The following is a 72089-nucleotide window of genomic DNA, read 5'->3' as shown; positions in this document are numbered from 1 at the left end:
GAAGTTTTGAGAACATATAGGATATTGTTGGCGTTTTCAAGCAAGTCCTGTTAAGTTCTGCACGAAAGTTTTTTGTTCGTATGAAAGGAACCGCAGAAAGGACTTTGAAGCCAACGCTTCATGTGAAGACCCGCGTCAAAATCTGAGTAATTCAGTAAGTCCACAGATCTTCAACTAATCCTTCCACTTTCATTCGCCGGTTTTCGTTAATTATTATCCCGAAAATATTCAACAGTTTAGGATTTTCTAATTGCTGAAGGCCTTCTAGATCGTGAATTGCATTCAACGGATTCCAACCATCTTCGAATCTTCGATGTTACAATTTTATCTAGGTTTCACTAATTGAATCAACCGCTAATATCCTTTTAATGTTTCCAGTAATTTCCACAGAAGAACTTGCAACTTGAAATTTAACTTGATGCAGATTTGCTGACCTATTCGTTCGATCATTTTCAGAGCGAAGGTTAAAGAATACACAAGCACACTCAACGATCTTAATAGCCCCATTTTAGGATAACTGTTCACGCATGCATAATAATATTCCCTGTAAATGGCTGCCAGATTAAATAAGGGAGTGCGAATCGGTTGTCGTTGTATTCAAAAAGACTGAATATTTTCCGGATAGATCTTGTAAACAAAATCTCTCTAATAAATTAGCTGAAATTGCTATACAAAAAGAAACTAACAGACAAAGACACATATTGCATTCCGAAAGTATTTTTTCAACAAAAAGCATGCAGGAAGAAAGAGTTCAAATAAAATTCTGCATAATCGATTTTGCAGCATCACGTCATTTTGTCTTTACATTTCATAATTAAAAAAAGTATTCTACTTCAACTATCATAAAGAAGATCCGAATTTTAGGTAACCATATTATAAAAAATGACTTTCTTTTAGTTAAAATGTTTATAAAAATGTCGTTGATTATTTCGTTTATTTTGTTGTGTTTTTTTCAGTTTTATTGATGTGTATTTTCGTCACTTTATATTATATTTCCCACATGCATGAAATTTCGTTTTTGCTCTATTGTTCATTAATATTACCTTTGGCTCTATGAATATATTTTCCAAGTAACCCCATTTATTTTTCAGGTAGACAATTTTAAATAAAATTTTATACAAATTTCTTCACGTCATTAACTATTATTTACAAGTCATCAAGATTTGTAATTTAACAATTGGATCATTCGAATATAGTAATGATTTATGCTTATATTTATTATTTAAAATTAAATTTCTAAATTATAGACATCAGCTCAAAGAATTTGAGTGACCACAAGGGTCCTGAATACAATAAACATGTACAATATAATGTGATGTGATATATTAAAGAAAAAAGAAAGTTAATTGGTGAAGGCAAATATAAGTTGATTAATTGAAATAGAGAAGATGATGTAATATTTGAAGAGAATCCTTGATAATATTTATAAGAATAGACATTACATAATCAAAAGGAATGTGAAGTTCCTTAAGATAATTCCATGTGAATTTTGTAATAGAACCTCTACTGCCAAACAGCAAACTTAATGACAGACCATTGTTTAAGAGCGACGTTGTACTTTTGAGAAAGATACGGCAGACAAGATTCATATATAGACTTCTTCTCAATATCAACTTCGGTGGCCTGATTTAGGTTTCTTTCGAAACGGATAGTAGGGTCAAGAACAAGAGCCCGTTTTAAGCGTCCGTTAATAGCAATAATGTCTGCCCGTCTGAAAGAACCATCTGATGATACACAATGCACTTCCTCATGAATCTCACAATTTAAAGTTTTTAATTATGTCGCCAAAGCATGTCGTACACGATGGCTTCTAGCATTGATCAGCAGCTAACCTTTAGGGCATTGTCCAAGCACGTGTCCAAGTGTTTCAAGCTCGCTACAGTCTGGATGACGGCAGCGGGTTGTGCTTAGAGTTCTGCCCGGTATTGCGCGAACCGCCGAAATATTGCTTGACATTTTTAAAGCATTGGTCCATTCTGAGGAAGATAGGCCCTTTCGATTGCTTACCCATGAGTTAGCCTTGGGGAGATCACTATAAGCAATAACCCCTTTACCATGCAAGGTATGGTTTGTCCAAATTTGGAATGCGTCATTTCTTAAGTGTTTACGAATTTTACGACCTGACCAGTTGATAGCATCAATAGCTGTGATATTCAATTTTGACAGAGCAGAAACTTTTTCACTTACAAGGTCCCTAACATTGTGGAGATGGCAGTCATCAACACGAAGAAGTGTATTACAGATATTTAGCCTATATGTTGTATATAAGCTTCCCAAGATGCTTTCATTAACGAAAGACCACGATATTTTTTAGGGGAGTAGAGAATTCCGTCAGGGCAGTCATGAGGAAGACCAATAAGCTCTTTGCATGCTCCTCTGGTAACTTTATCTAAATCATTAAGAAATTTGGTTTTGATTTGGTAGAGTGGAGCACACTGTAAGGGATAAGTAAGAGTGGGCCAGAGATATTGATTCATAATCGTTACCTTCTGATCAGGTTTTAATAAAGGGGAGAGACAGAGTTTAGAAATATTTTTACTGAATGTGGTAAAAACTGCACATTTATCAAAAATGATTTCATCATTAAAATTAATACCAAGGTATTTAATACGGTCATTAGGATTTGAAATGGATTGAATGAGCAAACCATTAGCGGACATGACATTAAACTGGGATAGGACACCACTTTTAATCGCTATTAAATTGCACTTGCTAGGGTAGAAAGGTTACTTTCTGCTAGACTAATCAGAGATGTAATTCCATTTTTACTACTTGAAATCAAAGCAGTGTCATCAGGAAAAGCAACGGCAGAGAGATTGTCTAGAGTAGGATCTAATTAAAAACCATAGGAGTGCGATACTTCATTATCAGTAAGGTCCTTAATTATAACGTCGATTGCTAAGTTGAATAGAGTAGGAGAAAGTGGACTGCCCTGAGGAACACCTTTTTATTTTATTCGATAAAATTGTATATGAAAAGAAATTACATATACTCAACAAATCATTTGTCATTATTGGGAGATATCACAATCAACAATATACTTGAAATACAGTGTAATCTTCTTGAGCTTTGGGTAAATTCTCCTTACGTAACACAACTTCCAAACTTTAAACTGGCTACGGCTTAATGAACGTAGAGATTTTCATTCCCTAATTCTCCTTTTCAAAGTCCTTCACACTTCTACACCTACTTTCCTTGCCTCCCATTTCAATTCCTATCATCGTATCACAATATCTTCATACGCACGCAAAATAGCCGCATACTAGCCATACCAACACATAAGACATCATCGTATTCATCATTATACACAATCTCGCTATCGCGATTATGGAATACCCTACCCAGTGACATCAGAGACTATCGGAATTTAACAGTGTTCAAAGACAAACTCATTAAGCATTTTCTACTTCACAGAGTGCAATGCAGTAAACTGAGTATTCTAACTTATTGCAAATGTTTCGAAATTGTTACTGTTTTGTTCCGCTTTATATTTGCACAGTCGGCTGCTTACCTCTAGATATTTAATCATTTTTCTTAATTACTAATATACTAGGCAAACAATATACTGTATTAGTACCTTTTGAGCCCATTATGATCTTATCTTCCTATTAGTATATACCTTCCAGATGGTTATAATCAGGGAACGGATTTATATGGACTAAAAATATATGAAATATGTAAATATATATGTAGTTATTTTTACCAAAATATGGAATTAAATATGGATTTTTACCAAAATATGGAATTAAATATGGACTTAAAATTATAAAAAAATGACTATGTACGTTAAATATTGGTACATTTTAATCAAACTAAACAAAAAATATAATGGACGTACCTTATCTTCCAATGTAGTTTCAACAAAACACAATTTTTATTGTCTGTTACCATAACAATAGGTTACAAACATTTCTTTCAAGTGCTGAAAAGTGAATCTTCTTCTATTGTCTCTGAGGATAGATTTATACTGACTAAAAGAGCGTTCGACGTCACAAGAAGTAACTGGTACATAATTCAATTTCACAATGTCTGCTGGGGATAAGTCCAAGTTAATCTTCACTGTTGATTCACCACTCATCACAGCAACAACCTTTTGTAGTTCTTCATATCCAGGGTTTTTTGAAAGTACAGTGTCCACCTTAGCTCTTACTGCATCTGCAACTTTACCTCTACCACGATTCAGTTGTTCCACAGTACTATTTATAATTTCAAAACTTTCAGATAGTGAAAGGTGCCTATTTTGGAGACTTTTGAGCGTTTTTATGATGCATGAAAATGTATGCTGAATGTGAGCTAAGTCATTCTTCACACTTATGTCACAGGTAACTGTTTTCGCAGTATCAATTGAGACTGCATCTTCAGAGTCCAATGCAAGGAGAACATTGTTAATAGAGTCTATATGTTCGGCATAATATTCAACTGCTTCTAGCCATGTACCCCATCTAGTTAAAATTGGCTTTGGTGGCAATGGAATTTCAGGGTACATTTCTTTCAACACGTTAACTCTACTGGGAGCTTTGAGAAATACTTTTTTCACTGATGAAATCAACAAATCTACTTTAGGGAAATTGTCTCTGACCACTTCTGCCACACGATGAAATGCATGCGCCACACAAGTAAAATGAGTCAATTTAGGATATACAACAGATAATGCTTGTCCAGCTTTGACCATATAAGGGGCAGCATCGCTAATAAAGAATAACACATTATCGTACATAATACCCTTTGGCCACAGGATACCCATAGCTTCGTTGAACAGTTTAACTATAGTTTTGTTATTGCACTTTTCTAGAACATCACAATGTAAAAGAATTCGTTCAGAATATTGTTCACTTAACAAACCGATAACTACATTACCAACAAGTCTACCTTCTTTGTCGGGAGTCTCATCAATGGAAACCCAAATTGAACTATCTTTAATTTCATCTCTTATCTTCTGTATTGTCTCATCGTAGATGGATGGAGCATACGTCTTCCTAAGTGTTGACTCATCCGGGATTGTATGTTGAGTATATTTTTCAAGGAATTCCCTGAAGACCTTATTCTTTAGTTTGTAGAGAGGAATATCAGCAGAGATGAGAGAACGGCACAGGTCGATGTTAAACTCAGATCTTACATTCGATGTTGTTGGTTGTGTTAAAAACAATTGTCTCTGCTTGGAATTTAGTTGTTTGTTGGCCTGATGTTTACTAGTTGTAATGTGTTGTTGCACCAGGAACTTTTGTGTAGATGATACTGCACACTGACACAAATTACAAAATAATATTTTATTGTCAGTTGATAAACCATCTTCTTTAAATTCTGAAATGTAACTTGTTAGTTTTGATTTTAAATTGACTGAATGACGTACTTTTGGCATATTTACCGTCTTTATAGTATGATTTACAAAACTGAACCTATGTGTACTCTGACTGGCATTTAACTGTTGAGCTGCACAACTGAAGTCTGTTAAAAATTTTAAATTAAATTAATACAGTTTTGTAACTTACTTTCCCATTGTTGATAGGACTGCTAATTTTCAAATAACTCTGATGTTAAAGGGATTACTGAACATGTGTTTAAATCTCTATTGTTGAAATGTATTTTTAAAAGTTAATGGAATTTTGTTTTGTTTTATTGTTAAACCTAATATAATATGGACTGTTTTATATGAAATATGGAAAATATATGGAAATTAACGAAAATATGTACTAAACTCTAAAATATGGAAAAATATGGAAAATAAAAGTAGGATTTTTCAACCCTACACATTGTGAAACATAAAGATAATGCAAAATATAAATTATATTAGCTTTATAAGTAAATATGTATTTACATATAAATCCTTTCCCTGGTTATAATTAAACTGACGGTGTTCAGCGTGGCACAGAACGGACTGTAATGATCGTAGGAGTGTGAAACCTCGTAGATATGCTAATTAAGAAATGCGTTCGCGAAATATGCTAAAAAAATAATTAGTTCCAAATCTTGCCACCAGGTGAAAATATGGCGCTGTGAGCAGTCAGAACGTGGTATGGGCGTAGGAAAAAAGCAGGAAAGATCAAAGAATGATGGCTCGTATTTCATCCATATAAAGCTACATTTGTGAATTAGCCTTAACCTAGCATGAATACGTCATTATATCATAGGAAATAATCTAACATAATATTTTATCTGAAACCGCATATGTGAGATTCTAAATGTATTTATATCTTGTTAATCTGACGTGATAGGAAATTTCTAGGGCGATTTTTAAAATCAGCGCAACTTTTTCGTTAAGAATAACATATTTTTATCGCGGAGGTATGACAATTTCTTTTTGTTGGGTAGTATTATACAGTGATGGTTTTGGACTCATAATGAAAACAGCCTAAATGTAATTTTCTGTATTTTTTGGTGACGAAATCCCCTCAGTATAAAAAAGATGACATAGTGTAGGCCTATACGATGACGAAATATCTTCGGTGACAAAATCTCCTCAGTGACAAAAACATCATGACGAAATGTATTTGAATGACCAAAAACGACTGACGAAAAATACTTGACAAACTATAACGGTGGCAAAATTTCCGGTTACGAAATGCCCTAGACCCTCAGCCGAGAGAGATGGACTTCAATAGGCGATACATTCGTTACTATGGCTTCCTCCAGGAAGGATGGAAAGCTATGTGTTCTACGTAATAGATTTACGGTTCGTGAAATACGTAGTTCCTGATCGAGTTCTCCAGGAAAAATCTGTCAGTCATTCATATAGCAGGTTTGATTCTGACGCTGAATAATTCTGCGTTTGGAAGAGTCGTTAAAAATACCACCTCTACCACTACTACACAAGAAATCGTTTAGTTTTTTCACCAAACATAGCCAAATGAGCACACCTATTTAAGTTTTAATATGATTATAAAATAATTTTTTCAAGTTTTATTTATTGTTCTACAAATATACTATAATATTCATATTGAGTTTTACAGTACAACAGTAGGCCTATTATGTAAATCAGTTTTGTTTGAAATGACCTCCAGGTGTTCACAACTGTAATAACAATTAATTAAATTCCATTTAATTTATGATTTCAATTAGTTACTCATTAATTAATTCATTCACATGTTCATGCTTACTTAGTATTATTATACTTATTCATATACAAAAGGAAAAACTTAGATATTTTCAGTTACTGTAGGAACATACACAGAGAACTGCAATTGAATTAAATACTGGTTATCAAACCTGTTCCCCAAATCTAGTGGAGTCATCCCTGCAAGCAATATCATTAATTGAAACAAATGCATTTAAATTGTCGGACAAAAATTGCACGTTGGATTAAGATTGACTGTTGGTTTATAGTATGGGTCTGGGCGAGATGAAAAGGTGGTGATTATGTACAGGTTAGTTATGCAAATACGTGTTTGCCTCCGGGGTATTCTTCAGACGTAAATAAACCATATATGTACATAAATATCTTTCAAGGTCCTTTTGATTAATACTTCACCTTTATTTCTTTAGCTTAGTATTCATTACTGCTATGTGTAATATGTTTTCCTGTTCAGTTTACGGTTTCTGACTTCTTCTGTGCAGTAATATCTTCTTGTTTTCCTTTCTACGTGATTTGAATGTTCTATTTAGTCGAGAACATTAAGGTCTACTCCATTCATAAACACCTCCTTTTATTATTTCTACAAAGAACAGTTTGCTGTAGTCATTGTCGTTCGTTGTCCATTACAAAAGCTTCTAGTGTAAGACGATAGGTGGTAGTAGTTCATGCTGCCCTACTTCGCCAACTTTTGAATAAACATAACCTATAATTGAATGGTGAATTTGGAAAACGACTTAAGTCCCTATAAGTAGTTTTGAGAAAATTAAAGAAAACTGTTTTTGGCCTCGCTGAACCATATATTGTTACAATATATTTTTTTTAATATATAAGAGATATGTAAGAGAAATAGGTTTAGTATAAAAATTCATACTTTTGTACCCTTCTTCAGGTCGTAAAAATTTAATTATCTTCAGGACTTAAGTTGTTCTGCAAAGTAACTTCAATCCTGCGTCATAATTATTATGTTACTGACACATAAACATATTTAACTAAATGTATTTATACCAAAATCATAAAATAACCTTATTTAAATTGTTGAACAACATTATTTTGAACAATTTGTTAATCACAAGAGCACAGATCTCTGATGGAGAAAAGTATGATGTTGAAGAAATGTTCTGAGCACATATTGCCATTAAAAATTTGATTAGTGTGTTGTTCTTATTTTGTCCCGGACAACTGTCGCAAAACAACCACAGTTCTTAGTATACTGGATGGAACATAGTTATTGAAGTAGTGTGCAGGAGAAAATTATATACCTCATTAAGATTTTTCTTGGCCAGTCTCTCATGGTAGAACAAAAGGACATTTCACTGGTTTTAATGTTGTGCACAGAGAAAGCTGGGACGGTAAGCTGGCGATAGTAGTACATATCCTGAACTGGTGTTTAGACAAGGATACATTTTTCATGTAGTCAAATGTGACAGCAAGAAAATCCTCTCTCTCGATGCTTAACTTGGATCCATTTTGCAATACTTTTTACTTCAGCTACAAGTTTAGCACGATTACTGTGCATATTGATTTTCATTTTCACGCTTTGTTCTTCAAACGTAATAAATTTTCACAACTAAAGAATTATCAATGACAACAGACAAAAAATATTTTGTCACCTGATTGTATGATTAAAATTATATATTATGTAAGTTTCTTCAGTACTTGACAGGCAAAACAACTTAAGTCCAGGACTAAAGTCGTTTTACCTCTTAAACAAATATTCTGCTGCTAAGAAAAATTATACGAAAGTCGTGGATTAAAGTCATTCTGCTACTAAACGATGCCCCTTGCACACAGCAACATAATCATGCTCTCAACTCAGAACCCCCAAAATGTGGACTTAAGTCGTTTTGCAAATTCATCATTCAATTATACCTTCTTCTTTTTTTATTTACTCATGATATCTCTGAGCAAATCACATATATATGAGATTGGTCATTCCCATGTTACGAAATGGCAACATAAAAAGATAACTACCAGAGCCTCCACTGTCGAAAAGGCATTTTTTGGTAACGACCGCTAAATGAAAGTACAGTTGCAAGCTCTTACTCCATGCAATTCTATAAGAGTTATAAGGTAACTTCTTTTGCAGTCGCTAGATGGCAGCATAGTGAATTTGATAATAGTGATTATCTTGAAAGTCAATTAGGCTGTTCAATCTGTTATATATGATCAGTGATTAGCTATATCAAGTAAAAAAAACGCTGATGCTGCAAAATATTGATTTTGAGATTTTTACAGAAATTTTTATTTTTAGCATCCCTGATAATGAAAAAGTAATTTAAGGGACGTAGTGTCTATGTCTACACAGGCCCGTAGCTAGGAACTTCTTTTAAGGGGGCAGCTGCGACATTATGGGGAGGGGGCAAAGACTTACGTCACAGTTTTTCAACTAATCATGTAACTATTTATCAAACAATATATTTCAATGCCCAACTACTCATCATATCAATAAAATTTCGAAGTAAAATCAGCCTACAGGTATTACTTTAGTTCTTTTTTTCTGTCTTTAAACTTAAAAACACTTCTTGAAAGTAACTGTAGTCTTCTTACACGTCTTCTATGAAACTGAAGCAGAAATTGATCCATATTTTGTATAATCCTGAGGTTCGGTTTTGTTCAAATGCTACAGATATGTGAAATTTACTTGTCTTACGCTTGTCATCTTGCCTTCTAGGTATGTCAATATGGTATTATCAAAGCTGTAATTGAAACATTATCTCAGAAGAGAAACAATGAAACTCTTAATAATGTGATAGAAACGAGTCAAAATTTAATGAAAGAAGAAGACACTGGTACAGAGGTTCCATTAAGGAAGAGGAAATTTAGTTCAAACTCAAAGTTGTCGGAATTTATAATAACAGAAAAAATTGGGCAAACAATTCCTTCAGAAAACATGTACCAAGTGTTTTATTCTGTGTTAGATGTTGTTTTGAATGAACTGAATCTTAGATTTTTAAACAAAGAAGATCTTTTAAGGTCAATTTATTCATGCTTCTGAGACACTTGAACATGATAAACTGCAATGTCTGAAAGGATTGGGAATCACTATTTCTTCTAAAGAGGAAATTGTTGTGGTCAAAAAGTATTTGGAAAAGAATGAAACCTGAATACATTTGAAGAAATATATAAGCAAAGAGTAGCATTTCACAATACTTACAAAATGTTAGCTGCAGTTAAAGTACTTCCTTGTGGCACTGCTGTTTGTAAGTCCACATTCCCTGTTCTTACAAATATTGACACACATACTGTAGAAGGAGATGCATGACAAGCGTAAGACAAGAAAATTTTACATATCTAGCATTTGAACAGATTGAGCAGCCTAATGGACTTTCAAGACAACCACTATTATCAAATTCACTATGCTGCCATCTCGTGTATTTTTAAGAGTTCTTTTTTTATAATATTTCAAATTTCTTATGAAAATTATCGATAACACTCCATATTTCGAAACAAAATACCGAATATCGAAAAAAAATTGTTGATACTTACTGCCATAGGTAATATTATAATGTTTGGTTATTTGATTATCATTTCAGTCTACTTAATTTTGTGTCAATTTTTAATACCGATATTCGAAGTAATAAAGCAGTACAATATACAAGACTAATTATATCATACGAGTTTATGCAAGATTAATTTCAAGCATTCACTAAAACTGAATAATGTATCATTTTAACCCAATGCATTATTTTCTGGAATTACAATAAAAACATCTTTCTTTTGGAGTGGAGAAAAGAAAAGTTTAAAGTCCCTATTTAGCTGTAATGTAATTTCTGTTTATTCTGTAGGTAATTATAATTCAAGAAAACAGAATAAGCTTAAGCTTATAGGAAAGCAGTTCAAATTTCCAGACAATTTCATACACCAAATTTATCGTTTGTCCTTTTCAACCTTAAACGTATGTTGCGTGATAAAATTCAGTTTTAAACCGCCCGAAAACCTTGAACAAGCAACTCCATCGAACAATAATGATAGATATGTTTATACAGTCTTGAATAAAATCAGTAGCAGACCATGAACTTTAATGTTGAAAGTAAGTATTTCAGAGACAGTCTGGAATGCAAACATGCAAACTGGATGGTAAGAGGATTATAAACAATCGTTTGACAAAGGAAATCATTGAAGAGAAAGAAGAAAATGTAATCAACAGAGAAATGTGGAAAACGTTTAAATCATTCGTTATATGCCTATTGGGCTTATTGTCATTTGAAGTGGTGTTGCCGCTTTTTGCCAGTTAGTATATATATTATTTTTTCTATTCATATTTGATAACTTCACTGGTTTTTTTACATTCTTTTAAAATTACAAGTATTTTCAAATTAATTGCATACCTACGTACATTTCCTTTAATATTTCTGTTTTAGTAATTATAAATTTTTCCATATTCCTGAAATATATGCTTTTGTTCTTCTGATTGAAGTCAATTGCTTTTGTTTCAAATATCAATAGTTTTATTGCATCATTGTGTTCGAAGCTTACAAGGCCAAACAAATATTTAACATTTGAATTATAAACATGCTGCACCATATAACGTGAGGTTGGAGAATATGGATTTACTGCACATGCGCATGAGGTTTTATAAGGCTCCACGTTTATAATACTTCCCTTGACTTTTAATTTCATTGCCACTAAACTTGTTGCCTAGCAACGCAATTCTAATCTATAAAACTGTCACTGAAACGGCTACAAAACGGGTCGCCAGTTAACCTCTAACCTCTCTTACATCTCAGGACTTTAAATCTTGAAGTTGCTCTCTGAATTCATAATTGGCCAGGATATTTGTTAATAGCCAGATAGTGTTTATAAGTATATAGTGTGAAGGTTGCATAACATTCCAAAAAGAAAATATATTGCTTTATTATATTATTGCACTGGAATGCACAGTCTATATTTTTAAGAAATACTTAATTATTATTTTGTGAAGAGAAATATGGTTTAATTTTCATCTACCTTATTATGTCAATATCATGGCTTTATTATAGTTACACTATTGTTGCGAAATTTTACAATTGTCAGAAAAATTCTAAATTCTATGCAACGGAAATGAGATTTCTTACATCAGTGAAGATTTCTTATCCATGTATTTGATTAATGACAGAAGTAAATCTTATCTTATGAGAAGGCCAGGCAAAATCTACTGTCCATTTTTCTATCAAGTCAAAGTTTGAAGGTAGGATAATGATCCTATATGTGTGGTCTGTGTACATACACATGAAGTTCATATTAAAGAAATATGATACAATACTGTAATCTATTTCTGCTCATGTGTTAAGGATGATCGTGAAAGTGCATAAAAGCGGTCAGATCATGAAAAGGAAAACGGAATTATCCCGAGAAACCTCCTCTACAACTGTCTTGTTTACAGATTCCAATTGAAGGGTTCAGAGCCATAGTGGGCCAAGCGCCATTTATTAAAAACGGAGAAAGCAAGGGTTAAAGTAAGTGAATACCATAGTTAATGAAGATTGACATATCATTTAGTTTTAATGTGTATAATTTATATTACTTGCTATATGTTTCCATTGAATTATGGTAATAACTTCATTTTTACCCTTGTTTTCTACGGTTTTACTAAATGGCGCTTGGCCCACTATGGTTCTCAACCCTTCAATTATACATAATGACAGCATCAGTATTCTTAATTTCGGAGCGATATTTAGGTCCACAGAATTTAATTAATGTTGTAAAAACTCTTCCTTACCGACTCAACATCACCAACTTGTACCCTTATAATATAAGATTAGAAAAGTTCAAGACGGTCCAAATTCTGGCAAGCATTTCTAAACGTGAAGACAATTTTATTAGTTATGATTATGGTTGCTGAATGGAGCATCCTATTATTACAGCATGTAATTTTATGCATGTCATCAGTTTACTGTGGTTGTTTCACATGTATAAATTTATATCAAAGCACCTGCATCAAAGAATTATGAATTCTGTGCGTACCCTGTCTGTATGTTGCTAAATAGTTAACAATATTCTAGTAGATTAACTAACGTGTTAGTATAGCTCGCTCTCTAATTGCATTGATTGTAGATAAGCTCACGTTTCTGTCCAGATGTTTTGCGTTGTGATTAACATTTGCCGCGAAGTAAAACAGATCGGAGTAGTATTTTATATGAGGGTATTCTCTAAGTGTATAAAACTCTAGAAGATTATTTTAGTGCTAATCAGAACACCTATTACGTGTTCATGTATGTGCCGAATTTCTCATTATAGACCTAATATATTTTAGGTTTATATTTTGCAAAGCATTTGCATGAACTGAACACCTACATCTCATTGCAGCAGCGAAGTCCACACGGACTACGAACAGCTTCTCAGCTCTGAAGCAGTGCATAAAGGAAGAACGATCGCTCCAGTAGACCTACTGGAGAGCGAGACTGTTAATGACACAAGCAGCTCTTTAGAAACCAACGAAAGCAATCTAACCAATCCATTCAACAAAACCAACCGACCTGCTCAACACAGTCAATCCATCTAACTCCACCAACCCACCCATCCAACCCACCAAACCCAGCCAATTAATCAACTCATCCAGTCCAATCAACCCACCCAACTCAACTAACTAACCAACCAACCAACCAACCAACAACCTAACCTAACCTAACCTAACCTAACCTAACCTAACCTAACCTAACCTAACCTAACCAAACAGCGAGCCAACCCAACCAACCAACCAACCAACCAACCAACCAACCAACCTACCTAACCAGCCAACGAAACCAACTAACCAAATCAAAGCGACCAGCCCAACCAAGTCCAACCCAGTCAATCCATTAAAACGGCCAACTCAACCCAATCCAACAAAAGTAATCAACCAGTCAACTGACCAACTATATTCAGATATTACTAGAATAAATAACTTTTATACTTGCTCGCGTAGGCTTCCGCGGCTGGTGTACATGGTCTATACAGACCAACTTTTAAACTTCTTTTTCATCTCCTTTACTTCACATATTTCGTGTTTCAAATGTTTAATTCAATTACTACCTGTTTTATGACAGTATTGGTATGTTTAAAAACCCCTCAATTACAATAAACAACAATATTTATTATGACATCATCAGTGTTTGCTAGACACCAGGAGTGAAGTAGACACTCGCGGTGATCTTGTTCTCACGAAGTTGCCACTTCTTTCCGTCTTATCTGATGCATACATGAGTGACAGTGACAACACAATCATTCATAAGTATTGGCAAAGTCGTGTTACTTAAAGACATATTACACCCATACTGAATTATATGTTTTCTTGCACTCTTTGGAAATTGGAGATTGTTATGGTTTCGTTGCCTTTAGAACATCTTCTATTACACTGAACAACAAATTTTTACTTTTTATCTTGCTCCGAAATAAAAATAGGTGAATATTACTAATATGTGTGCCCTAAATCTGAATTTAAAATCCAAAATGGCCCATCACGCATCATTTTCCGGGGAAAAGGAATTGAATTTTTTTTATGGAAAAAACGTCTCTTTTTATTTTTAACTGCTACTGGTAAAATTACAACACACTAGCAATTCAAAATGCCTCATAATACTTGAAAAAATGTGTACTGGATACAAAAATTATGTTACATAGTTTAGAACACAACAACAATAAAAATATTTCATGCGTATAATGAGATAAATCTCGGAATTTGAACTTACATTTAAAAGAATTTTCTGGATGACTTCTGTTTATAACTAGACCCGGGACTATCTTTTACAAGGAACCAACTATAGTCTGCAAGCATGCTGAATGATCATCTTCCTTTATATCGCCTTTCCATTTTAGATATTTCTTGATGAAATGTTTCCTCATGGTCATCGCTTACCACTCCAAAATTTGGAGGGAAGAAATCCAAATGAGAATGTAAAATGTGTATTTTGAGGAACATATTAGACCCCATTCTCTCATAATGCATTTGACATGGTTTCCACAAGTTCTATGTAGTTGTCTGCCCTAGAATTTCAAAGGAAATTTGAGCAAACATCTTTGAAAGTGTACCATGACATTTTTTCTGTAACGCAAAATTTATCTTCAAACAAAGAGTCAGCCATAACTTTGTGATTTGTGGACCGATGAAAATGCCCTCTTTTAATTTACCTTCACTCAAAATAGAAAACTTTTCTTTTAAATACCGAAAACCACATCCTTGTTTGCTCATTGCGTAGTCTTCACTTTGAACTGTTATGAAATTTACTGAATAGAAGCTATCAATAACTGTTTATTTATTAGAAGTACAAAAGAACGTCCCAACAATCATAAGAAACCGGAAATAAGTTATAAACTCATAAAATGCATTAGCTTTTTTTTTTTTTTTTTTATTTACAACCCCCAACCAACGCCAGGTGTTTCCTGGGGAAGCGCTTATCGAAAAGCGAAATCATAGTATATCTTAAAAACCTTACGTGGTACGATGAAAAGAGATGCATTTTTGGATTCAACGCACACCAAACCATAAAGGACATATTGTTTTAAGTCGGAGCAAAATTTTTGTTCTTCAGTCTTATATAACTAGGGTTGTTTATTATATACCAAGACTTTTCAACATGGTACAAACTATAGTTCAGTGTGTTTATAATCTTTGAATACACCGAACTTAATTGTAAAGTCTTTTCTTTTAATTTCCTCATTTAAAAAATTAGTTCTTAATCCATAAGTGCAATTATGTGAAATTGTTTTGTGCATTCTTTTACTCTTAAAGAAAACATTTGCCATTTTATCGATTGCAGAGTAATATCTTCCAGAAATTACCCATGATTCGCTATCAACAGTAAATTAAGATGTTTCCCTTAGAGCTATGAATGTACACAGGTTGATTCACGAAGATTGTGCAATACTCTAGGAACTGATTTCTGATTAAATTGTAACGACAGAAGTTTATTATACACATATATTCTTTTCTGATAAGCGGTGTAAGAATCTCACACATTAGTGCTTAGTATACATTAAATTTCACACCGGCAGTTAGAGTAAATGATTCCCAAACTAATTTTCCAGTGACATTTCGTCCACAGTATTTACGTCCTCCATAAATTTTCGTCGAATTGCGATTTTAATCCACACTAATTTTATGTCCATAATAATTCTGTCTACATATTTATGTCAACTATGGAAATCGTTCACTGTATGATTTCATCCATCATACTGAAATGTCCTCAGACATTTTTGTCCATTTTATATACTATATTTAGTCCATATTTCTTAGTCCACAATATTTATGGCCCATTGTAGGTTTAATATATTATGTACAGAACTATATTAGGCTACTTTATTTCAGTCTTATACAATGAAATCATCTACAAATTTAATTTTACAAAGAAATAAAAAAAAAATATATATATATATATATATCTTAAATTATTTTCTACTCCTCTCTTCATCCCTCTCTTACGTATTGTACAATTTTAATCTGTAGTTGACGGCACACAAATATAAATCGAGCACATTTGTGTTCTGTTGATAGTACGTAATAATGATTTTCTTTCAGGTAAATTCAATAATATTTCCTGATCTTCATTGGCCTGAATTTCTTCCCTTATTAAGGCTGCGGGAGTTGTTCGACCCTTCTTTTGATTCTTGCCATAACGTTTTTCGCACCAACTTCAGCTCTATTCCCAACATGTGTGTGCTTACCTTCCTTAAATATATGAATACGAACATACTTATAATGTAGAGTATCGATTATCCGAAACAATTGGGGACGGGGGTGTTCGGATAACTGATTTTTCGGATAACCGATCATTTACGAAAACAATTGTACCGATGCCATAGGAGCAGTATGAAACAAAGAAACACTGGTATTAAACACAAAACTGTACATACAATATATATTTTTTATCACACGTCTTACAAATAACGAGCTTAATTTGACAAGTTCAAAATGGTCATTAAAGTAGGCCTACAGTTTAGGAAAAGAAGTCCAATTATCACATTTTTTTTTTTTTTTTGCTTCGGAGCTGAGACTCGTTTTTTGCCGCTAAATCTCGCAAACAGCGCTAGCGAAACTCCTACATGGCGCGCTCACAAATTTGAGTTTTCCGACTGGAACGCTTTCGGTTAACCGATGTTTCGGTTGATCTATATTCGGATATACATATTCCTATTTGTGACACGACGGGCATTGCATATATCACGATTTTCGCAAGGCGAATATGATCGGTCTCCAGTTTTTGCTGAATGAGTGGAACTATGTAATTGCTATAAACTATTTTATCCTTGCCTTAGACGAAGGAAGTAATTATGCCAATATAATTTCTTTGAAATTCTATTGTATAAATTTGATTCTTCATTAAGTGTTCTGGCACATAGATTTTATTGGATTACACCATCATTGAAACCACAAGGAAGCACATTAATAATTATGTAATCGTTTTCTATTAACTGCAATTCAAGTTGTATTGTATTTAGTACGACAAGATTTTAAATGGACTTTAGAAAAAATGGACAAAAAGTGGACCAAAGAAAATGGAAAAAATATTTGTGGACCTATGATATTAATGGACAGTATTAAAATGGACGAAACGTTTATGGACAAAAAAGTGGACGAAATGCCCGTGTAACAAACGAAGGTAGACTATATAACTGTGGACAATGCAAAATGGACAAACTTACCTCGAATGCAGCGAATTGCAGGAAATTGCAGGAACACCACAAATCCAGGACATGTGGAATTTTTTAGAAACTAAAATAATTTTCTGTTTGCTTTTCTTTGTTTTTATAGGATTAAGGGAATTTGAAGGATTAAAATTTGCTATTCACATAGAAGCTAAATTAATCTTCAGTTCACTTTTCTTTGTTTTTTTTTATAGCATTAAAAATTTGAAGAATTAAATACACTATTCACTTACTTTTGAATTGTTGTATGTTTGTGTACTTTTTTCAATTTCTTGGCTTAAATGTACATTTAAAGTTCTTTATAATGTATGTATGTATTTATTTACACTGCAAGTGGGCAAGCACCCAGTGGCAGTGGTATACACAATATAAACAATACACAATAAAATTACAATACACAATACAATTATACAATACACAATACAGTCGACCTAGTTCGCGAGTTGGTATAGCGCTGGCCTTCTATGCCCAAGGTTGCGGGTTCGATCCCGGGCCAGGTCGATGGCATTTAAGTGTGCTTAAATGCGACAGGCTCATGTTAGTAGATTTACTGGCATGTAAAAGAACTTCTGCGGGACAAAATTCCGGCACATCCGGCGACGCTGATATAACCTCTGCAGTTGCGAGCGTCGTTAAATAAAACATAACATTAACTTTACACAATACAATTATATAAACAATACAATAAGAATACACAATACAATTTAACACAATAATTACAATTAATAATACATAAATAACCTAATTAATAAGTGAACCTAATTTTACAGTACAACCTACATATGTATAGGCCCTACATAAGTTTCACATTGGTACTGATAATAGTCTTTCACTTTACTCTCATCTCACTCACTGTAGTGGCACTATGACACATTTCACTGACACTTTAGAACACATGTCACTGACACTTTATAACACATTTCACTGACACTATAGAACACATTTCATTTACACTATAAATTATCACTGACCGGAACTATTCACTGCACTGTAAAACCATAACTTCACTCACTCACCACGATAAAATAAATTGTTCTTCATCGTCTTCTTCACCTAAAAATTGTTTTAAAGAAATTATTGTTACTAGTCGTGAATTGCAGAAACCCCATATGTCCAGGCAAATTCTGAAACAAATCATCATATCTAAAATAGAATATTCCTGTTGAGATTTAGAACAACTACATGTACTTTCTCCAGATTCTGTTCTGGAGTAAAGAAATAATTCGTGGTCACCTTGTTTTCTGAGAAGCAAACACACGATGTTTTTCATTGAAACAAGAGTGCTTCATAAAGTTTATGCCCAAAGGATCTACTGCTGTTCATATTCCTTGTCATTTTCACACATATCTTGTCGATGTCAATGTCATTTCACACAACATCTCAAACCACTTAAGTTACGTGTGTACTTCATCTGAAAGTTTACCATAAATTTTATTGCAATATCTTCATATATTTGTGGAACCTAGAAATCCATTTGAACGAACACTACCGAAAGAGTAACGACGCAATAAAACAGCTTGTGTTGGCAGCAGTGGGTGTCCTTACAATAGCGTTGTTGTCAACATAAAAATACACTAAAGGAACAAGAAGTATTTACCATGAATAAAATCACAGGCTATAAAATCTTCACTCCTATTGTAATCGGAATGTGATTTCAGCATAGAATCGTCTACAACGAACGCTTATGAAAAGAGTTGTAAATAAGGCGTCAAATTGAGCTTATACTCGTATGTTTTGTAGCGATCAAGTGATACTGACAGACATAAATTTTATTGCAAATTCATTATATATGTTTTTTATTTTGGAAATATTACAAATGGACAGCTCTAACACATTTTATCAATTGTATAATTGTCATTTAAATTAATTCGTTCTTAAATATTTGAATGATGTTTCTGAAAATAGGCCTAGTCGTCTATATCGTTAAAACTTTGACATAAGGTTTTATTATAAACTGAGATGTCCTATTTTTCTTGAAACTGGGATTAATGCATCCAATATTTTTATTAATTAATGTAATTGTGTGAAGTAAGACTAACATAAATATTTATAAAATGCTATTTAAATTTACCAAGGGAAGTGGCTTTGCGTGTTAACCTTACGATATTATAAATAAATAAATAAATAAATAAATAAATAAATAAATAAATAAATAAATAAATAAATAAATAAATAAATAAATAAATAAATAAATAAATAAATAAATAAATAAATAAATAAATAAATAAATAAATGAGTGAGTGAATAAATAAATAAATGAGTGAATAAGTGAGTGAGTGAGAGTGAGTGAGTGAATGAATGAATGAATAAATAACGAAGTAACTTTATGTTTTCACTTTACGAATAATGTTATAGCAAACGTAATTACATTTACTAATTACCTTCATTTTGTTATCTTTATTTATTCATCATCATCTTCTTCTTCTTCTTCTTCTTCCTTCTCTCTTTCCCACAAAGGAATGGAAATAAATTTTTGATAACAGACCTTTTGGCCTTGTATGAGCTGATTATAACTTAATTAGAATTTTATGATAGGCAGGGCAGGGCAGGGCAGGCAGATTTCATGCTGAAGACATTAAAAAAATGTTGATTATATCTCCAACAAAAACAAAAATTTTAGCTTTACAAGGTAAAACTCAATTACGATGTAAAATTTTAATCAATAATAGTGGAATAGAACAAGTTACAAATTTCAGATATCTAGAGGTGAAATCTGCAACTCAAGAGAATTAGACCTACAAAAGAAATTACAGTTTTTTAATCAAATATGCGAGACAAAAAGAAGAAAATTTTTAAACAAAACACGAAAGTATATGATACAAGTATATTCGAAAAGATGCGATTTTCAATTTTCATAGTCATAGCGGTTCCAGCTCTTCTTTATGGCTTGAAATGCTGGGCTCTTACAAAAAGACAAAAACATAAAATAGAAGTAACTTATCAGAAATGAGATTCTTGAGAGAGGTTGCTGGATATAGAAGGTCAGATAAACAATAAAAAAGAACACTTGAACATATTTAATTTAAATGATAAAATAAAACAATATCAAGAAAATTATTATGATCATGTATTACGGATGCATATAGGCCTAGTATAAGCCTAAAGGGAGAAGACATTGAGGAAGACCTATGAAGAGATGGATGTCCAGTTTCTTTGAGAGGACGGAACAGATCGAAAGGTCTAATCCCTGAAGTTGATGATGATGATGATGATGATGATGATGATGATGATGATGATTATAAATGTTATGTTTTATTTAACGACGCTCGCAACTGCAGAGGTTATATCAGCGTTGCTGGATGTGCCGGAATTTTGTCCCGCAGGAGTTCTTTTACATGCCAGTAAATCTACTAACATGAGCCTGTCGCATTTAAGCACACTTAAATGCCATCGACCTGGCCCGGGATCGAACCCGCAACCTTGGGCATAGAAGGCCAGCGCTATACCAACTCGCCAACCAGGTCGACATGATGATGATGATGATGATGATGATGATGATGATGATGATGATGATGATGATGATGATGGACTTTCATAAACGGTGGGGCTTTCTCTTCATGTTTTAGTAGGATCTACATAGCCTATTATGACTCAAGATCAACTCCAAAAACAAAAATATTTACAGGACATAGAAAATCACGCCCAGTACCTTTAGGAGGGATTTAATTGGGATCTTCTCGGTTTACATTAGGTAATTAAATAAATTGAATAAAGAGACACAAAAATAAAACCTAATCAGAAATTAAAATTAATTACAGTTTATAAATACCTACAAAACAATAAGAGAGACAAATAATATAATTTAATTAATTCAACTTGTTTTATAAGTTACTATGAATACCTACATACAATAAAGAAAGTTGAGGTGACCACATTTTATTTAATTTATATTTAAGGAGTTGTTTTCCATTTGAATGATTTTGATATAAAATTTCAGCCTCTGAATCTAAAACCATAATATTTTAGGTTAAAAATATATAGGCCTAAGTTAAACACAGTACTAAAGAAAATGAATTGATTTAACTACCTAGGATGAAAATTGTCAAATAATGATGAATAATTTTTCGGAATATAACTAATTACATACAAACAAAATATTGGACATATTGAATAAAATTTTGAAACCTAGTGAAATTGAAAAACTGGCAGTGGAACCTTGGTTCCGAGAAGTTTGACGTAAATATATGTCTTCTCTTAAAATTAAAATTTATATTTTTTAGGTAATAATGTAAAAGAATTTATAAGTTTTACCATTTATGCTGTTTTTTTATTCCCTATGTTTCTCTTAATTATAACATACCCTTTACGTCTTAAAATGTCACTTTATATTAGTTATACTTAAAATTGGTCTACAATGGGTGTAATTATATTAAAATGTTATAGTTGTGAAACAACTGCCGCACATCCTATTATTTTATTAAGTTTTCATAATTTCCAAACCTTTGAACCTACTGCAGATCTGAAACCATATATATTTTTTTTAAGATTTAACTTTCTAGCATAACTTCATCTTTAATATAATAGGAACTATGCGCTCTTAACGGAACGTAAATATGGAGTACATAGTTTGTTTTAATATACAGGACATTCATTTCAAAACGTCTCAGTCTAAATAACTAATTATTTAAATAGAATTCAATAAAAAAAACGCGTCAATTTAGATATTGAGGAGTAAGTCTAAAACCAGGCTTAATTGCATTTTAGATTTCACCCCCTCCCCCACGCCCAGTCTCCCCCACTTTAAAATTTCAAATGGCACCCCTATATTTTTATACTTAAATATGAAAGAGCATTAAATTGTTTATACACCTTATTCATTTATTTCACATCTTTTGTATCCTACCTCGGATACCAATCATCAGTCCATGAACAAAAATATCTTCCAGTTTAAGTCATTGTGAAGATTCTGTTTATATAGGCTAATTATGTATTTTTTGTTACTATCTACGTCTTCTATTTATCAATTCCTTCTACACTTTGGGACATCGTTAATTAAAATGTTATTTGTGAAGATGACGCAAAGAATTAATAAATGTGTTTTCTCTATTGATTCAAAAGCAGATACAATGCGATTAGATTAAGGTAAAAAGGTCCTGCCTATCTCGACAATGTTAATTTCATGAAGTTTGGGTGCACGTTACTCAAAAACTGTTACAGATTATCTAAACAAGATTTTAAGGGAATGTTATTGCAATCTTTATCTTTAGTAATTGAAAGATTTTTTTTACTTGGTTATTTAACGACGCTGTGTCAATTACGGGGTTATTTAGCGTCGATTGAAAGATGTTAACAGATATTGAGAAATATATATATATATATATATATATATATATATATATATATATATATATATATATATATTTTAAGTTACACGATCATTTTTTGCTAAAATTTAATAATAATATTTTTAAAATATTTCCAAGAGTGTCACAGCAAAATCCGTATCTGCTTTAGTCTTTTGTGTCTAGTTAGTGCACAAAAAATTTTTAATTTTTTTCAATGAAAAATTTTTTTTCTCGGTTTTATATTTTTATATAAAACAATTGAGGCGCAGTCAGAAAATAGGCCCGTAGGTCTATAGACCTTTTTTTCGAGAGAACGCTTAATTCAATTCTCCGTTTTAAAATCTACTTGCTTACGTAGTTTCGTTTCAATATCTTGTAAACAGAAGGCAGGGTAGCTAATTGAATGAACCCATGCACCCTTGCGTAGTTGTGGAACTCAGGAAACATCAGTGAAGTTGATTCTCAAAGTGAGTGTGAGTCCACCCAGGATGTGCTCTAAAGTGTAAACTGCACTTTGGAGTGAGTGTGAATCCATTCTAGATTAATACTAAGTTTAAATAACCTATAATCTGTATTCTGTACCCGCCTATTCCGTACGATTTATGACGTAACAATGAGATTATGAATTAATATAATTTTACTAAAATGGTTTTGAACTTATAAACCTCTGTAATGTGCGCTGTTCAATGCTGATGTTTAATTTCTACTAAAATATAATCACACAAAGTATTTTGATGAAATAAACTTGTTCTCAGGAAAAAGGGCCTATAAAATGTTCCAATAAAATATAAATATTTATAACACTATTAAAGTCGAAATGCTTTATTTAACAAAAACTTGTAGAAAAATATTATTTTAACGTATGCAAATTGTTATTTTGATAAAAGTTCATTCAAACCGAAATTCCATCAAAATAAATTTTTCAGTCATTGTTTTCTCGAAACATGACTTTTGCTTATGTGCCCTTTTTCCACCTACCGCCTCAATTATTTCTCAGTACTTCTAACACTCTTCAATTTTTAGTAGGTATTATTAAAAATGAAGATTGTAAAATCATTCCCTGAAAATCTTGTTTAGCTATCTGTAACAGTGTTTTAGTAACGTGCACCCAAACTTCATGAAGTTAGCATTGTTGAGAAATGCAGTAGCTTCTCACCTTAAATTATTTTTCTGATGAAATGGCTTAATAGAGTGCATGGACACAATTTCCAGAAATATGTGAAATTGTACAATTGAGATATATCTACGTTTATATTTGATTTTTTTTTTAATTTTTTAAGATTAAATATAATACTCCAAATTTTTATATTTTCCTGGAGAAAAACTATATTTCTGATATATCAACAGTACTGTCCATAACATTTCACTTCGCACATTTATTATCCTCTTCAGTATCTAGGCATAATATACAATTGCAATACATTTCAATTCATATGATTGTCAAGAGTTTCAAGTAGTTACATAAGTCGTTCTTACTCTCGAAGCTAATCAATTCAGTGGTATATGGCACGGGGGATGAGTCTTTTCAAATTTAAAGAATAAAAATAATAGAAGGAGATGGAGGCTTGGTACAGACACCAACTATAAAAACCGGAATATGTGATAGAGAAGAAAAAAGATTGCAAAACTGGACAGATAGATATCTACTAGCTCAAAGACTTGAATCTATTTACGACAGAGAAACAAGAGGGAGACTTTGAACCGCTTCCAACGTACAAAAACTCTGACAGAGAGAAAGAGAGAGTGGCTTGGGGTTGGAGATGATATCGCAATGTGTATGACAGATAACGTCGCTTATATCACTATTGTTTGCTAAGGGTTTAACCCACCGAATTATTATCTTATTTTACAATGGCGTAATTTTTGCATCCATATAACATACATCAGAGTATTTAAACTCTATATATCAAAGAATAATTTTCTCGGCTCCTCAAGATAACATTTATGGAGGAGATGCTAAGATTAAGTGTCGTATAATAAATTTCTATCTCATCCCTTGGGGGATGATATTCGTAAGCAAAGAAGTGATTATTTTACTTTTTGAGTTTCTGTTCAAAGAGATTACTATTGAATTAGTATCAATACAGTAACTAAAGTACATTATTATTATTATTATTATTATTATTATTATTATTATTATTATTATTATTATTATTATTTTCAACTTTAATTTAGATGAAAATACAGGTTGAACTCTAAGTAATGTTATTAATGTCAGGGGATTAATCTTTGAGATATTTCAAACAAAAAAGTTTAGTACAATTTTGTTTCTTTTTGCTTCCTTTTCGAGATAAAAATTATTTTATATGAAATATTCCATATTGTGTTCTGGGAAAGGCATAAATTGAATTCCCAATATGTTCAGTCAACTCAAGAGAGCAGTGTATTATGACAATAAATTATTGAAAGAATTTTATTTTCGTTCTTTCAATTTGTTTCCGGTTAAAATCCTGGTTGGGGCAAAATCTGGATGAGGTTTTTTTCGAGATTCTTCCTCAACCCAATAAGACCAAATGCTGGGTAACTTTCGGCTTTGTACCCTGGACTCATTTCGCCGGCATTATCAACTTTGTATGACTTGAGGCTTTCCCGGCGTTTGATGTAGAATAACTCTTCTCGGGTTCTCAGCCAGGTGAGTTGGAGATTAGCTTCCAAGCTTTCGACGGCTAGCTCTGCCATCTTCTTCGTCCCTGAAGAAGATGGCAGAGCTAGCCGTCGAAAGCTTGGAAGCTAATCTCCAACTCACCTGGCTGAGAACCCGAGAAGAGTTATTCTATTATCAACTTTATCTCATTCAGACGCTATATAACCATTGTAGTTGAAAAATCGTCATAAAATAACAAAAAAAAATTATAATTGTTAATTTTTAAGATATTCATTAATAATGTAATGTTATTAATGTAACTCTTATAGTAGGTCTATCCCATTATTGGCTAATCGCTGTTGGATACCACTGAAGTATTTACAAGTTTTATTAATATTAATGATATGCCTAATAATAATAATAATAATAATAATAATAATAATAATAATAATAATAATAATAATAATAATAATAATAATAATAATAATAATAATGTGTTGGGAGAAAATCCACAAACGATTAGGAAAAATACGGGAATTTTACTGGAAGCAAGTAAAGAGATAGGTTTGGAAGTAAATCCCGAAAAGACTAAGTAACTTATATGATTGTGACTCGTGACGGGAATATTGTACGAAATGAAAATATAAAAATTGGAAATTTATCTTTTGAAGAGGTGGAGAAGTTCAAAGATCTTGGAGCAACAGTAACAAATATAAATGATACTCGAGAGGAAATTAAACACTGAATAAATATAGGAAATGCCTGTTATTATTCGGTTGAGAAGATTTTATCATCCAGTCTGCTGTCAAAAAATCTGAAAGTTAGAATTTATTAAACAGTTATATTACCGGTTGTTCTATATGGTTGTGAAACTTGGACTCTGACTTTGAGAGAGGAACATAGGTTAAGGGTGTTTGAGAATAAGGTGCTTAGGAAAATATTTGGGGCTAAGAGGGATGAAGTTACAGGAGAATGGAGAAAGTTACACAACACAGAACTATACGCATTGTATTCTTCACCTGACATAATTAGGAACATTAAATCCAGACGTTTGAGATGGGCAGGGCATGTAGCACGTATGGGCGAATCCAGAAATGCATATAGAGTGTTAGTTGGGAGGCCAGAGGGAAAAAGACCTTTAGGGAGGCCGAGACGTAGATGGGAAGATAATATTAAAATGGATTTGAGGGAGGTGGGATAAGATGATAGAGAATGGATTAATCTTGCTCAGGATAGGGACCGATGGCGGGCTTATGTGAGGGCGGCAATGAACCTCCGGGTTCCTTAAAAGCCAGTAAGTAAGTAATGATAATAATAATAATAATAATAATAATAATAATAATAATAATAGTAATAATAATAATAACAAATAACATGCACTAATGTACTAATAATATACATAAACTAATAATATCAGGTCTAAGTTAATAATGAATATATTAAAAAAACGTTAATCATTATGGTATATAAATAACAATTATGGAAAACCCTAAGTTTATAAATTAAATGGATCAGCTTTGCTGCTGTACAAGTTAGTAATTTCTATTCATATAGAGACAGAAGAAATAAATTTTCAATTTATGTGGAAAATTTCTGCGTACAAAATGTTTCGACTTCTCAACCAATACGTAGGAAAACGGAAACTAAAGTTGTTCATAAAAAATTCATAATAATACAGTATTATCATCTTTAAAAGGAACTCATAAATACGGATTCAAGTTCTTGACTTCTGGATGATAAGCTGTGACATTTGAAATAATCACAACTTTTCTCATAACAGCTGTTGTAGGAGAAGTCACTAATCGGAAATCTGTATGAACTTAACGCTATGAATTTTCGTTGATTAGGCCTACTTCCTAATTTACCGAGTCAGTTATACGAGTAACAATTCCAGACTGTAGCTGTTATTATTATTATTATTATTATTATTATTATTATTATTATTATTATTATTATTACTACCACCACCACCACCACTACTACTACTACTACTACTACTACTACTACTACTACTACTACTACTACTACTACTACTACTACTAATTACTTAATTACAAATGGCTTTGAAGGAACTCGGAGGTTCATTGCCGCCCTCACATAAGCCCATCATCGGTCTCTATCCTGAGCAAGATTAATCCAGTCTCTAAAATCGTATCCCACCTCTCTCAAATCCATTTTTTATATTATCCTCTCACCTACGTCTCGACCTTCCCAAAGGTCTTTTTGCTCTCCAGCCTCCCAACTAACACACTCTATATACATTTCTAGATTCACTCATACGTGCTACATGCCATGCCTATCTCCAAAGTCTAGATTTAAGAATAATAATAATAATAATATTATTATTATTATTATTATTATTATTATTGTTAAAATGGATATATGTCACATTGCTTATTCTTTGAACTTCGATAGACTTCCACAACTTGCAACTGCCCATATTATAAGCCTATTATGTTCCGCAAGTCACATAAATTCTTTAAGCATAATTCAAGCACTCTTTTCCAGTCTTTTAAATAGACCAATCTACATGTTTTAATATAAAATATAGCGAAATCATTATTAAATACGAGTAGACTAATATATAATAATGATTTATTTTAATAATAATAATGATTTATTTTAGCTGGCAGAGTTCAGGCCGTAAGGCCTTCTCTTCCACTCAACCAGCAAAAAGTGTATATACATATGCATGAACTTACAAGGAATTCAATAATTTGATTAAGTGAGAGTTACATGTATACAAGAGTTATTTACGAATTAAACAACAAAATACTATGAACTATTAATTAAACACTGAAATAAACTGTGTAGCAGAATTAATCTAAAATACATAGAATGTTAATATATTTCAAATAATATTAGATAATAGAAAGAGATTATTATGAGACAATTTTGAAAATACAGCACTATCAGGATGATGTCTAAAGAAAGAAGTAACAATGTAGTCAGTGATAGTTTAAATCAGTATGATTGGAGTGAAATGCTAATAAGGTTATCTTTTAAGCTGTTGTTAAAGGTGTTAACTGTCTTGCAGCCCCTAATACTTTGTGACAAGAAATTCCATTGACGCGAGGTGGATACTGTAAAAGATGATGAATAACAAGATGCAGTTAGATTTTAATATACAGTTAGAATTGATATTCAAACGACTTTAATGGAGTAGAATATTATCAATAAGAATGCAATTAATAAATTATTGAAAGAAAAAAAATCTAAACTTCTTAATAGATGTAGCGATTCACATCTATACTTTATTTAAAAATATCTCCTATTATTACTATTTTTATTTTCATCATAACAGGTGTCATCATTCCGTGTTTCTCTAATGTATTAAACAAATTCTACAGAAGTGATTTCCGTCCCAATATTACCGTGACAGGGTAGACTGGGCATTCATTAGTTCTGATTATGTATAAAAAAACTAATCTGTAGACTACTGCAGAGATAAAATTCATGAGAAAAAGTTTCGATATATTTTGAAAGACAACCTTACAGTAACTCTGCCCACAACAAATAATTCCGCCATCGCCCAGATTTGAACTATGGTCCGTGATCATCACAAACCAGCGCTCTGCCGAATGAGATACAAAGGCGACTGTAGCTACTGCTACTGCTACTACTACTACTACTATTACTATCACTACTACCACTACCACTACTACTACCACCACTACTACAACTACTACTACTACTACTACTACTACTACTACCACTACTACTGCTACTACTACCACTACAACTACTACTATTATTAATAACAATAATAATAATTATAGATAATTATAATAATGATGATAATAATGATATTGCTAGGCCTACTACTACTACTACTACTACTACTACTACTACTACTACTACTACTACTACTACTACTACTACTTCTACTATTACTATTATCCTACCATGTTTTCTGTCTGGATACTTGTCTCTGTTTTTTAAGATTTAAATTGCATTTCACTGTTCTTGTTAATAATTTGTGTTAAAAATGGTAATTCCCTTTAAATAATTCACGATCTCTTTCCTAGGCCTTTGGATTCGTTAAACTTAAATAGAATGTTACATGAACTATATAAATTTAACTCTTTGTCGTGGCCAGGAACTTTTAATTATTTGTTATATTTTTCTTTGCTGTTGAAATTCCCGCCTCTTTTATATACTGTGGGAAACACCAGCTGAGGTGTTTATTACGCAACACTTAGACGTAATTTAGACGGCATTGTGAGCACAGATTTAACGAGTAGTTCCAGCAGATGATACACGGTTATATCTTGCCGGGACAGCAGGGGGTACAGCATTATTGTTTTGAGCCAGACCCGGTGACTTATCTCACAACGGGAAATAAATTTCAATCGTAATTCAAAGTGGAGGGGGGGGTGAGTCTTCCCCAAAGAATTGTTGTCTGAGGCAGATTCTGACACTAATAGCGGCTTGTGGTTTTATTTAGTGTACTTGCTGTGTAATTTATATCTTGGTATTAGTGTGAACCAGAAGACTAGTCCATCAGGTACGAATTAAACTGCTAATGACATTGTCCTTTTCAGAGTGTCGGGTTGATGCATTGTAAAGAATTATAATGGTGCCTTTGTAATTTGGTGTGATACAACTTGACGTGACCTGTGTTAAGACGTTCGCAGGTACCCATGAAACTAGCAGGAATCCTAAACTGTTGTCTTGTAAAGCCATAAAGAATTCGTATCGAAAATATAATGCGTCAGTAGGTCTGTAATAACGACATTGCTATTTTTATCTTCAAACATAGGCAATTATTCATTCTTCTTTTCTACTTGTTCTCTCTATTTTACATCTTCCTCTCGTTTGACATTTTCATTGTTATTTCTTCTAATTCTCATATTGCCTATCTATGATTTAGACTATAGTTTTAGTTTCTAGCAGTGTCTTTTAGAATTATTAAAGTAATTTTAAAATTACCCAAAAACCTCCAAACTATTTTTCTAAATCTGTAAAATTATTTATTTTTATTATTGGAAATTATTAAAGGGTAGATTTGAGATGGCAATTATTTATTTTCTTGTAGTTTTAGCAGCAATAACTAAAAGAACTCAAATTCCATTTTTTCTTGAATTCCTGCTGCTATAGCTGCCCCTACCCCAGTATCTGCTTTGGTTTGCTATTTAAATTCTCCAATCACATATCATTTTCTTTGGCATTGAGAATAAATTCCAATGTTCCTCATCAGATGGAACTACAGAGAGGGCAAAAAGTCCTAGTACACCTGTTTATTTTTTTCTACAAAACAAATATGTACATGAAAATTGTGTCCATGTTATACGCATGACATTGGCGGACGTATTGCGAGGTCTAATCATGGCGGGAGACATCTGGCGTACCTGAGGGAAACCATGATACACGGAAATTCTCAGCCATTGCAAGAATTCTAGATGGCGAGGTGAATAAGAGAGTTTTAGTATAGAGGATAGAAGGAAAGACTTGTGGATTCTGTATGAATAGGAAAATCTGTGCGTAACAATATGCAATCATATGTCTTGCACCTGTCCAAATCCCTGCCTGTTAATTAATTGACAGTCTCAGGGGGAAAATATTTCATTCTCTCCCACTTCAGGAAGTTATCTCTGCTTGGTGGCACCTTACCAATATCAATCCTAAAATCCTGCACAATGTTACTTACGATTTTTCTGATATGTGGTCGCTATTGGACCCAGACAGAAGCCACAAGTCTCTTCTCCGCACTGAAAACTCTCGTATTCAACTCGGCATCTCGCACTCTTGGAATGACTGGACATTTCCGTGTGTTGTACTTCCCTCAGATTCGCCAGATGTCTCCCACCATGATCACATCTCGAAATACGTCCGTCAATCTCATACGAGTAACACGGACACAATTTTCATGAACAGATTTGTTTTGCAGGAAAAATAAAGAAGTGTACTGGGAGTTTTCGCCCACTGTGTAGAATTTAAAACACGCGCTGCATTGTCTATTAGAAGGATTTAACATTCCATTCCTAGCAAAATATTCTCAAAGGTCAGTAATACCAGATATATTAAGTGACTTAAATGAGAATGGGTGGAGCGTATTGGGATTTCCTATGACTGAAACAAACCTTTCCGCGAAAATTGGTCGCATCACGACAGTGTAGGTATATGAGAGCAAATAAATTACGAGTAAACATATTTAAGCATCCGGACGAATATATTAATGTGAGAGTAGATTGGGGGAAGAGTGATAAAGAGTTTAACCATTGTTTCAAGGATAAAGAACTTTTAAAAATAAAAGAGGAAATAGTGGTTTCAAAAACGCAAGTATCAATTGAAGGCTCATTTGCCCGTCATAAAATAGCAGAGAAGAGAAAAGAATAAAAAAATATATATATATATTTTTGCGTTTCTACCTCCTACATAAAAAAAATTATCTCAATCATACTAAATTTTACCGATAATATGACACAGTAATTCCAATGGGGGGATAGTTTACTAAGGAAGAGACAAGTGAAGTGTTTTGTGTGCAGTGTGGCATTGTATGTGGGAGGAAACATGGACATTACGACGAAGTGAAGAGAAACGATTGGAAACCTTTTAAATGTGGATGTAAAGAAGGATGGATAGTGTGAAATGGAAAGACAGAATAAGGAATGAAGCTGTGCTGGAAAACTATGAATGAATGATAATAAAATTCGCTATAAAGCGCGAAATGGGCCTATAATATTTGTAGTGCTAACTTTATCGAATGTAAATGTGAAATTCTGTAGATTTTAACATCACATAAAGAATATCTTAAACTTCTTACATTTTCTGTTATTGCCTCTGCCACTGCAATATTCTTATTGTGCTTCGTAAAAACACGAGATAATACTGAAGTCAGACACTTTAGACATTTGTTGCAAATCTTGTTTCTACGAATATGACTTCTCTTTTTATTGGCACAACTATTCTATTCTAGTGTTAGTTTATAGAGAATGCATTTGTTTTAGTAAAGTGTTATTATTCAGTGAATGTAGAAATAAAAGTTAAAGTGATAATAAAACGAAATCTAAGAAATTAAGACAAAGTTTTTATAAACGTTTTTCGTTTTATATGCATGCTTTCTTTGCCACAGTAAAGATATCATTAAGATGCACAAAAAATGTTTTATTCGTTTTATTTCATACGATAAGTGTCTAAAATGAAGGGTTCAGAACCATAGTGGGCCAAGCGCCATTTATTAAAAATGGAGGAAGCAAGGATTAAAGTTAAGTGAATACCATAGTTTAATAAAGATTGACATAGGCCTATCATTTAGTTTTAATGTGCATACTTTATATTACTTGCTATATGTTTCATTGAATTACGGTAGGGTCTATTCACTTAATTTTAACTCCTTTTTTTTCTCCGTTTTTAGTATAGGCCTAGGCGCTTGGCCCACTATGGCTCTGAACCCTACAAATATTGTCGCGTATTTCAGATTCGCTCTGTATGTAGGTTTATGGACATGTAAGGCTAGATAATATGTATGTGGATAGATAGGTAGATAATAGAAATGGATGAATAAGTTAGGTGAAGGAACTGATCTTTGGATATTATCTTAATTTTCTTCAAAGTGATTATTGATGGATAATATTCTCGGAGAAAACTTTCCCCATTTCTCTTTTGTTTACCACAAATCTCATGGAATCTTCCAAGGATCGAACTCCCATTGCTTTAGTGTAAACCCGCTTGTTGACTAATCGAGCTCCGTTTGGGTGCTAAATCTGATTGGAAGGATCCCAACTTCGTATAACGGAGGAATGTGGAGGAAGAAATTTTGTGAGTTCGTAAAGATCTCGCCAAGTTTCCTCTTTCGAAGTCATTGACTTTTACTTAAGGTGCTGCGAGGTGTAATATATTTTTCTAACTCATAAAAATGATGTCACTTTTAATACAAATAAATAAAAGCGATCTTATCGCTCTCAGTGATGAATGTTTGTTAAAACTGTGCTTGTATCTCAGGACAGTTATCTAATATGCATATATACGAGTTACACAGGTTAACGTCTGTGTATTAAAGATCATGATTTACAGCCTCCAGAGAAAATCTATGAGAGATTGCGTTCTCTCAAAACCAACAACGAAATTCATACCCAAACAAATTAAAATTTCATGGACAGATTATAATAGATAGTGTATGTGTGCGTGCGTACGTGCATGTGTGTGTGTTTTTTTGTGACAATAGAAGAGGAAGAAAAGTTTTAGTCTAGAACAAAAGTTTAGTGGTAGTGTTTGTTTCAAAAAAATTAAGCGTTATCTATTATTATCTAAAGTAATGACAGAAAGACTTTATTGAATGCCAAGGATGTACTTTGTCATAGGATAACAACAGATACAAATGTGATAATCAGAGCTAGGAATTTAGTAGAAAAACTGTTAATTTGTGTGACCTTGAACTATATCTCTACCGAATGAAAAAGCAATAGCGCATCTCTCAATGTCAATGAACCAGAACAACAAACATGTACAACCGGGTGGTAACCAAACATGTGATTTAATCGTCCACAAGAATCGTCCCTTAGAACAAGAAAATAATAAACGAATAATATAAAAAGCAATAATTTGTAATTATAAACTTCGTAACTTCCAAACTAAAATACTTTACCCATATATATATATATATATATATATATATATATATATATATATATGGGCACATGCAACATGCAAATTATAGGCCTACAATTATGATTCTGGCCTCCTTATAACAAATAACAATGAACATTTTCATTTTATCAAAGAATTACTCCTTTTATGTTCAGAAAAAGAAAACAATATTGTACTCTGAAAATATTCTTTCTACGTCACAAGACGTTACTGGAGCAAATCTGAAATATGATACAGTATTTCTTACTATCAGCAGGTGAACAACTGCTTTGTGAATCTAATAGTGTATCTCGTATGTGGCACATAATATTAAACCCTTAATTGTTTTCAAGACAATTTTTTAGTACTATTGTAACGACAGCTAGGAAGTTCGTATCATAATTCCGATGTTGAACTTGGACTGTAACGCAACCGAATGCATAGCAGCACGAGACGTCAACATTTAACAAAGAATAATCCGGGAAAAAATAAACGTGTTACACACTCCTGTTTGCATAATTATTTAATAACAGAGGAGTTTACTTTTTTTCGAATCGTGCATAATATTCACATTACGTAAATAACACAATAATAACAGAACAGCTCACTTTGTTCAGAAACTAAAATATTAATATAAATTAACAATATTCTTCAAACTATTCACGACTCTACACAGATTCACAGAATGCCACTATGCGCTGTTTATGTGAACATACTGTGTATCGTCTGTAGCGAGCGAGAGCAAGGCGAGGCGCGGGTGACATCTATGCTCCTCGCTGTTACTCAACTGAAATCTACTGTTTGGGTACGAACTCCCTACTATGATGACGATATGCAAAAATATTAAATGCGGTAAATAAATGGTGTCATAAGGCGGTTCTAGAAAAGGTAATAGTAAAAATCGTTGACATGTAAATAACACAAACTTTCTCATTTCATATTTCACACAATAAAGACGCATGATGGGCATGGAGGTAGAGCTCTATTTTTTCATGACCTCGGCACTAGAATGATGTGGTGTGGTCAGATTCATGCTCCGACCGCATTTTACCCCAATGAAGCCCGATGCCGGTCTGAAAGTTTGGCAAGGATTAAAGATCTCACTACCACCCGGGATTGAACCCTGTGCCTTCCATTCCGTAGTCAGTTGTTCTAAAAACTAAGATAGGTATTATTTTACTCAACCTTTTATAAAAAGAAATTGGCGCAAAGACTGTCTAACGAATAAGTTTATTTATCTTATTTAAAAGTAACAAACCTTCCATTACCTACTTTAACATAGTTACGTTATAATAATTTTACTTCAAAGAATTAAGGATTTGATTATTAGACCATAAATTATCAAAATATTTTTGTTGTCTAATGGCGGGTACTTGACTTTTCGTCATTCAACCATATGAAGCCAGTTGTGTGGATGATAGCGGCTCGATTGCCCGACATTCATTGGATCGACTGCCTGTCCGCCCGAAAACTATTGCCCGACAACACGAGCTTCATACTAAAACTTGCCCGACAACAGAACAATTGCTATACCTTGCTCTAAAGACAATGTTTCCTTTCTCATTTAATGCTAAGACGTTGTCTTATGAACACAGTCACGAAGCTTGAGTTGTGAGGGTGCTAGGAACAATAGACTGTGCCGGTGCTATTTCGCATTGTCTGTAATGAGGCGATATTAGCAACCCTAGTGGTTAGCAACTATCTATGGATGCATATTTACTATGTATTGAGCTTCGTGACTGTATATACTAGACTGTGGTATGAAGCTCACTGAAGCAAGCAGTCAAGAATTTATCCTCTGATATTTTCTAACCGAGAGCATCAAACGCTTGTTGTACATGTCTACTAGTTGACGAAAGATAAAAATCGCTCTGAAGTAACTTATATTTCTGGTGTTACAAGAAAAGGAAAAGTCTGAACTGCAATACATCCACCATTCTCGCCAATGCTAAACATAAGCTGAGGAAGACGAACATAATCACACTCCAGTAAAGGAGACCCAAATACATCCGCGGAAAAAGCTATACGTCGATCGTGAATTTTTAACTTCCACAGTGACAGAAGGAATAGAATTCGCGTACCAACGAATGTCTTTGTGAAGAATGGCTTACCTCTCAATAATAATAATAATAATAATAATAATAATAATAATAATAATAATAATAATAATAATAGTAGTAGTAGTAGTAGTAGTAGTAGGCCTAGTAGTAGTAGTAGTAGTTAGTAGTTAGTAGTTAGTAGTTAGTAGTTAGTAGTAGTAGTAGTTAGTAGTAGTAGTAGTAGTAGTAGTAGTAGGCCTAGTAGTAGTAGTAGTAGTAGTAGTAGTAGCTTACAAATGGCTTTTAAGGAACCCGCAATTTCATTGCTGCCCTCACATAAGCCCGCCATCGGTCCCTATCCTGTGCAAGATTAATCCAGTCTCTATCATCATATTTCACCTCCCTCAAATCCATTTTTTTATTATCCTCCCATCTACGTCTCGGCCTCCCCAAAGGTATTTTTTCCCTTCGGTCTCCCAACTAACACTCTATATGCATTTCTGGATTCGCCCATACGTGCTACAGGCCCTGCGTATTTCAAACGTCTGGAATAATAATAATAATAATAATAATAATAATAATAATAATAATAATGATGATGATGATGATGATGATGATGATGATGATGATAATAATAATAATAATAATAATAATAATAATAATAATAATAATAATAATAATAATAATAATAATAATAATATTGGAGGTAGTAGTAATTAATCACCTAAAATATGTTTACACACTATACAATCTTAATAATTAATCAAAAGATTATGCGGATGCTTATTGAGAGAAGTTAAATGATCTAATTCAGATAAGTAGCCTATAGTTTTTTGAAGTTTTTATTATTTGATAATGCCTTTATTCCGCTCTATAAGTCCTCAAAATCTGAAATCTAATATAACTTAATATTACGGCTAGTCTCGATAGAAAATTAGGAAATCTGGTGTCGTGTCCCAGCGTCCAGTTCACAAATGTGTTGAATTATCTAAGGAATGTTTTGCGTTAAAATTCCTGAATGGTATTTATTTCTCTCCTATCACATAATTGATTCTAACATTGTAGAATTCAATTATCTCTCACACTGAATCCCTCCTTTTCCTAATTCTTATTATCTCCAGAAATTCTTGTTGCTCGCTTCCTACTTGTGTTAACTCGCTGCTCGCTGCTGGACTATCCAACACTTGGACCGCTGTTCTCACTATATATCTGTCAGATTTAATTAGTACAACAAATGTACATCCAGAAAGAATGAAAGCTTCAGATTTCTTCAGCAATACTGGACCAATTCGTTCATGTCACAGCAGCATAGTGGCTAAGCAATGGGTGTGGCTTGCCCGGGCAACAAGTGGTCAGCTTCAACTTGTGCATTGTCATAATTTTCAATGGGAAGATGGAGGTTGAGGATTAGTCCTGTGAGAAAGAAGTTTTGCAGGTACATATTTTGTAAAGCAGTTGCTCCAAATCGAGGGTCCGCGGACTGAGTGCCGTTTTCCCATTCAAAGGTCTACTCTTCTTCCTGGCATGTATTGGACTCTGATGGCTGTTACGTTCTCATTCTCTTGTATTCGATCTTTATAATAACCGCTTTCTATTAGGCTTATAACTTAGTAGGATAGATCTATCTCATATTCATTCACTCACAGTTTTCTTTCCAAGGACAGGACCTTCACTGAAAACCCAGCATTCTCCAATCTTTAGTTTCCCCGCCTTCTCTTACTCTCCGCATACGATCCTTATACCTTAATGTTGTCTATCATCTGATATCTCTTCTACTCCGAACTTTTCTCCAGTTCACCATTTCTTTCAGGTCATCCTTCAGAGGGCAGTTTCTTCTTAGCCAGTGATCCAACCAATTTCCTTTTCCCTTCTTGATCAATTTCAGCATTATTCTTTCTTCGCCCACTTCTTCTAGCACAGCTTTACTTATTATTTTGTCTGTTCATTTTACACGCTCCATAACCACATTTGAAATGCTTCCAGTTGTTTTTCTTCACTTCGTTCTAATGTCCCGTTCCTGTTGCCTCATACATTGCCACATTCCAAACTAAGGACTTCACAGTTTCTTCCTTAGTTCTTTCTAAAAAGGTCCTCAGAAAATGCTCCTTTTCGAAGTCTACTAAACAGTTCCTTTGCCATTGCTTTCCTCATTTTGACGTCTCGGCAGGCTCTAATTACTACTTCTAGTACAACCCACCAAGTATTTGAAGGTGCCTCATTTCGAATTTACACGTTTACCTTCTTTATTTTTTCTTCCGATAACCATGTTCTTCGTCTTCTTAACATATATCTGAATTCCATACAGCTCACAGCTGTCATTCAGCTCCACTAGGATATCTCTTAGTATCGTCTCCTCTTCTGCTAACAACGCCATATCATCAGCATATCTCGTGCACTTTGTTTCCTCATATGATCCATATATCTTAATGTCGTCTATCATCTGATATCTTCTTCTGGTCCGGAACTCTTCTCCCTTTCACCATGCATCCTTTAGTAGGCAATTTCTTCTCAGTCAATTATCCAACCAATTCATTTACCTCTTCCTGATCAGTTTCAGCATCATTCTTTCTTCACCGACTCTTTCCAACACAGCTTCATTTCTTATTCTGTCTGTCCATTTCACACGCTCCATTCTTCTCCATATTCACATTTTGAATGCTTCTATTCACTTCTCTTCATGTCGTCGTAATGTCGATATTTCTGCTCTATACAATGTCACACTCCTTACAAAGCACTTTGCTAGTCTCTTCGATAGTTTTTTTTCCAGAGATCTGTAGAAGATGCATCTTTCTCTATTAAAAGCTTTCTTGGCCACTGCTATCCTTCTTTTGACTTCCTGGCAGCAGCTCATTTTACTGCTTACATTATATATGTAATATAACAAAATAATATGTTTTACGATTTAATATTTTAATGAATTACAATTTTAAACTAAATTACCAAGAATGTGTTCAATACAATAGATTTAACATGGACCTGATAATGTTTTTATAAGCGAAACGTTAGTCCAAACATGTAATAACTTATAAAACAAGAGCAATAATAAAATATTCATCCATCAATAAGTTGTTGTTTAGTCAACTGCCCGAAGACAAGTCTGAACCTCATAAGTGATACCAACAAGGCATCACTTATGATAAAACTAGGCTAGGAGGTAATGGGGTAGGGTGGCCAGTTCCTTTCCCTTCCATTGCATACATCGCTGATTAGCTACAATTTACACTAATCAGACTTCAGATGCATATAAACAATATTGTTCTTCCTCTGACACATATCTTCAAGTGAACTGTACCTACTGCCTAATAATAAATGTACAGTCTTAGAAAAAAGTTTTTTCGAACAGATACTTTATAGACAAGTTCCAGAATGGAGGCAGTGCGCATGATCAGAGGACGATCGACCTGGTTCACAAGAGAACGACTAATTGTTTCGTTATATGTCTGATCATGCGCACTGCGTCCTTTCTGGGACTTATAAAGCATCTGTTCGACAAAACCTATTTCTAAGACTGTACATATCAGCCAGAACCTCAATCAGAGGCACATCGATAAGTATAATAGACTGAAATATTTAATAAGTAATTTGTTATCTTATAGAACTTACTATAGGCCTACTGAAACACACTCCACTGACTCGAAAACTTTATATATATACAATGTAGGCCTACATAGATAAAGTGCTGGTGTTTGTAATGTCCATGGCCGATGTTTTTTTGCTTGGCTATTGCTTTGTAGGCCTATATATTATAATTACTTAAACTTAGAAAATTAATGATCTCTGATTTTAAGAAATAAAGGACACTTTATACAAATCTGGCTTTCAGGTAGTAGCTCCCTGTAAAGCAGGTTTGAATAATTTCAAGGAAAAATTGTTCTGGAGCCGGGTATCGATCCCGGGACCCTTCGCTTAGCGCGCGAACGCTCTACCGACTGAGCTACCCCAGGAACTCGTTACTGGAGGTACGTTAACAGAAAGCCACAAATTAAGTCACACAGTACTGTGTGTATTCATAGTTGAGTTCTGGCGTCTTGTCAGCTCATTTGAGTTGTGTGGATATAAAAGGAAAAATTGTGACGGTGTCGTGTATAGTTCCTGGGGTAGCTCAGTCGGTAGAGCGTTCGCGCGCTAAGCGAAGGGTCCCAGGATCGATACCCGTCTCCGGAACAATTTTTCCTTGAAATTATTCAAAGGACACTTTATTTGTAACATACACGGAATAAAGGATGTAATTGATATTTTGTTATTTGAAGTGTTGTATCAGTGAAGAAGAGTGAAGTGCGTTGTGTAAGTGAAGTGTGTTTGTGTCACTGAAGTTTTATAGTTTATAGTGGCAGTGCAAAGTATTTGAACAGTGAAATGTTTTTGAAGTGTTAGTGAAATCGGCATAGAATCTGTGTAATGTGTCGTAGTTCCAGCGCAGTGAGTGAGTTGTCAGCTAAATGAGTGTAGTGCTGAAAAATACTTGTGCAGGTATGAACATATCATACTCGTGGGTTTTAGTTTGAACTTAGAGTTAAGATACAAATTATATTTATATATCATGCTTCATTTAATTTAGGATGCTCCTTGTTATTTACAGTGTGAATAAATACATACACATACATACATACATACATACATACATACATACATACATACATACATACATACATACATACATATATTCTCAGTGACAATAAAAAGTCTTCTCCAAGAGAAAGACAGTCGAAATAAGGTGGTAACCTGTTCTTAAACAATTCTGGAGTTTGCAATGAGTCAGGCTACCTTCTTTTCCCTTCCTGTCGTTCGTGAATAAAACAATATCATGATCTTAAAACTACCCAAACATCAGGTGTGACATTTTAACAAGCTTTATTTTCGGACATAAGACCTCATTTGAAGATATATTATCAGAAGCGCCATCTGTAATCACAGACCTATCTCTCCAACCAACAATCTTCAGTTATGAAGTACCTCTCTGGAGAAATCTGTAGAAAATCCTTTTAGAATAAGCTTCAGGGCGAGTAACCTAACCGAAACCACGGCTTGGAGCAGTCGCAATGGATTGTGGGAGAGAGATTACTACATTTTAAATACCTGAACTAAAATGAGACGGGAGAAAGAGTTGCAGGTACCGAAAAATAACGGAATTGCTTTGGAGCGTGCTCCGTCGTTCACAGCCAATCAACTGAGACCGGGTGTTTGCAGGAGATCTTGACACCTGATAGGTAGGTGGTCCGTGTCACTAGGCGATCTTGCTCATTAGAAACTCCTCCCGTGCTTTGTTATCGAACTCCCTTATCGGCACTTTTAATGAAGTTCTTAGACGGACCGCAAACAATTTTGAGAAGTTTGACAAAAACCTCTCTAAAGTTCAATCAGGCGGAAGAGTTTTATAAGTTTAAGAAGTTGCGACTCGTTTCGTGTGTAAAAGTGTTATAAGTACTGGGTACAAGCTAATATTTTCAAACTGACAGCTTCTTCAAGAGCGGTCGGCTTTTTAACAAATTACCAGCTACTCATTCAAGCGAAAACACGTCACCCAAGTGAGATTTTTGTCTGCTTTCAGCATGTGCATACAAAATACAACTTCACGTATTATTAGTCACGATTCCGAGTAAGGTTCAGAAGATTTTTCAGGGAGAATTTCTTCTTCTTCTTCTTCTCTCTTTTTTTCTTATTTTGTTTTCGTTCTTTCCTCTACAGCTACAAACCATCTTGGACTTTAGGCGATCGGACCTAACAGAAGCAAACATGGTGAGGTACTTACAACAGACAGCATGATACTGCATCTTCATCTAAGACAAAGCAGGACGTAACGCTGAAAGCTGATTGTCGCTTTCGTTTAGGACAAACATTGTGGCGGAAAATGTAGAGTGTGTCTAATAGCTCAATTCAGTAATCTGTCTTCCCATATCGGAACATTTTTAAAACTTTGGGCTAACCATGCTTGATTCTGATTTGATAGGCAGAACATTTTATTTCGAATATGTCAACTTCTGATAAACTAATTAAATTTTATGATTACCTATGTGACAATTATATAGTTGAAAATTCAATGTTTCCACCAATTATACAGGGTGATTCACGAGGATTTACCGTCACTTACGGCGCTTATTTTCGAAGACATTCTGAGATTTTTTTTTTTTTAATATTTAGACTTTTGCATTGCAGTTTTAGAATGCCGAAAACGTATATGACGTACAATTTTGCTTTCCCTATTTTTAACTGTTACATTAATTTCTTTATCACATCTATTCCGTACCTTACTTTCCTTGCATGTTGTTCGTCTAGTTTCGGTTCCTGCTGCAATAAACAACAACATTCATTTTCAAAGTTTCAAATGAAAACGATCGCCAAGTGTTGGATAGTAATAACCTTGTATGCGGAAAAACTGCGTTCAACATCGGTTGAAACCAAGAGCGCATATTATCAATTTCATTTCTACATCAAGTTTAATGTAACAGTTAAATATAAGGAAAGCAAAACTGTACGCCATATAGGCCTACGTTTTCGGCATTCTAAAACTGTAATGCAAAACTCTAAATAAATATATATATATATATATATATATATATATATATATATATATATATATATATATAACATATTTTCAGACTTATATTTCACCACTTTGTGACATATAAATATGATTTCCAACAATTATTTTCTACCTCACCAGCCTTTTAGACCTTTCTGATATTAACCCTTATATACTGTACAATGATTGTATTGTCTTGATTTTATAATATACATTAATTGTATACAAAACACGGCACGTGCTTGCTTAAGCGTGTGTCAAATTCGCTTCCGCTGCCTGTACTTGAAACACGTGGACTACATTCTGTCCGGCGTCGTATGTTCACCTCAGACTAACACAAATATACCGATGTCACGGCCCTAGTTACAATACGTGAAGAAACATAGGCCTATTATTTCATTTCACGGAGTTCAAAACATTAACGGCTGCTGGTATGAAATATGGCTAGACCTATGGCTTAAAACTGTACGTCTATAATAAATATATTTCTCAGTAAAGTGGTTTAGAAAATATAAGTAGGCCTACTACAATGAACTGTGAACTTAAAATTAAAGAAATTATTAAGAAAACTTAACATAAGGTTACCTATAGGGAAATTTTGAACCCCTTACTAACTTATTAACATTGCTCATACGGGGTTAAATTCATTTATTTTAATTGTTCGTTTAAATATTGAATGCTTTTCTTTAGTTCTTTAACGATATTTAACGACGCTGTATCAACTACTGAGTTGTTTAGCGTCGATTGAATTGGTGATAGTGAGATGGTATTTGGCGAGACGAGGCCGAAGATTCGCCATAGATTACCTGACATTTGCCTTACGGTTAGAGAAAACCTCGGAAAAAAGCAACCAGGTAATTAGCCCAAGCGGGAATCGAACCCACGTCTGAGAGCAACTGCGAATCAGCAGGTAAACGCGCTACCGCCTGAGAATCATCGGTGGCTTTTAATATGTTCATTATTCTTTAATCTATATAATATATTTTAATTTATTTTAGTACATTTAATAGGCTATGTATTTTTGTGATAAATGATAATGATCGCTCGATTGATTGATTGATTGATTGATTTAGACAAAATAGAGCTGTACCTTATTTTCGGAAGGAATGAGGCTACATATTTAGGAGATAATCTGGCAACTGCGATACATTAAGTTAAGACTCGGTATTAGATTTTCCAGAACTGAATTTGATTTCAGATGGAAGGGAACAGTTGTAACTTCTTTCCGAGAGGAATGTGGCTACGTATTTGGAAGAGAATCGAGGACCTCCGGTTCATTAACACTGTGTGTAAGAAGAGAAGTAGAAGAAAATACGAGTAAAATTTGAAATAACTCCGATTTGGATTGTCCGGAATTGAATTTGATTTCAGATGGAAGGAAATAGAGTTGTACCTTCTTTTCGGAATGCATGGGTATACGTAATTATTTAGGAGGAAATCTTGCAACTACGGTTCAGGAACGTTGTGTATAGGTATAAGAATAAAATAAAATTGGAAATAACTTTGACTTGGGCTCTACGGAAATGAATTTGGTTTTCGGATAGGAGAAAATAGAACTTTGGGCCTACTTTCTTTTTGGAGGGAGCGAGGCTGCGTATTTAGGAGGGAAACTGGCTACGTAGCTATTTAACAAGGTAATCTTGCAACTCCGGTTCAGGAACAATAAAATTTTGCCTCTTCGGAAATAAATTAGATTTCAGATTTTTGGAGGGAATAAGGCTACGTATTTAGGAGGGAATCTGGCAACTACAGTTAATTAGTACTCTGTATAAGAAGGGAAACCAAAGATCATAAAGTTCGAAATAACTCCAGAAACTTAACCCTGGCCTTCGATATGCAAATCCGACACACTAGCTAACGGTGTACCATGACATGGTGCATACTCAGGTTTGCTATTCATGTACAGGCCTAGACCTACTCTTTCAGTACAGTAGACAGACTATTCTGTCAGCATTATAATGTTGAATGGAGTATTTTTTATGCACGTGCTACACAACAATGTTTTGAAAACATAGTGAGTGTTATAGATTCCATCACACAAGTCGGAAGTAGCTACGAGGTGTGGCCTTTGTCTCAGAGCGCCCGTACCACGAGCCCTCCAGTACAGGTGGTGGTTCTCTTCAATTGTGTGTTTTTCAAACAGGACCTCCTGCAGTGCTTTCGAGTGTCCAAACTTTTGTATACAAGTATCATACACTCCATGACTGATGAGGCTTGCTAATTGACTGGAAGCAGAGGAATAACAACCTATCTCCCACTTCGGACATCCTCATGGGTGTGACACTTTAAAGCAGCAACTCTATAATAACTTTGATAAATATTTGTTTGTATTACTCACATCGAAAATTTAAGTGGGTTACCAGTCCTGAATTTGTTGTTACTTTCATCTCTCAAATTGACTATTTTTCATTATATAACATATTGCTGTTTCTCCAAGATACGATGCAACAACAGCACATGCCTCAGCAGGGGCAAAGGATCATTAAAAATATGGGAATACGTTCGTTCAGCACGACGATCCCCCAGCCGTTATAGTCTGATTTCGCTACTTATCGTACCTCCTCAAATTCATCGCGATACTGCGTGGGCACCGGTCCCGCACACTGGCCGAAATTTTATGAGAAAATTCCTTCCTCATGAGGATTCGAACCAGTGCTCGTTACGTAACGCGAGTCCTAGGCGAGACGAAACTATTGGATACTCACCTCAAACCTAAGTGGATTATAGATTCTCAACTCAATGTTTCTTTTTTTAATCTCTTATTTAACGACGCTTATCAACTACCGTAACATGGGGTAACTTTGCACCTGCAGGGGTATCTTTGCACCATCTATGAAAAACTTTTTATATGGGTCTAAGGGTGTTTAAGTGAACCAAATTTATCTGTTCATCACTTCCACCAATAGATGATATGTGTAGAGTATTTTTCCACTGTTCGTGGTCACAGAATTTGTTTATGGTATTTCTATACCTTAACAACAGGACGTGTGCATAATTTGATTGAAATATAGATCAAATTAATTATCTTCCATCACACATGATGTGCAAAATCTCAAGATAAGTTATAAGTTTATCTGTTCCTTATTCATGCATTTAGACTTTCTAGTTTCGTTTGTACAGCTATTTTGTCAACAAATGGTGTTACAGAATAATTTTCTAATCAAGGTGAATTTGAGGCTAAATTGGGGTTACTTTACACCATAACACAAACGAGATTTTTTAAAATTTTAATTGCATTATAGTCTATTGATTTGAGGACCTTCCATGAAGTTTAAAAACGCATACTATAATTCACACTTTGTTTTTCTTTTTATTACATACTAGCCGTACCCGTGCGCTCCGCTGCACCTGTTAGAAATAAATATAAAGTAATTACATAATTAAAATAGGACGTTTGATCCAGGGAACATTCGTGTTTGTTAGGAGGATAAATCGTTTAATATGTTACTTTAATTGAAATTGTACTTAAATAATTAAATTGCGATCATTTTGGTCCAGAGAGCACACATTTGGTGCAATGACAATTCCTTTAACATGTTTCTTATTTGTCATTGCACGCAACTATAGTTTAATGAAGATTGACATATCATTTAGTTTTTAGTTTATATTACTTGTTATATGGTTCCATTGAATTATGGTAATAACTTAATTTTAACCCTTGTTTTCTACGTCTTCAGTAAATGACGCTTGGCCCACTACTGTATGGTTCTGAAACCTTCAAATAACTTAAATAGTGATACAGCATAAACAGTAATATGTAGTTATATTTCTTTCTTTCGAAAATGTAAGAATTCACGATCTCCTATGTACCATTGCCATGGAATGAATAAATGTGTTTTTTCTTCCTACTCAAAAATTTTATATTTTGCACATGGGAATTACCGCAGGAACAACAACGCTACAATCTGAGGCGGCGGTGAAAAGGTACTGTATTGTTATTTTAAAAGTCTATCAGACCTACCAAATTTTGCATAGAATAAAACTTACTTGTCGGAAATCGTTTTTAAAGAAACTTTTGTTATGTAACATTTTTCACAAAAGAGGAATAATAAGCGAGATATTTCGATTTAATTCAGGCCCCATTAAATGAAGTATTTTGAATGTCATATAGTCTAAAATCTAAATTACAACGAACTTAATTTATATTTCAATTTTCATCGAAATTCGTTCAGCCAGTATCACGTGAAAAGGTAACAAACATCCAGACAGACAGACATACAAACAAAAATGTCAAAAAAGCGATTTTCGGTCTCAGGATGAATAATTATACATGTTAACACCAATTATTTTTGGAAAAGCGAAAATTACCAGAAAATTTTCGGCTACATATTTATTATTAGTATATATTATATTATATAAAAACTGCGTTGATAACGGATGTACTCCGATAAGAAAGTTTTTAATTTGTTGTGGGGGCTCTTGAATCTCAGAAGCAACAACTTTTACAACAGCGCAACATAATCTGCCTGGCTCTTTACCCAATTTTTTTTGCATTGCATTTATTACATATATAGTCTATTTTATGTATTTTAACACGATTTGATTGAGCATAGTTAAAATTTGAATTATAAAATAATGGATTGCTAAGCTAACGTACTATTACTGCATACTAAATCATTATACTCTCGTTGTTCGTTAATTCTCTGAGATTAAAATGAGTGTGTACATAAGTTAAATATTATTTTAAGAAATACAGAAAACGAATGTACAAAAAAGCCTATCAAATTTTCTGCATAGGAAGCTATTTTAATCTTACCTGTCCTCGATTTACTAAGAATTTACTGTAATAACATTATAGCAGTATGTCCATCTAGAGAAACTGTACTTTCCAATAGTGAAATAATAATTAATTATACAAATCGGTTAATTTAGCTTCCGATATTACTTCATACAAACACAGAAACATTGTCTGTAGGCTAAGTTTAATAGCTTTCGATTGTTGCTGTCCTAGGCCCCTTTTTCGATTGTTGTTGTCCAAGGCTCCTTATAGACGAAGTCATTTGTTATTTCATTGCACCGTCTTAGATGGAGTTATTTTAATTTTAAAACTCATTTATCTCATTAAATATCAGTCCTATCAAAATTTCGTAAGGAATAAAACTTATCGGAAATCAGTTTTAAAGAAACGTTTGTTATGTAACATTTTTCACAAAAATCAATAATAAGCGACATATTTCGATTTATTTAATTCAGGCCCCCTTATAAACCCCCTTTTAAATAAAGTATTTTGAATGCCATATGGCCTAAAATCTAAGTTACAACGAACTTAATTTATATTCCAATTTTCATATAAATCGATTCAGTCATTATCACGTGAAAAGGTAACAAACAGACAGACAGACATACAAACAAAAATTTCAAAAATGCGATTTTCGGTTTCAGGGTGGTTAATTATATATGTTAGGACCAATTATTTTTGGAAAATCGAAAATTACCAGAAAAATTTCGGCTACAGAATTATTATTAGTATAGATTGAAGTCATACATGGTCTCTCACTGCCAAACTTGGTAACAATCTGCAAATATGCCAAAGGAAAATGCTGAGAAGGATACAAATGGAAATGATCTGAAAGGGAGAATATTGTGGAATATGAATGGGAGGATGTAAGTGGGAGACTAAATCCACCCAAGAAAGTATCAAGAAAGGGCTTGCTTATATTCCATTCCAGAACTTGACACAAAATAATACGTATAATTTTTTACAATTATTCACGTGTTGTTGCCTCGACTTGTCATTCGAAAGAACTGAAAATATTTTTGAAACAACATTTTAGAAGAATGTGACCACTTGTATTGAAATTTTGTGTAGTTTTTTTTTTTTCAAAAAAATGTTGTTCGTGTTACTATTTATAGCAATTTTTGAATCTGTGTTTCCATTTTTTCTGTTCCTGATAGAGTATATTTCATTTCTTAACACGTGTATGGTGCAATGTAACATCAGCAGTGGCAAACTTTGCACCACCCCTCTTAAAACTCTGGCGGTGCAAAGTAGCCCCCAACTATGGGTAACTTTGCAACAATTTTTGGCAAATTATAAATTTCAAAATACATTTTTTTCGAAGATATGACTGGCTAAATACAATTCCGCATGCCCCTAGAACGTACAAAATAAATTCCCATCTCAAAATTGGACATTTAAAGACTAGGCCTACATACAGACTGGAAACAAATTTTTAACTTGAAAATGGTACAAAGTTACCCCATTTTACAGTACTAGATTATTTAGCGTCGATGGGATTGGTGACGGCGAGATGAGACCGTAGATTCCCCATAGATAACCTGACATTTGCCTTCCGGTTGGAGAAAACTTCGGAAAAAACTCAACCGGGCAATCAGCCCAAGTGGATATGGAATTCACGCCCGAGCGCAACTCCGTATCGGCAGGCAAGTGCCTTTGATGATTAAGCCGATGGCTTCAATCTGATATTACAGGTAGTATAGGCCTAATCTTCCAGCATTCTTCATTTATTATTACCCGTTATGCTATCAGACTGGTATAAATGTGCAACTTCACTCAGATGACCTTGATACTTATTTTAATAGGCCTATTTTATTCATCTGCTGCACTAAGCTACTGATTTTAAGATGATGAGAGAGAGATGGAACGGAGAAAAATTCACTCCGGCGCCGGGATTTGAACCCGGGTTTTCAGCTCTCCGTGCTGATGCTTAACCATCTGAGAAAGCAGAATATCTGCATGGAAATATCATATGTACTTCGGTACATCAAAATAAATACTGATTTTAATGTTTTTGTTAATTAACGTCAACATCTAGCCTAACAAGCAAACATTCTCATGGGGCCAGATAAAAAAGTTAATTATTTTCTTACACCATATTAATAATGTAAAACAAGTGCTTGCACAAATTTTGGCTACTCGAGCGCAATTATGATGCCCGTAAAAATAAGTTCCCCTGCTGCCGTTTACAGAGAAAAACACAATTTCATTGAAAAAATTTATTGAAACAGATACAAAAACTATTGAGCTATTATTCAACATATTCCCCACTGGAATTGAGACATTTGTCATACCATGGGCTCGACAGAGAGATGTAGACTGCTGCTACACACTGGTTCCGATCCCAGGCGGCAGACTTTTACGACACAGGGATACAAAAGTTGATCCAACGCTATGACAAATGTCTCAATTCCGGTGGTGAATATGTTGAAAAAATAGCTCAACAATTTCTGTATCTGTTCCAATATATCTTTACATGAAATTGTCATTTCTTTCTGTATACGGTCCCAGGGAAACTTACTTTTTTACGGCCCTTGTAATTGCGCTGGATTGGCCAAAATTTGTATAAGCACTTGCTTTGACATTATTGACATGGTGGAAGAAAAATAAATAATTTTTTATTTGCCCTTATGAGAGAATGTTTGCTAGTAAGCAGAATTTTTATTTCTCATGATTACGTATAGCCTAAAACTGATAGTAGACCTTTAATATTTGTAAATAATAATTTATTACTTCATTTCCTAGAGATGAGGCTCTTACTTTCGGTGGAAATTCATCCGATATCCTTCTTAAAAATCCACAAGTTATTGAATATCCATACTTGGGCTTGGAAGTACTAACCTGTGATGTCTGTTCCAGATAAGTGGCTGCAATCATTTGAACTACTCACTGTGTTGCCCATGTGGTATGTAAGATCATTAAGTTTTCAAATTATTTTCAACTTTGCACTATACTACAGTACAATTTGTAAAGAAAATACTTCCCGTAAAACTTATTTTTCCTCGTTTTATGCTTTCTTTTGCTAGTACAGTCAGTCAAGTTACAGCGAGCTCAGAATATGTGCGTCAGATACGTGTGCAACATCCGACGATATGATCACATATCACCGTCCTTCGCAAGTCTCTCGTGGCTCCGACTTAAAGAACATAGAACTTTACACACTTTGTCTTTACTCTTTCGAATTCTGCACACTTCAACACCAAATTACCTTTCGTCTCGTTTCTCTTATCTATACTCTAACCACGACGTGAATACCAGATCACTTATCTGTGGCACGCTAAGTATACCTCTTCATAGAACATCTTGTTATTCATCATCTTTTACAATATCCACCTCGCGTCAATGGAATTCCTTGTCACAAAGTATTAGGGGCTGCAATACAACAAACACCTTTAAGAACAGCTTAAAAGATAACCTTATTAGCATTTCACTCCAATCATACTGATTTAAACTATCACTGACTACATTGTTACTTTTTTCTTTAGACATCATCCTGATTGTGCCGTATTTTAATTGTCTCATAATAATCTCTTTCTATTATCTAATATTATTTGAAATATATTAACATTCTATGTATTTTAGTTTAATTCTGCTACACAGTTTATTTCAGTGTTTAATTAATAGTTCATAGTATTTTGTTGTTTAATTTGTAAATAACTCTTGTATACATGTAACTCTCATCTAAATCAAATGGTTGAATTCTTTGTAAGTTCATGCATATGTATATACACTTTTTGCTGGTTGAGTGGAAGAGAAGGCCTTACGGCCTTAACTCTGCCAGCTAAAATAAATTATTATTATTATTATTATTATTATTACATAGACCTAAGCATTCTAGCTTAGATAAGTTATCCCGTATTGTAGTGACCGAGAAGCTGGCTACACCCCTCCATTATTTCGCCAATATTTGTGTTGATGTGTTTGTATCCTTGTCAACCTTGGTAACCTTGCAGTAGAAGTAATAACCAGTGTCACACAACGCAAGAGTTACGAGCTGCTGTGGATGATGTCGTCACACACCAGATCTCCCATTATCTCCGCAAAGCATCTGCCAGAACATGGTGCAGAATTCAGCTGTGCTGCGACAATGACTGCCTCCATTCCGATGTTCTGGATCCTTAACTCATGAGGTAAGTGTTCATATCAAATATTCAATCACAACCAACGTAGTAAAGGAGGGCAGGGTACGCCCACTACTCGACTACTCCATAGTATCTATCTACAGTAATGTCTGAAATAGAAAATAAGCTACACATAATATATAGGCCTATATATAATTCATAACATGCATACGTGCATACGAACACACATAATGGACAGAACTGGTAAAACGACCTTATACTGCTCAGATAGATGCGCAGGAGACTAGACGAATCAGTGTTGTACTTGGATTCTTCGTGGACTTCGAGCCTTGCGACAGCCCATGCGACAGTAGCTCTCACAAACGTTTCCCCACCTATCACCCCACTCGTGCATAAACACTATCAGGTCGTTTCATTTCTACTGTAGCCTATGTCTACATAGTTACATTTTAAAGTTTGAATTACTTCGGACTCTATAAGACATCAGAGCATATCTAGTGATATGTAGAAAACTTTGCCAAAATATGGCATTTATTTTGGCAGAATATGAAAATATGATATAAATATTTCAGTGTTAAAATATCTTCGTTCCTAAACCAATTTGGAGTAGGTTTACATAATTATTAACATACGCGTAATAAGCCCTTAAGTTTTTCTATATTTATTTCATTTGCTACGAAATAAAGTACAAAAAAATCTGTATAATTAAACAATTTTCCAGCCCCATAAGTATTTACCTAAGTTATGTGCAAGATCTAGGTAACTGAATTTTTGTGCTTAAGAGAACAAAATTAACATTTCTTATATTGACTGGTCTCAATTTTTATTACAACACAAGTTTGTCAGTTAATATTATGTGTACCATGAAAAACCTATGAAATTGCAAAAATATTTAAAAAATAAGTAAATGTCACTGAAAACCAGCAAAACCATTCATGTATTCTTCATATACTCGTATAAGTGGACATGGCAACATTGAAATGGTTTTCATTGGATTCGAAAGGATGTGCAAAGATGGAATAGCAATCACTTATTTTGTTTTATTTTGGCTTCTCGAATTAAGAGTTGAATTATTCTAAACGGGAATTTAGAGATTTCATGGACTGTTGGTGGAATGCGTGACTTGGATTTTTCAAATATTTCCTGGAAATCATCTCTATTGTCTCCATATAATATCTGGAAAAACCGTTTCGTTGGTAATTACAGAAATATTGAAAAAAGACTTTGTGAAATATGAATATTTTACCGAAACATCACGAAATATAATTTTTTGGTGTAAATTGTCTTCTACACGACGTGAATCGTGAAAATGTTTGTTCCCATATCTCTAGCAGCAATGGTTTAAAACACGGATGTCAAGCACGGGCATGTTGTACACTCTAACAAGGAGTCAAGACCTCTAGAGACTTTCCGCTTACAGAATTGCATGCAGGTACAGGCCTACACTTTAAAGAGATTCTACATCACTGTTACATCTCTTAATTCTTAATTATAGTAGTTAATTTAACAACGCTCGCAACTGCCGAGATTATATCAGCGTCGCCGGTGTGCCGGAACTTTGTCCCGCAGGAGTTCTTTTGCATGCCAGTAAATCTACCGACATGAGCCTGTAGCATTTAAGCACACTTAAATGCCACCGACCTGGGCCGGGATCGAACCCGCAACCTCGAGCACAAAAGATCAAGTTGTTACATATCGTTTAAAGGCTTTGACATGCCTGATTTAGGGTATTATACGTCATAATTTGCCTGTCGCCAGAGGCTAGACAATATGTTACTGATGACAAAAGACTATTTACGAATTTTATCCTGAGAGAGGGAAGAAGGATGAAAAATTTATCTCGATACGTTCCCTTTCAAGGACAGAGTTCTTAATGGTACGTAATAGGCCTATATTCTCGATTACACATAATCATCTCAGGAAACAATGCTAAGAATTCTTATCGTCTTCGAGAGTTTCGGACCTAGTAGTCCTGTCCTATATTTTAACAGTGGTAAGCCTTGTATTTACTAACATACGGAGGACGACATCCTTAAACAATAAGCCTAAGCTAAATAAACTAGAAGTGACCAGTTCTGTGGGTTAAGTGCAAGTGATATCGTATTTCTCGGGAAAATAATAGGACACGGAATAATTAAAGAATATCATTAGTTGTTGCAACAGACTGTACAAATATTATTTGTTTGTTTTATGTGTTATTGTCTAGTTAGTTTGTAGATTTTATAAGTTGTATTTCTTACAGATTTACGTTTAAAAATAATGGTTATTGAAAACGGTACTTGTGGGGTCGTAAGGTTAAACGAAGCTCACATATTACGATGCTGTTGCAATTACACGAGTCTTGTAAACTGACGTTTCTCTTTACATTTACTTATTTTACTTACACAGTTTTTATACTCGTAACTCCATCCTGAATCTTGCTAACCTGCATCATGAAATGACGTGCAAATGTAAATAAGACATAGTCTACTAACATATCAAATAGGCCTGTAGTAAATGTCATTAATTTATTTTATGATCACATTGTCGGAACTTCTGAGAATTTTCTTGTTGAAGAGGGGAGTTCAAATCGAAGAGAGTGTAATTTTCGATGGATTTAGACGGTATTGTGATAGGTTGTCTCTGAATCCTTCCGTTTTCTATATAATCGTCTCTTATTTAACTAACTTCCAAGCAAAGAAACAGACTGGCGAGTGTATAGCAACGATAATGACGCCAAGAATATGATAAGCGACAATTATAAACGCTAAAATTGCACACGTATGAAAAGTTCTCGTAGGTTTGATATACGCTTCTTGGATATAAAATATTATTACCGCTTCTGATTTTTGCGCCTTAAGTTGATCATAAGATCTGATGGCACACGACAAGCGCTAATAGCCTATTGCCCATTCTTGAAGAGTCTTCTTAGGCTTGAGATACTGGCTATAAGGCATTGCTATAGATTCTTATTTTAGATCTAATGTTTAACGATAGACGATAAAATTTCCTATCCATGAAAGGTATTCGTACGCCTACTGGATGCCAGGCATTGCTACATGAATGCTGATTTAAGATCTAATGATAGAATACAGACGATAAAATTTCCCATTCACGAAAGGTGTTCTTAGATTTGAGGCTTTACTACGGATCCTGATTAAAGATCTAATTCTCGATTACGGACGCTAAAATTGTTCACAAATGAAAGGTCCTTATAGATTTGAGGTACTGGGTACAAGGCCAATCCCGATTTAAAATCCAATGTTCGACGAAAGACGTTAAAGTTGACCATCCACGAAAGGTACTTCTATATTTGAGACGACCGACGATATAGGCTATAATGAAATTGCTCACCCACGAAAGTTAGGCTTACTCGTATAACTATTTGAGACACAGGATACGAGACGTTACTACAAATCCTTATTTTAGATCTGAGGATTGATGATAGACATTCACATTGCCAACCCATATAAGATTCTGCAACATTTGAGGTACTCGATATAAGGTACTGTTATAGATTTTGATTTTTGCTTCTTCCAGTTATATTGAGGTCTGTGGATAACTCATATCACTATGCCAACAATAAAATCCATTTTGAACAGCCCTTAATAATTTGGGCTAAGGATATTATTAATGATTTTTCAGAACACAGAGTTTTTGGTTCAGGTGCTACATTTCGTTGTAATCTTTTGATTGTCTTTTTTATTTCCTTCAATCTCGTCTATAGTCTAACGATGCGAAATATGTACAGGAATAGTCTTCGCAAACAAAGGAGACATGTTCGCAAATATTTTCGACATTTCACTGCTGTAACACGCTGCATTTAATCTCCGTTAAGCCTTGGTTTTTCTGAACCGACGCATGCTACGTTCGAGGTGCGAGGTCCGCCTCTTACAAATCTGGATTACACGAGAGATAGTGAGTGGTTTCTATAGTTGCGAGGTGTGCAGGCTTGGCATCTCGCAGTTATAGAAACCATTCACTATCTCTCGTGTAATCCGGATTTGTGCGAGGCGGACTTCGCACGTCGCATGTCGCATGCGTCGGTTCAGAAAAACCAAGGCTTTAAGGACTAGAAGCGTTCAGGTTATAGATTGAGATGGAACTGATTTTGTGGATTTGAAGAGAAGAAATTAATTTAATTGATGCGTACGAAATGAATGAATATTTGTGAGACTCGCAGTCAAAGATCACAAGAACACATTGAGGAAAAATTGATTTATGTAAAAGAAAGAAGATTTGGACAGAGGAGGTGGAAAGGAACCTAAAATCATTTCTAACTCAGTTATGGAGGGAAAAGAGAAAGGTGGTAGAAACTAAGAACCATTGGAGTGGTGCTTGTATCTACAAACTGTCATACTTCTTACTAGAAGATTTACCTTTGTGGAATGATGAACATTGTTTAAATAGCCTACACCGCAATAACATAGTCTGTCGAGGAAAAATGTTTTTATGGAAAAAAACTACATTGTGGGCAAAGTTCGACCAAAAAATACTTTTCTTCAACTTCTAAAGACGTATCAAGACAAACGCGGGCTTTGTTCGAGAACAGTGTTCGATAAATTAACTATCAAATTTTTAACAAATTTTATATTATCAAGGCAGAAACGTGGACATTACGACGAAGTGAACAGAAGCGACTAGAAAAAGGAGTATCTTCTGCGGACCTCTGGAAAAAGAACTAAGGAAGAGACTAGTGAAGTGCTTTGTGTGGAGTATAGCATTGTATGGGAGTAGAAATATAGACATTACGACGAAGTGAAGAGAAGCGAAGAGAAGCATTTGAAATGTAGATATGGAGAAGAATGGAGCAGTGTTGGAAAGAGTGGCTGAAGAAAGAATGATGCTGAAACAGCTCAGGAAGAGGAAAAGGAATTGGCTGGGTCACTGGCTTAGAAGAAACTGCCTTCTGAAGGATGCACTGGAAGGAATGGTGAACGGGAGAAAAGCTCGGGGCAGTAGAAGATATCAGTTGATAGACGAGATGAAGATACTATGTGATGGATAATATGTGGAGACTAAGAGAAAGGCAGAAAATAGGTAGGATTGGAGAATGCTGGATTTGTAGTGAAAGACCTGCTCTTGTGCAGAACACTATGAATAAATGAATGCAAATGTGTGTTTTTCCAGTCTCTTATAAGCAGGGAACGGATTTATATGGACTAAAAATATATGAAATATGTAAATATATATGTAGTTATTTTTACCAAAATATGGAATTAAATATGGATTTTTACCAAAATATGGAATTAAATATGGACTTAAAATTATAAAAAAATGACTATGTACGTTAAATATTGGTACATTTTAATCAAACTAAACAAAAAATATAATGGACGTACCTTATCTTCCAATGTAGTTTCAACAAAACACAATTTTTATTGTCTGTTACCATAACAATAGGTTACAAACATTTCTTTCAAGTGCTGAAAAGTGAATCTTCTTCTATTGTCTCTGAGGATAGATTTATACTGACTAAAAGAGCGTTCGACGTCACAAGAAGTAACTGGTACATAATTCAATTTCACAATGTCTGCTGGGGATAAGTCCAAGTTAATCTTCACTGTTGATTCACCACTCATCACAGCAACAACCTTTTGTAGTTCTTCATATCCAGGGTTTTTTGAAAGTACAGTGTCCACCTTAGCTCTTACTGCATCTGCAACTTTACCTCTACCACGATTCAGTTGTTCCACAGTACTATTTATAATTTCAAAACTTTCAGATAGTGAAAGGTGCCTATTTTGGAGACTTTTGAGCGTTTTTATGATGCATGAAAATGTATGCTGAATGTGAGCTAAGTCATTCTTCACACTTATGTCACAGGTAACTGTTTTCGCAGTATCAATTGAGACTGCATCTTCAGAGTCCAATGCAAGGAGAACATTGTTAATAGAGTCTATATGTTCGGCATAATATTCAACTGCTTCTAGCCATGTACCCCATCTAGTTAAAATTGGCTTTGGTGGCAATGGAATTTCAGGGTACATTTCTTTCAACACGTTAACTCTACTGGGAGCTTTGAGAAATACTTTTTTCACTGATGAAATCAACAAATCTACTTTAGGGAAATTGTCTCTGACCACTTCTGCCACAAGATGAAATGCATGCGCCACACAAGTAAAATGAGTCAATTTAGGATATACAACAGATAATGCTTGTCCAGCTTTGACCATATAAGGGGCAGCATCGCTAATAAAGAATAACACATTATCGTACATAATACCCTTTGGCCACAGGATACCCATAGCTTCGTTGAACAGTTTAACTATAGTTTTGTTATTGCACTTTTCTAGAACATCACAATGTAAAAGAATTCGTTCAGAATATTGTTCACTTAACAAACCGATAACTACATTACCAACAAGTCTACCTTCTTTGTCGGGAGTCTCATCAATGGAAACCCAAATTGAACTATCTTTAATTTCATCTCTTATCTTCTGTATTGTCTCATCGTAGATGGATGGAGCATACGTCTTCCTAAGTGTTGACTCATCCGGGATTGTATGTTGAGTATATTTTTCAAGGAATTCCCTGAAGACCTTATTCTTTAGTTTGTAGAGAGGAATATCAGCAGAGATGAGAGAACGGCACAGGTCGATGTTAAACTCAGATCTTACATTCGATGTTGTTGGTTGTGTTAAAAACAATTGTCTCTGCTTGGAATTTAGTTGTTTGTTGGCCTGATGTTTACTAGTTGTAATGTGTTGTTGCACCAGGAACTTTTGTGTAGATGATACTGCACACTGACACAAATTACAAAATAATATTTTATTGTCAGTTGATAAACCATCTTCTTTAAATTCTGAAATGTAACTTGTTAGTTTTGATTTTAAATTGACTGAATGACGTACTTTTGGCATATTTACCGTCTTTATAGTATGATTTACAAAACTGAACCTATGTGTACTCTGACTGGCATTTAACTGTTGAGCTGCACAACTGAAGTCTGTTAAAAATTTTAAATTAAATTAATACAGTTTTGTAACTTACTTTCCCATTGTTGATAGGACTGCTAATTTTCAAATAACTCTGATGTTAAAGGGATTACTGAACATGTGTTTAAATCTCTATTGTTGAAATGTATTTTTAAAAGTTAATGGAATTTTGTTTTGTTTTATTGTTAAACCTAATATAATATGGACTGTTTTATATGAAATATGGAAAATATATGGAAATTAACGAAAATATGTACTAAACTCTAAAATATGGAAAATAAAAGTAGGATTTTTCAACCCTACACATTGTGAAACATAAAGATAATGCAAAATATAAATTATATTAGCTTTATAAGTAAATATGTATTTACATATAAATCCTTTCCCTGCTTATAAGTAAACAAATATAGCCTATAGGAAAGTCTAACTTTGAATTTTCAATCATATTATTAGTATTGTGTAAATGAATTTTGAATCCACAAGAATGCAAACTAGGTAAGGCATGCTTCTTTACTAGGTCAGTCAGTGTCCGAATTACGGACTTAAGCAGTTGTTGATCTGAGACTGCTATCAGCGGCCACCGGGATTGAGAACTCCTCCTAAACGTAGTGACAAAAGCCGTGTAAAGTAGGAAGACAGCCCATGGCAAACAGACACCTTGAGTCCCTTCATGATAGAGGCAATTACCAGCAGCAGCCAGCCATCTTCTCTTAATTCTACCGCCTTCACTGGTGATGATTGAACACGGAAGTCTTCAATAAGCTCCCTAAAGTGCCACTTTACGACAGATTTGAATTTCTATTTTTCTATTAACGGGTTTTCCTGGAATGCGTGATGTCTCCCAGGTGGTTTCGTCGCTTCGATTGATGATTGCAGTGATTAACTGCCGCTAGAAAATAGATTCTAAGTCATCACATAATTTAGAGTGGTCATTTATATGCCAGAAACTGGTCCATAATTCCTATGGGAATAAACATGTGATGGTTCAGGAAAACACACAATTGGAATAGTGCGGTAGATCGTACATGAATAATACAAACGTTTCATATTTTATGGCCGTTCGCAATATTCTGTACAGTTATTTTTAAATTTTGAATCGGATATTTAACAACGCTGTATCAATTGCGAGATCATTTAGCGTCGATGAAATTGGTGGTAGCGAGATGCTATTTAGGCGATATGAGATAGAAGATTTGCCATTTATTATCTGATTAGGACCTATTTACGTTATTGTTGAGAAACTCCGAAAACCTTCAAACAGATAATCAAGCCAAATGGGATCCGAACCCATGTTCGAGACCAGACATGGATCAGGAGGCCAACTCTTTATTCCAAAGTTGTACCGGTGGCCCCTAATTCAATTATTGGAAATTGCCATCGTCACCATTATTAACAATATGGCTCGGATTTCTATGACGTCATAATCTTTTTTCCTGTTACTTATCTTTTTTGTACAAATTTAAGCTAAATCACACACATTTCTACCTTTTCAGAACATGATGACACGGTTTTTATTGTTTATATAAAGGATATTTTACCATATTTCATGTTTGATCAAAACATAAGAGAAAAATATATTTTCGGTCATATTACAATAATTTAATATAGTTCTGCAAGCATTATAAACATGTTTTATGTCAATAATGACCAGAGATTTTGTTTATGTTTAGTTATTTATTTTATATTTCGTTTCCTTAGAAATATTTTGTGGTTACATGAAGTTTGAAGGTTGGTAATTCTGAATAACTGTGTTCTGCTGGAGGTAAGCTTTGTAATCATTCAATTGAATTTCTTGTTTGTGTTGGAAATAAAATTTGTCGATTTATTGTTATTGTTTTAAGAATTTTTTTTCTTTAATGGTTCATATTTTTTATTCAGTCAAATCAAATCACTACCAAATAAATAAATTAGATTACCCCAATAAAATATATTAGATATAGAAAACATAACTGAATTCGCGAGCACTAAGTTGTCAAAACATAAGAAGTAAAAGAATGTTAGGAATATGGCGAAATTGTTGCTGGTCGGTGTCACCTTCACTCCCCTCAAACATTTGACGCTTAAGAGGTTCAACTCCGATATTACCAGCAGTAATTCACATATAGTAGCTGTGAAGGAATTAGTCACGCAGAGGAAAAACTTTGGACATTTTTCGCCCTAGTTTTCTCCTTTCTATTTTTATAGGCTGAACAGCCCGCTGTGTTCAATATAAGACGTTGTTGTTGTTGTTGTTGTTGTTGTTTAGTCAACTGTCCGAATACAGGTCTGAACCTCACAAGTGATACCAAGAAGGCTCCAGCTATGAGGCGACTAGGTCAGGAGATAATGGGGCAGGGTGGTCAGTTCCTTTCCCCCTTCATTGCAATCATCGCTGACTAGCTACATATTCCACTAGTCAGACTTCAGATTTATACAAACAATTGTTCTTCCTCTGACGCATATCGTCAAGTGAGATGTACTGCCTGTTAATAAATCTAGGCTACATATCAGCCAGAATCTCAATCAGAAGATAATATAAGACATTAATATTCACAAAAACAATTTTGAAGAATGGTGAATAAAAAAGTTTTATAAGTAAATTTTTGACAATTTTTAATTAGTTTTGCGTAATTTTTGTGTCCTATTTTGGTATTTTCCAGTACATAAGGGCATGCATATTTCCATAGTTATTAGGTCATAGAAATCCGAGCCCTATTATTATCAATAAAAATTAAATTATAGTTTATTTAACGACGCTCGTAACTGCAGAAATTATATCAGCGTCGCCGGTGTGCCGGAATTTTGTCTCGCAGGAGTTCTTTTATATGCCAGTAAATCTACTGACATGAGGCTGTCGCATTTAAGCACATTTAAATCCATCGACCTGGGCCGTGATCGAACCCTCAATCTCGAGCACAGAAGGCCAGCGCTATACCGACTACGCTACCGAGGCCGACATTATTATCAATAGAGCTGGGAAATTTTTTGTGCAGTATCATGTAGTATAAATATTTAGTAAATGCAGTGTAATGTGTAGTTAAATGTGTAAGTTCATAAAAATATGTACTGTAATATAGGGAAACTACTGTAAATATTCATTAAATAACACTTATCATAACAGTATCACATTTACGTTATCAAGCAGTGAATCAATTATTCATAGGAATTCACCCCACAACATAACAATAAGTTTCAGGCTGAGGTATTAGCCTTTGGGCCATAGGCGGAGAGAGAACCTTTTCCTTGGGGGGACAAAGCAAAACCATAGCATCCCCATATAACGGGGTTATGGGGGACATCATTTACCTCCTCCCCCATTATAGCTTGACCGTAGTACAATACAGTATATCGGAATATCATCACTTAATAAAAATATTTTCGGGTGGCATTTTCTTACAGTGTTACATCCATATCCGCGATGTTTCGGACCGAATTGTATTGGGTTTGATCTGTGGATCTACTACAAATTATAATAGGGCATAATTTAAAATAATCCTTCTCTTTTTCTCTCTCGTACAGAAACACGTAACTACGTAACAGTGCTAACAGAAACTTTTTTTATATTAAGCTTTCCTGAAGATATCATACGAAATTTAAAATCTAATTATTTTATTTAATCTCGTCTTTAAATTTACACATTATATCAGTATCACTTTTCTTTTTTCTACTTTGTTGTGCAGAATGTTATTCATATTTCTCCAAGTGGCGGCCTGAACACCTGCAGACTTCTAACGCATGAGTACAGGCCGTTACAAATGAAACATTACAGTGCTTCCAATCTTCAAATGAAGTAACTTATAGAAATTCTTGTACATTCAAAAATTTAAAATAAATATTATAGTCCAGACACATGATCTGTAAACATTAATAATTCGTCAATTTAAGCACAGAAACATAATCATAAACAAAACCAAATAAGATATTTTGAATTCAATATTTTCTAACGTTAATAAAAAAGAAGAGTTGAGACAAGTTTGGGAGGGCAGTGCCCCCCCCCCCATGCTCTCCCATAACTCCGCCTATGCTTTGGGCCCTCATCCGAAGGAAAAAAAAAAAAAAAAGAAAAGAAAGGAGCACGCAAGAAGTTTGAGGCTATATTTGTCGTAAATTTTTCGTGTAATTTGCATTTCTGTGTTTTTTAAAGCCTTAAATACTTATCAAGGTTTCCTCATATACGATACGCAAAAGGACCGAGTCCATGATAGGAAACATGGGGCTAAATATGTCGTCAATTTCTCGCTCAAGTTGCATTTATATGGTTTTGTGATGGCGATAAAATCCGTAGCACTATATGTAGTTTAACTAGGAGGAAAGTAAAACCACAGTCTAGTATATATACAGTCACGAAGCTTGAGTTGTTGAGGGTGCTAGGAACAATAGACTGTGCAGGTACTAATTCGCATTGTCTGTGATGAACCGATAGTAGCGATCCTAGTGGTTAGCAACTATCTATGGATGCATATTTACTACATACTGAGCTTCGTGACTGTATATACTAGACTGTGGTAAAACTATGGAGTTCTTATTAAAGATTTTATTAATTTGTCCTACAGAATAATATCTGTAATATTGACAATTAATATTTGAGGAGAAAAATTCGCTCTGGCGCCGGGGATTGAATTTTTCTCCTCAAATATTAATTGTCAATATTACAGATATTATTCTGTAGGACAAATTAATAAACTCTTTAATATTCTCATAGCTAGCAGTGCATATTTCTGTACAGATTACTGTGCACTTAACTGCGGAATCCCTGCCAAATAAGTCACTCAGCTGAGTGCGCCCATTGTATAATGGCACTTTACTTGGACATGAAAACGACAACATATATAACTTACCTAACTTGGAGTCAGGCTACAAAGGGAAACATTGTAGGAGGAGAGTTCGTTCCGGTGCTGTGGATTGAATTCGGCGCAGCTCAGTGGTCAGAGCGCTTAGTACGTAGAACCAAGGATCCAGGTTCAATCCCCGGCGCCGGAGCGAATTTTTCTCCTGAAATATTAATTCTCCTTGTCATACATACACGATACGCAAAAGAACAGGAAACTCGAAGACTTAATGAAACTCCTTTCTGATTAGAATCTTCCTTACTCAAATAATATAAAAGAATATATTTAAACAATTGACATGATATGCCTTCCAGTCTAAGGTAATGCAAATGTCTACTCGTTAGAGAATACTATTTTTAAAAATGTCAGCTCAAACGGATCTTCCATCACCTGTGATTACTCTAAGTGATGCAAATACTATAATTTAGAAGGCTGATTTACGTTGATTGTTGCAAGAACAAAGTGTGAAGACGACAGTTTTATTGATATTCTGGATACGTGATTCGAAGTTAAATTCAAGACTTTGAATGTGTTGAAAAATAACCTCACTTGATTCATTTTACACGGTTACTGGGTGACAAGCTTATTTCTTGATCAGAAATGGTGGCTTCGTAGCTTCTAATTTGTATGCACTTTCGGAATCACTTACAGACTAACGATTAATCTTGTCGATGTAAGGTTCAGATACTGTTTCTCTTTAAGGTTTAATTGTTACTTTTATGTTTAATCAGATTTAGAGAGTCATTAAACTTTCCACGTTGACTAGAAGGTCACTGCGCATGAATATATGAACATATCAGATCTTTCTTAAATTCATTATCGGAATCGCTCTAGATACTTATCTTTGTAAAGCCAGATTTGAAACGTCCACTTCTTTATTAGCAGTAAGAATTATTATAACTATTAGTTTTGTGTGACTATGTATAAATACATTAAGATGTCATAGGTTTTATGCTGCCTACACCATATCACGTACATGTAGATAAGTCCACTTTTCGGATCTGTTACCCATTCCCTGCCTTCTCTCATAATGGGTTCATATCAAAGTCTGAAGAATACTTCTTGATAATGGATCGAACAAAGAGGTTTACCTTTCCTTTCTTTCCTTGATTATGGAGCTGACACATAGCTCTGGAGAATACCTCTTAATAACGGATCGAACAGAGAGGCTCACTTTTCCTTTTCTTCCTTGACGATGGAGCTCATACAATAGCTCTGGAAAATAGCTCTTGATAACGAATTGAATACAGAGGTTCCCCTTTACTTCTTTCCTTGATAAGGCCAAAATAGCCATAGTAGCTGACGCACCCTTTTTAAACCCCACTAACTAACTAACTAACTAACTAACTAACTAACTAACTAACTAACTAACTAACTAACTAACTAACTAACTAACTAACTAACTAACTAACTTCTTTCCTTGATATTGGAGTTGATACATAGCTCTGGAAAATAGCTCTTGATAACGGATCGAACATACAAGTTCCTCTTTCCCTATTTTTCTTGATAAGGAAGCCGATGCATGCTGTAGACCAGTCATGTCAAAAGATGCCCATAGGCGTAAGCGCGCGCTTTAGAGCTCAGGAGAGCCTGTAATATAAGAAATTCGTCGCGAATACCCCGACCCTTACAATGAGTACAGAAACTTTCAAACTGCTGATGGAATGGAAATTTCGTATTTTGATTGATTATAAATTGTTTTTAATTAAAAAAAATCACCACAATTTATTATATTTTGCAACCAACACTCAGAACATTAAAAAGAATTATATCAATTTATTATTTTACCAATTGTTTCTTCCTTTTATAAGGTTTTAATAACTTTACCTCCAGTAAACATAGTGTTGGTCATTTATAATTGTTTCAATATTAGTGATAACTCGATCAGAAAAAAGTAATCAATTTCAAAAACCTATTACAACCTGCATTTTTTAAAACAAATTCAAAGTTTTAACTGGTAAATTTGTATCAATATACACATCGAAATTTTTATTGGATATTGGACAAAAGGGGAACAGAGAGAGTAAACATTCCCACACAATAAAAAATATAACACTCTTGTTCATTTTTAAATTGTTATATTTCGGTAAAAACCGCTTCTCCTATGGAGTCAGTGCACTCGTCACTACTGTTACCAGTCGTTTCACAAAAGGACTCATCCATATCATTTACCTCCTCACTTTCTGAAGTTTCACAGTTTGAAATACCCCTGAAAATTTCACTTCCCAGCTCACATTGCACACCTAATTCATTGCAATTTATATGTGTGTTTAAATTGACGTCATCACTGGTTTGCTCTTGAACATCACTGGTCCCTGCTTCTTCGTACGCCGTCTCACCAAGTTCGCTGCATGAACTTGTTATCATCTTCTTCCTTACATATACACCAATCTTTCTCTGACTTTGATGACGTTCGTTAATTTCGCCCGGTTTCAATTTTAAAGAAGGGATTACACTTTATTAACCGGTCTACTTGTTTTGATACGCGAAAGTTAATTTCTAAGCCGGGATGTAATTCCAAAATCTTCTGAAGTGAAGTGTTCAGAACAAACGACAGAATTCCGGGTGGATTCGAAATTACGCCGATTTATTCAATTCACCAACGCTTTGAATCTAATCGGTGATCTTTGGCGATTAGAAAATACATGAATACTTATCCCAAGATCTGTGTTTGTAGTATATGAACACCCAAAAGCACAACAATGAGGCATTTCCGATATAATAGCACACAAATTTATATAAAATAATAAGACACTAGTTGTTTCACCGTACGAAACGCTACTGAGTGAAGCTCTAAGGAAGAATCGCAGTGAACTACCTGGAGTTGTGACGTCACGACTACAGCTGGTGTATCACATTCAGCGTATTCCGAATCTCACCGGTCCGGTGGCATCAATGACGTCACGTTGCAGCGAAATAAGGAACAAAACTGCTGGAAGGATCGATGGCTGTCATGGCGACTGTACAAGTTGTTGTCTGTGCTACACTAGCAACATTTTGCGAAATTTTCGTACTCCCATCTCGTTCAAAGAAAAGATAGGATAAACAATTTATTTCTTGAACCGGTAGTAATAATGGGTCCGTTGACATGTTCGCTCATAAGCCATTAACATATTGTTTTTACGTTGTGCTCATTACAAACAATACAGCAGAACAAAAGCAGAACACACCGCCATGACACAACAGTGCACGATGTTATTCGTCTGCTAATTCCCGCCCTATACAAGAACCAATCAGATTCACTGATGGCGGCTGATGGAGACTGCCACCACCTCTGCAAGTTGATGGCACCGGTGCGACACCGGTGGAGCATCAATGACGTCATCGGTGGAATTCGGAACACCGTGATGCCATCGGATTGCTCACCGGTGAGATTCGGAATACGCTCATTATACACGCAGTTTTGAGAGAACGGAGCTTAATAGAAACTTGCGGTTTTCACTGTTATATTTCTCTAAAGAAAACCTCTATTTTGAGTACCACTTTATTTTTTTAAGTTGACAGCAGTAGCGGCCCGCGGTTACAAATTTTGGCAGTTCTGCATGAAAAATAGTGTATTTAGCAAACGCATGCTGTTTATTGCATCTAAATCGGATAACGCGTGTAATTATAGCCCCTTCTCGAAGTTGACTGTGCACCCGAAATTGTACTCCAACCATCCGTGCGCTACACCTCTCCCACCTGGTACAACTACTCACGTAGTGATGTGCCCCACATGCTTTTCTAGTTTTTAAAATCAAATTAACTAAATCCTTCACTCCGGTGTTTGTCCATGTATTTTCTCCTCTAAACAGAATACACGGGTGGGGGAGAAAGCGTTTTCATGAGCGCAGCAAAAACCCAATCGTTTCCATTACACATTTCGGTATTAAAATGACTGGTAGGCTACATGATTTCCTCGACTTTTTCCAGAAATTTCAAATTTTAAATTTTGTGTAGGACGTCCTAATTTCTTAAGTTAACATGCAATTTCTCTTTTAATTTCGAAAAGGGTTGGTCGATCAGGCTTTCATTTCATTCATTTTTAATATAAAATATTTCCTTAGACACACTGACTAATCACATCACACCACCCACAGTACTATAACATATGGAACTGTAATGATGTACAGTAGTCCAGAAGCCTATGTGTTCTAACGCAGGTCATAAAGAGATGAGAGTGTTGGCGGTTCTTTTGTATATTTGGAGAGAGCTGCTTCGGTTGCAGCTCTAATGCAGTCTTATGGGACGGTGAAGAAAACCAGTTTTCTGCTGCCGATTAGCCTACGTTGAGCTTCAGGAACTGCCGATCACAGACCCGAAAAGTACACTACAGCTAAAATTCTAGTGCAGTTCAAGGCTCCTACAGACAGTAAAATCTCGAATCGAAGGAGAATGAATTGGAAAAATAAATGAAACAATGAACTAGATTACATAAAAGCACGTTTTATATATTTTTAATTTTACAGGTCCATTTAAATGGCGGTTCTGCAGCTCTGCAGATCTTATTGCAGAGCCGCCCCTGGTTGACAGGGCCTTTAAGTTCGTTCCACCACGATTGCCATTTTCGCCTCAACCAGAGATTAAGTCGTGACTCACTCCTACGGTGGCTCAGTCTGCCAAATCATCAGCAGACGGTCTGGGTTCGAGTCTCAGTCGGGTGTCGATTTTTTTCTTTTGAAAAATTCCATAGTGATGCTTGTGGCGGGAAAGGTTGGAGTTAGGGATTTTCTCGGCGCTCTTCCGTTTCCCCTAGTCAGGCATTCATAACATTCCGTCCGATCTTCATTCCGTTATTCCATAGCATTCTACGAACGCCGCCTACTGATGCACGGGAGGGCTCTTCTATTGACAAATACGTTAGAAGTCCTCAATTCAATGTATACAATCGAAAGTGTATTGAAATTATAAGTGAATGTCTTGCCAGTGGTGACAAAAATCGAAAGTACAGCCCTAGATCATATATATCCCAGATAGGTCGGCCTTATAGGCTTTGATGTTAACAACTTTTGTCAGGTTTACTACGCTGCCATCTAGTTGTTACATAGGGAGTCACGTCATAATTCCCATTTGAATTGCATTAGCGACTGTGCTACCATCTCGTGTTCGTTTAGGCGGACGGGTGACGATCCTGGCGATTGTTCTCTTCAAAGTGCAAACGATTTTAACATAGCGATGACTTACCTGTTACATAATATATGATCTAGATTACAGCTTACCGTGTACAACCCAATCGGTATTGCAGATATCCATTATACCAACAATATTATTATTGTTAGTATTTTTATATTACTCCCCGAAGTTTGAGCGCGCGATTATTTGTCAGTATAAATTACAAATTTAACTACAATATGCATACCTCATATGTTTTTTTTTTTTTTTTTGGTTTAACATACTTATGCATATATCAATATAATGGTTGAATCTTAAACTGCAAACCAATGATAATACTTTCCCTCTGCTACATGATCTGCTCACATCAACGGCTTGTGTGTTTAATATTAAAACATAGCAGAATCGTTAACATCTATCTGATCACTGACCAGCTGAGCAAAAGCGGATGCTTTATCTCCGACTAAAATTCTAAATCGACTATACAGACAGACGATTTTATAGTTAAAACATAATACCAATATTATAAAACTGTAGATAATGAGTATTCATATCTCCTTAAAATTGTAAGATTCATTCATTCATTCATTCATGCATGCATTCATTTAGTGTTCTGCACAAGGGCAGGTCTTTCACTGCAAACCCAGCTTTCTCCAGTCTTTGCTATTTTCTGCCTTCCTCTTTGTTTCCTCATATGAGTCATAGCCTATATCTTAATAATTTCAAAGGCATATTGGTTCCGTTAAGTTCAATGTTAATTGAAAAATGAGTTCTATTCAGTCAATACTTAACATAAACACAATAAAACATGTTATAATAACATTTACACAGATTTTAAAAACAAACGTTTTCGCCAATTTTGATTGGCATCTTCAGGTCGTGTAGGTCGAATGGAACATGTTATAAAAAGTCAACACTTGGTATATGACGTTAAAAACCAAAGTTACAACTGTAATATCACTTAAAAACAGAGAATAGAATATAGCAAAAAGCCTCCACTGTAATGACAGAAGAGTTTTGCTATTTCCTTGGTTCACACACGCCTCTTTCAACACAGTGATTCTACACACATCATGGAGGCTTTTTGCTATATTCTATTCTCTGTTTTTAAGTGATATTACAGTTATAACTTTGGTTTTTAACGTCATATACCAAGTGTTCACTTTTTATAACATGTTCCATTCGACCTACACGACCTGAAGATGCCAATCAAAATTGGCGAAAACGTTTGTTTTTAAAATCTGTGTAAATGTTATAACATGTTTTATTGTGTTCATGTTAAGTATTGACTGAATAGAACTCATTTTTCAATTAACTATATCTTAATGTCGTCTATTATTTGATATCTTCTTCTGCCTCGAACTCTTCTCCCGTTCACAATTCCTTCCAGTACATCCTTCAGTAGGCAGTTTCTTCTCAGCCAGTGACCCAACCAATTCTTTTTTCTCTTCCTGATCAGTTTCAGCATCATTCTTTCTTCACCCACTCTTTCCAACACAGCTTCATTTCTTATTCTGTCTGTCCACACGATCCATTCTTCTCCATATCCACATTTTAAATGCTTCTAGTCGCTTCTCTTCACTTCGTCGTAATGTCCACGTTTTCTGCCCCATATAATGCCACATTCCATACTAAGCACTTCACTAATCTCTTCCTTAGTTCTTTTTCCAGAGGTCCGCAGAAGATGCTCATTTTTCTTTAAAAAACTGGCAACAGTTAAGTTATAACGAGTTTCTTTCCCATAGAAACACAGCTAACAATATTTCAGACCCAATGCGGCAAAGTAAGGAACTTCTGTGATGATATACCTTGCATCATAAGACTTGAAACCCCCTGGGCTGATCTAGGGACGAGTGGGGTTGCCCGCTCGAAACCTGGGTATGCAGAGAACGTTAGTGTAGTCAGCCGATGTCACCTATCTCGAGGGTAAAGGCTGGTTCACAATTAACCGGGAACGGAAACGACAACGAGAACGAGAACGGAAATAATGTTGAAATAAATATATTTAAATATGAGCATTCACAATAGTTAATTGTGAACGCTGACATTTAAATATATTTATTTCAACAATATTTCTGTTGTCGTTCTCGTCGTCGTTGTCGTATCTGTTACCACTTTATTGTGAACCAGACTTAAGCGTAATACAGTAGATTTATTAGGTCTCCCAAGTACAATACAATACAAAAGCTGTAGCTTGCACGTGCAGTGATATCAAGGTGGCGTACGAAGTAACTATATAGCATTGTTGTTGAAATATTCCATAGTTAGAACACATATTTGAAATTAGCAGGGCCTACTTTTATTTTATTACTAGTCTCAAGCGCCTAAAATGTGTAAATTAACAACGAAATTGTGTTTCTAATTATAATATAAATTAGTATTGAAAACTTCGATCTATTTTCTGAGCAACTAAACTCGTAATTTTCATTAATAGTTCCCCGAGTACCGTTCTCAATTACGCTTGAGCACTGTGTCCAGTTCAATTATGATAATTACAATCTCATTATGACACCATATCCCGTCCCGTTGGATGACAGACAAGTGACGTATGTCGCATACTAATATTTGCTATTAGACCGACTCTTCCCAGAAGAGCACGTGATAATACGGGCAGAACACCTGTATTCATGGATAATTATTTTAATATTCTTCTACCCTACGTTTAAAATGGAACTCATGCTTCTGATACCAATCATCATAAATCAGATGGATAACGAGCAAATGCTCACACGTCAAGTCACGTGTAACGAGTGGACTTAACTTTGTTTGCAATTAACAAAAATTTTATTTTATAAAAGCATTTTTTATCTTATTTATGAGTCCTATATTGTGATCACTATTACTGTTGATAAAATTATATTTTTTCTCGTCTTTGTTTAAAACGCAACACACGTACGTTATTGGCTGATAGTAAGTTCAGTACAGTCTGATGCCTCGAAGTCTTTCATCACGAAGCATTGTGAAGAATAACTGCCTTTGCACATTATAACGAGCGCTTTCGGATGTCGTATTGTTAATACTGAACAACAAATTGTTACTTTTTGTCTTGCTCCAAAATAAAAGTAGGTGAACATTACTAATATGTGTGCCCTAAATCTGAATTCAAAATCCAAATTGCCCTATAACGTACTATTTCCCGGAGAAAGTGAATTGAATTTTTTTTATGAAAAACCTTAATTTATTTTTCGCTACTACTAATAAAATTACAACACACTAGGGATTCAAAATGTCTCATAACACTTAAAAACTGTGTACTGGATACAAAAATGATGTTATAAAACACAAAAAAACACAACAATAAAAATATTTCATGTGTATGATGAGAAAAATCTAGAAATTTGAACTTACCATTTAAAATGATTTTCAGGATGACTTCTGTTTATAAGTAGACCCGGGACTGTCTTTTACAAGGAACCAACTATAGTCTGCAACCATGCTAGATGATGATCTTCCTTTATATCGCCTTTTCATTTCAGATATTTCTTGAGGAAATCTTTCCCCATGCTCGTCGCTTACCGCCCCAAGGTTAGGAGGAAAGAAATCCAAATGAGGATGTGAAAAGTGTATTTTGAGAGACATATTACACCCCATTTTCTCATATGCACTTAACATGGTTTCCAAAAGTTCGATGTAGTTGTCTGCCCTAGAATTTCCAAGAAAATTTGAGCAAACTTCTTTTAAAGGGTGCCATATCTTTTTTTCTGTAACGGAAAGTTTTTCCTAAAAAAAGTCAGCTAAAACGTTGTGTATTTGTGGACCAATGAAAATGCCCTCTTTTAATTTGCCTTC

The 72089-nt window shown here is 34.4% G+C and overlaps 1 non-coding gene across 1 annotated transcript; it reads right to left on the bottom strand.

The window, feature by feature from the left end:
- Positions 1–40015: 40015 nt before the first annotated feature.
- Positions 40016–40088, bottom strand: TRNAS-GCU (transfer RNA serine (anticodon GCU)). The gene has a single exon. It is a non-coding gene; the product is annotated as a tRNA-Ser (tRNA).
- Positions 40089–72089: the final 32001 nt, after the last annotated feature.

The sequence above is a fragment of the Periplaneta americana genome, chromosome 2, assembly GCF_040183065.1.
Source record: "Periplaneta americana isolate PAMFEO1 chromosome 2, P.americana_PAMFEO1_priV1, whole genome shotgun sequence".
Taxonomy (NCBI): domain Eukaryota; kingdom Metazoa; phylum Arthropoda; class Insecta; order Blattodea; family Blattidae; genus Periplaneta; species Periplaneta americana.
The sequence above is the reverse complement of the archived record's forward strand: the minus strand, read 5'-3'. Positions and strand labels throughout refer to the sequence as shown.